The sequence below is a fragment of the Pleurodeles waltl genome, chromosome 8, assembly GCF_031143425.1.
Source record: "Pleurodeles waltl isolate 20211129_DDA chromosome 8, aPleWal1.hap1.20221129, whole genome shotgun sequence".
NCBI classification, from domain to species: Eukaryota; Metazoa; Chordata; class Amphibia; order Caudata; family Salamandridae; genus Pleurodeles; species Pleurodeles waltl.
The window spans coordinates 564,692,768-564,764,856 of NC_090447.1; positions in this window are offsets into that span (position 1 = coordinate 564,692,768).

Genomic DNA, 72,089 nt, shown 5'->3' on the forward strand with positions numbered 1-72,089 from the left:
TACTGTGTAATGTTCTGACTACTGCTTGGGTAGCAGGGTATTACTGACATGTTTATGTGTGGTCTAATGAAGTTGTGTACAATACAGTTTATTTTTATATAACTTGGTGTTGTGTTTCCTTTGTGGTGGGGATAGTGTGTTGTGTGTGTTGTGCAAATGCTTTACACATTGCCTCTGGGATAGGCCTGACTGCTTGTGTCAAGCTACCAAGGAGGTGAGAAGGGGTTATCTTGGGTGTGTAACTCCCTCGCCCTGACTAGATTGGGTGGGTTCTGCCTGGCTTTGGTGCATACCCTAGCTAACCAGAAACCCCATTTCTAAGAAGGTGACAACTGATGTGTAGAATACATGTCTGGAGTACAGGCATGGCATGACCTTCACACATTCAAAGAGGGATATCTGCTGACACAAAGCAAAAATACACCACATCAGTGCATAAATGCACGTGCAGCTACAATGGCCTACATAGCACACATAATACATCCATTGGCAATCACTGAATGCAGTGTCACAACAACTACACTTCAGGCAGCCACAATTGACATCCAAGGCCACCTACCATTCCACCTGACATGCAGTTACAATTACAGGACTTGACAACATGACTAAACTAACATCACCAACACCATACCTGACATGTCATTACCTGTTCCTAAATCCAGACTACACAAATTGCACACGGAAATAGCATGTATACATGATGTACACATGGACCTACACAACTACCAGTGCATATATAACAATTGCCATTACAACAAATACCTGCTTTAGAAATAGTGGACCAACAAAACCATTACTTCATGATCACATAAGTGATACAATACCTAGTCCTCACCAGACTGAACATATCAGCTAGGCCAAGGGTAGCAACGATTGTCACACTTCACATGTTGTGCCACCAAGTAACCATTGAGACATGATATAGGCAGCATATAACCATGTTTGCTAAGGAATTGGTAGGGCATTGCCACACATAGCATTGACATAGCATATTGTAAAAGGCTAGCTCTGCCAAGTCACTTACCTTCTCTAGAACCAACCCACTGGGACAGAAATGAAATGCCCATATGTCAATCACATGGAAATGCATGATGAGTCTAAATACACAATGCAGACACCCAAACTAAGATGTTCCTTCATTGCAACCTTCACATACCCTATAGAATGGAGATGAACGGACAATGGGGGTACAACAACAAATACAGATATCTAATGTCCTACACAGGCCATATCTGTGGTGTAAATGAGATGGCAGCCTCACATGGAGGCCATACCAGTACTGTTTGTGTTTGGACCCTTTACCAAAGAAGTGAGCCACCCAGTTGATACAACAGGTGATAAGCACAGATGGGAGTAGTCATACACCGTAGAGCCACTAACCCTTATATGCAGAAGGAAGGGCCAGGTTTGAGTCAATGGGTATGGTGAAACACCAGCTCACATCCATAGGAATGGCAGGATGGGGTAACACGTGTGGCATTGACATTTGAGCATCTCCACATGCAGTCAAAATGATGTCTTGATACACAAGTCCAAAACTTACACATAGCTAACCATGATGCTAGGTCCACATCTCATGCACTGGCAAGGTGGTACCAACTGATTGCCACTAGTCTACAAACATTTGTCAACTACTACATTGTCACAGAAGCTACAGTGAGAGAGCAACCACCATACAACCAGAGCCAAGTACCAGGAAACAGTCCGTACCTACCCCCTTGTGGCTGCTGTGCTGCCCTCAAACACCCATCCACCTCAGGGTAGGCCACCATCAAAATGCTGGCCATTAGGGGGTCAGGGTCCGATGGGCACTCCTCCCTCATTGGAAGGACATCCCCAGCTGGACCTCTGCGGTCTTCCGGGCCCAGCGTCTCAGTCCTCCTACCAACAATGGGTGCTCCACTGGCTGTGGACCCCCAGGGTCCTCATTTGCTTGGCAATAGTACGCCAGATCCCCTTCTTCTGATGGGCGTTCACGTGCATGGATGACACAGAAAAAAGGAGAAAGTCATGTACACATGCCCCATACTAACAGGAGTTGACACTACACAACTGTAACAGCAAGTGAGCACACATACCCATCCTCTCAGCACACACACATGTATTGTACGCCACATGCATGCATCTACTCCAACTTCAGTTCACATAGCTGACTCACTGTCAAACACAAAACCAAGCACACATGGCTGGCCCATTGGGCTCACCTGTTCCTCTGGTGCCCCGTATAGCTGTTCATACAGGAGTAGGGCCTTCTCCACCAGCTTCCCCAGCTCTTCCTTTGTGAAGGCAGGGGCCCTATCACCTGCAGGACGTGGCATGATGGCTCCCAGAGCCAGAACACAGCAACTCACGTAGTGGAGGTCTTGCTAGCAACAGTGTCAGGAGTCAAAGAAACAAGACAGCAGAAAATGGCTGCCACCGCCTGCAGTCATCGCCATGGCCCCAGTCTGCCATAGGCATAGGCAGCAATGTTAACCCATGACAAGTTGCACAGCGGTTGAGACCACCTACCGCCATGATGACTTCCGCCAGCAGACTTAGGTCACTTCTAACCGTCTAGAACAGTAGGTCAGACGCCTGCTATTTTGGGCACATGTGCTTTATGCATGTGCTGAAATAAGTATTCCAGACACCTAATCTTCCGGATAATGTTGTGACTTCATGTTTGTGCAACATAATGGGCCAATCGTGAGAATATGATGTGTGGATACTGTAAGGCCCTTATTTATTCTTTTTGATGCAAACCTGCATTAGCGCAGGTTTGCGTAAAAAAAATATAGCGCCGGCTAGCGCCATTCCAAGACGCCGGCCTGTCACCATATTTATGGAATGGCGCTAGCCAGCGCTAAGGCCTTGTTAGCATCCTTGGAAAGGACACTAACATGGCTGGGGAGGTGTAGAGGGAACCGGGGCTTGTGCACCAAATTATGGCGCTATACTGTTTAGAGGCAAAAACATTGCCTCTAAGCAGTGTAGTGCCATTTTCTGGCACACAACTCCCATGGAAATGGCTCCTGTCTTAGTAAAGTCAGGAGCCATGCCCACCACCCCAATGGCCATGCCCAGGTCCCTGGGCAGGGCCATTGGGGCCAGTGCCGTGCAGGAGGTCCCAAGTCAGGGCTAATTCAGCGCAAACCAAGTTTAAATATGGGCCTAAGTATGTGGCTAGTTCTGTGTAGCTACTCTGAGGTGCGTCGGCATGGGATACCTATAGGTTGGTTTAATTACATATGTGTGATCAGTGCAGGACTACACAGTCACCCACACATTTTCTCATACATATGTACCACATGTCCTATCTGACTTACATTTCAGCCAATGTGCTGCAATGATGTTGTATGATGTACATTTCTATGGTCTGTAATGTTTATGTCAGAACTGCTACACATCACCTACACATATTAGGTGTCTGTTACTATACCACGTGCTGCTGATATGTGCCCACTGCATGACTTATTGTACATTCTCTCCTCTCAACATAAATATCCTGCTGTGAGGAAAATGAGACAACCACCAGTGTACCTTCCACTGGTAGACCCGGCAACCATGGAGGACAGGCATGTCATCCAGACCTATCGTCTGAATCACCAGACCATCATCGATCTATGTAGACAGTTGGAGCCAAATCTGATGGCAGGCAATTCCAATCCCTACTGCATACCTCCCATCATCAGTATTGTCAGTGCTATACTTTCTGGCCACAGGGTAATTCCAGATTACTGTCGGCTTAACAGCAGGGATGGCTCAGCCCATGTTTAGTCTGATGCTGAGGGATGTACTGTGTACTTTCTTGAAACACCTGGACAGCTACATCGGGTTTCCCCAAAGAGCCGATATGGCCTATGTGAAGGCTGACTTTTATCAGATGGAACAGATTCCTCATGTGGTTGGGGCCATTGATAGCACCCATGTATCATTAGTCCCTCCCAGTGTCGATGAACAGGTGTACAGGAACGGAAAGAACTACCACTCTATCAACATACAGGTAGTGTCTCTGACAGACAAGTACATCTCCCAAATGTCAGCTAAGTTTCCTAGGTCAGTGCATGACTCCACCCTTATGCGGGACAGCAATGTACCACACATGATGGCAAGGCCACACAAAGAGAGGGCCGGTTGGTAAGTATGCATTGTTTGTAATGTGACCTGTCATCACAATCTTCCCACTCAATGAACCATCAATTGAAATATTTCTACCATTGTGTTCACAGGTGACTCTGGCTATCGAAACCTTCCATAGCTGTTGACATCTGTGAGGTACCCAGCCATGCCAAGGGAACGCCAGTTCAGTGAGGTCCACGAGAGGACAAGGCGTGTAATTGAGCGAACATTCGGCCTCCTGAAGGCAAGATTCAGGTGCCTGGACCTATCGGGAGGTGCCCTCCTCTACTCGCCCCACAAGGTATGACAAATCATCTTTGCCTACTGCATGCTCCACAATCTAGCCCTGAAGTGTTGGATGCAATTGCTAGTTGACGACAGTGAGGTAGTTGTACCTGTGGCTGCACATGGTGATTTGGAAAGTGATGAAGAGCCAGAGCAAGAAGGAGCAGCTGAATGTAGGACTGAGCTCATCAATCAGTACTTCCAGTGACATACAGGTATGCAAGGTGTGCCTTTTCATTCTTGTCTGTACGCAATCAGAAGTTGATAGGTGACATTACACCTCCTTACCTTTAGCATATGTGATGGAGTAATAAAGTCCAATGCCTATGTGTGAGTTATGGAAGCAGACAGAGAGAATGTAAGGTGTACACTATTAGTGATTGACCTCTAACATGTGTTGTAGCAACTGATTCCAACATTCACTTATCTCATGGGCTGACTAGTATTGAGCTGGATTACCTGCATTCTCCTGTTCCCATCTGCTCCCACCCACTAGATGTGGATTTCATCAGTGGGCCTGCTACCTAAGGCTTGAGGTATGCATTATCAGTAGTCAATGGTGATTGAGTACAGTTCTGAGAGGTGTACACGATGAATAGCCTGTTAAATGGATCTTGTGAAGGGCCTGAGCCTGGCGCTGTATAGGTCCAATATGGGTGCCCATGATTAGGGGTTATACTACAGTAGGCACGTAGTCGATTACATGTATATGTGCTTATAGTGTCATCATGCCTTCCATCCTGATGGAACTCTCTGTCTTGCTCTAATTGCAGATGGCTTAACGGACTAGACCCTGGTGTTACTGTGAATTTCAACCTCTCGATCAGACATCTGTCCAGTGACATTACGGTTATCATGAGTGTCCTGCTGAGGAAGCCTCCATCTGATTACCATTACACTGCCAGTTCGAATCAGAGACAATTAGGTAACGGTTGTTTGTTGTAACCTGAGTTTTCTAAAAAGTTTGAGATATCATGATGTTCTTATTGTTAAATGTTTTGTATATTTTCACATATTTACATTTTATATTCATTCAGAAATATTATAAATGTAAAAATACCCGTTTATTTCAGGGTCGCTCTACACAAATACAGTCATGCGGATTTAGCGCAGTCCAATGCAGTCGAATACTCCGGGTACTGTAATAAGAGGTCCGTCCTCTCCAAAATGGCCGCCACCATACTACACGCGCAGCACTAGACTTGACGGTCTAGTGTTGTCCGCATGCGACTGACCGCGCGAAGCCTTGACTTTATTGGGCATGTCGCCGTGCGAGTAGCGCTGCTAAACACGGATCAGCAGGCTACTCAGGCAGTATTGCTGCCACCACGCCGAGCGCCGAACAGCCCTCCGAAAGCAGTGTAATCTCCGGAGAAGCGTTGGTGTACTAAGTAAGTAAACCTGCAATTTGTAAGCGCGTTGAGTCCAACGCTGGCTGTGCCCTAGCCACCAGTCCTGCAGAGGCCGGCTATGGTCAGATAAATAACTTCCGACCGTAAAGTGAGTGGTTATTGGAAACAGCCCTCACTTGTGTTTAAACAACGGCCGCTTGAATTATTGTGAGTAAGGGACTTGTTCTTCTCTTTCTTAGTAATTGCAGGTGTCAATACTCCATGCTCTTTAAGACAGCAGAAAGAACTGGCTGATGACAGGTACTGCTCATTACTATTCTGGGTTGCAGTTTGATAAATGCATGCCTCAGTTCAGCACGAGGTGAAATGCAAAAATAAAAATAAAAAACATTCGATAGGAGTGCACCTTGAGACACCAACACAATTGGGGTACTAGAAACACCAGATTTTAGCAAGCACGTTTGGCCCATGGGTATAAGTATTTTGGTTCACAGGGGTGATGTGGTGAGTTTTAATTACTATTGCACCCAGTTTAGCTCTCTTGCAATATTGATTATTTTAATACATTCTCAGTCAGTCTCCTTGTTTTTAATTTCCATAGAGGTGACACTGCCCTTTGATAGTCCTGATGAGGCCCTGATTGAAAAAGCCGAAACGCGCTGACAGACACATTGGCGAGATTGTGTTCTTAAAATTGGAATCAGTTTGACAAAAAATCACTCAATATGCACTACAAAATACCTTAAAAAAGATATAGAGGCATTTGTTAGTAGTTTGTGCAAGAACCTCCAATCATCGCAACAGAGTGGATTACAATTGGAATAATGAAATTGTGACCACCATTTTGTTGCAAAGAAAGGTTATTGGGCATAATCCTCTATTTACGACATGGTCAGCTACAAGACTTTGAAAAAAGCTAGATGTTTACCAGAGTTGAATTAAGATGTAAATGTGAATCTAACCCATTCGTCGCCATGGACGTAATGGTTACGTCCATGGCTGCGCCCGTGTGGCGCCATGGTCGTAACCAGTACGTCCTGAGACCGGCCCTCGGGGGAAGCGCTAGCGCTCCCCCGAGGGCCTATGGCCAGGGCTGAAAGGGGAATCCCTTCCCCTTCCACCCCGACCACCCTGTGACGTCAGCGCGCGATTGCGCGCTGTTTGTCACAGGGCCTCCTCCCATCGCCTTGGAAGCTCAGCTTTCAGCGCGATCGGAAGAGAAATGCTTTGCATTTCTCTTCCGCTCACATGGGGGAGGCCGAGTGAGGCTTCAAAGGGAAGGAAAGTTATTTGCCTTCCCTTTGAAGTCTCTCTCTGCGTTTTGGCAGTTGGATTGAAAGCAATCCGGCTGTCAAAACGCCCACTAGACACCAGGGATTTTATTTAAAAAATGAAATTGACATAAAGGAGCGACCCCTTGGGCAAGGGTCACTCCCAGGGGGTGCATTTTTTTTTTAAGCATAACCTCTAGGCACCAGGGATAAAAAAAAATTGTTTTTTTGTCTTTGTTTAGTTTTTTGGTTTTAGAGGTGGGGAGCGACCCCTTAGGCAAGGGTCGCTCCCATAGAGGGCACATTATATTTAGGCCATTTTTATTAGGCCAATCTGCCCCCAAGGGGGACAGAAACCACTAGACACCAGGGAGTTTTTTTTTTGTTTGTGAATTTCACGTAAGGGGAGCGACCCCTTAGGCAAGGGTCGTTCCCCTGGGGGGCAAATTTATTTTAGTCCATTTCTGCCCCCCAGGGGGGGCAGATCAGCCTATTTTAAACCACTAGGAACCAGGGATCTTTTTTTTTGCGCTGTCACGCAAGGGGAACGACCCCGTAGGCAAGGGTCGCTCCGGGGGGGGGGCACATTTATTTTAGGCCATTTCTGCCCCCCCTGGGGGCAGATCAGCTTATTGTTATTAGGCCGTTCTGCCCCGGGGGGGGGCAGAAACCTCTAGGCGCCAGGGCAAATTTGTTGTTTTGTTTTTTTGTTGTTGTTTGTTTGTTTTTTTAGAGATGGGGAGCGACCCCTTAGGCAAGGGTCCCTCCCCTGGAGCGGCAAATTGTATTTAGGCCATTTCTGCCCGCTTTGGGGGCAGATCGGCCGATTTTAGGTCAATCTGCCCCCAAGGGGGGCAGAAACCACTAGGCATCAGGGATCTTTTTTTTTGCGCCGTCACGCAAGGGGAGCGACCTTGTAGGCAAGGGTCGCTCCCTGGGGGCTGTGGGGGGGCAAATTTATTTTAGTCCATTTCTGCCCCCCCTAGGGGCCGGCTGAGCTAGAGGCCAAAATCCACAGGTAGGCACTTTGCAAAAAACACCTCTGTTTTCTGTGAAAAAATGTGATGTGTCCACATTGTGTTTTGGGCCATTTCCTTTCGTGGGCGCTAGGCCCACCCACACAAGTGAGGTACCACTTTTATCGGGAGACTTGGGGGAACGCTGGGTGAAAGGACATTTGTGGCTCCTCTCAGATTCCAGAACTTTCTGTCACCGAAATGAGAGGAAAAAGTGTATTTTGGGCCAAATTTTGAGGTTTGCAAAGGATTCTGGGTAACAGAACCTGGTCAGAGCCCCACAAGTCACCCCATCTCAGATTCCCCTAGGTGTCTAGTTTTCAGAAATGTGCTGGTTTGCTAGGTTTCCCAAGGTGCCGGCTGAGCTAGAGGCCAAAATCCACAGGTAGGCACTGTTTTCTGTGAAAAAATGTGATGTGTCCATGTTGTGTTTTGGGCCATTTCCTTTCGTGGGCGCTAGGCCTACCCAAACAAGTGAGGTACCATTTTTATCGGGAGACTTGGGGGAACACTGGGTAGAAGGAAATGTGTGGCTCCTCTCAGATTCCAGAACTTTCTTTCACTGAAATGTGAGAAAAATGTGTTTTTTTAGCCAAATTTTGAGGTATGCGAAGGATTCTGGGTAACAGAACCTGGTCAGAGCCCCACAAGTCACCCCATCTTGGATTCCCCTAGGTCTCTAGTTTTCAAAAATGCACAGGTTTGGTAGGTTTCCCTAGGTGTCGGCTGAGCTAGAGGCCAAAATCTACAGGTAGGCACTTTGCAAAAAACACCTCTATTTTCTGTAAAAAAAATGGTATGTGTCCACGTTGTGTTTTGGGGCATTTCCTGTCGCAGGCGCTATGCCTACCCGCACAAGTGAGGTATCATTTTTATCGGGAGACTTGGGGGAACGCTGGGTGGAAGGAAATTTGTGGCTCCTCTCAGATTCCAGAACTTTCTGTCACCGAAATGTGAGGAAAATGTGTTTTTTTAGCCAAATTTTGAGGTTGGCAAAGGATTCTGGGTAAGAGAACCTGGTCAGAGCCCCACAAGTCACCCCATCTTGAATTCCCCTAGGTCTCTAGTTTTCAAAAATGCACAGGTTTGGTAGGTTTCCCTAGGTGCCGACTGAGCTAGGGGCCAAAATCTACAGGTAGGCACTTTGCAAAAAACACCTCTGTTTTCTGTAAAAAAAAATGGGATGTGTCCACGTTGTGTTTTGGGCCATTTCCTTTCGTGGGCGCTAGGCCTACCCACACAAGCGAGGTACCATTTCTATCGGGAGACTTGGGGGAACGCTGGGTGGGAGGAAATTTGTGGCTCCTCTCAGATTCCAGAACCTTCTGTCACCGAAATTTGAGGAAAATGTGTTTTTCTAGCCAAATTTTGAGGTTTGCAAAGGATTCTGGGTAACAGAACCTGGTCAGAGCCCCACAAGTCACCCCATCTTGGATTCCCCTAGGGCTCTAGTTCTAAAAAATGCACAGGTTTGGTACGTTTCCCTAGGTGCCGGCTGAGCTAGAGGCCAAAATCTACAGGTAGGCACTTTGCAAAAAACACCTCTGTTTTCTGTCAAAAAATGGGATGTGTCCACATTGTGTTTTGGGGCATTTCCTGTCGTGGGCGCTAGGCCTACCCACACAAGTGAGGTATCATTTTTATCGGGAGACTTGGGGGAACATAAAATAGCAAAACAAGTGTTATTGCCCCTTGTCTTTCTCTACTTTTTTTCCTTCCAAATATAAGAGAGAGTGTAAAAAAGACGTCTATTTGAGAAATGCCCTGTAATTCACATGCTAGTATGGGCACCCCGGAATTCAGAGATGTGCAAATAACCACTGCTCCTCAACACCTTATCTTGTGCCCATTTTGGAAATACAACGGTTTTCTTGATAGCTATTTTTTACTCTTTATATTTCAGCAAATGAATTGCTGTATACCCGGTATAGAATGAAAACCCACTGCAGGGTGCAGGTCATTTATTGGCTCTGGGTACCTAGAGTTCTTGATGAACCTACAAGCCCTATTTATCCCTGCAACCAGAAGAGTCCAGCAGACGTAACGGTATATTGCTTTAAAAAATCTGACATTGCAGGAAAAAGTTACAGAGTAAAATGTAGAGAAAAATTGCAGATTTTTTCACCTCAATTTAAAAAAAAAAGATTTCAGTTGTTATTTTCTGTAGGAAACCCTTGTAGGATCTACACAAATTACCCCTTGCTCAATTCAGAACTTTGTCTACTTTTCAGAAATGTTTCGGTTTCTGGGATCCAGCATTGGTTTCATGCCCATTTCTGTCACTGACAGGAAGGAGGCTGAAAGCACAAGCAATCGTAAAAATGGGGTATGTCCCGGTAAAATGCCAAAATTGTGTTGAAAAATTGGGTTTTCTGATTCAAGTCTGCCTGTGCCTGAAAGCTGGGAAGCTGGTGATTTTAGCACTGCAAACCCTTTGTTGATGACATTTTTAGGGAAAAAAACACAAGCCTTCTTCTGCAGCCCCTTTTTCCCATTTAAAAAAATAAAATAAAAATTTCACTGTATTTTGGCTAATTTCTTGGCCTCCTTCTGGGGAACCCACAAAGTCTGGGTACCTCTAGAATCCCTAGGATGTTGGAAAAAAAGGACGCAAATTTGGCGTGGGTAGCTTATGTGGACAAAATGTAATGAGGGCCTAAGTGCAAACTGCCCCAAATAACCAAAAAAAGGCTTGGCACCTGAGGGGGAAAAGGCCTGGCAGTGAAGGGGTTAAGTTTATGCGTTGGATTTGATGTGTGTAATTTTTTGTTGTAGAAAAATTGTCGTACTTTGTTGATATTCACCAATGAGTTATTGTCTACCTCATGTATAATTAATTAGAATACATTTTGGAAAATAATGGTTCCATAAAGACAGTATTGAACACTGTGTTTAAAAAATTTTGATGCAATTAATCCCTACCTTCAGACCACTGTTTTTGTAATAGTTCGAATCAGGGAGGCATTACCAGACCATAGTTGGGTAGAAGGACAATTGTTGTTGTATCATTAAACACACATATACAGTAGCCGTATCCATAAGTGATTTATTGTGTATTTAGGTTTCATTACAAGAGAAATAAGCGTGAACAACATAACAAACAGGTGATAACTAGGGTCATGGTAAATGGATGAATCAGAGTATCTGCTACAGCATTTGGTCACACAGGTCCAGTGTCCTTGTGTCATGGGACAATGGAGTTCTGTTTCAGAACAGTCAACAGGGTATATCAGTGGCACACAAGGGTGACAAAGCAGGAGAGGTTCACTTCCTGGCAGTGAGTTTGGGCTTGGCATCTGCTTCAGCCAGATGTCTGGATGGACGTCCACGTTTGCGGGGAGTTCTTTAGCTACAGAGGGAGGGGTGTTTGAGGCTTGGGGTTTCCCTGGTAGGGCCTCCATTCCACTAGCTGCCGCCAACGTAGAGGGGACAGATATCACATTGCTGGTGGAAGGGGCATGAGTGTGGGTTTCTAAACCACACAGGGTGCTGGTCATGTCCCACAGCACCCCTGCTTCGGAGGCCATGGTGGCATTGTTTGCCTGTCACTGCTGCATGACGTCCTGGGGGTATTCCCTCTGCATCCTTTGATTTCCCCCCAACATGGTGATGATCTGGCCCACCCTATCCTGGGAAACCTGGTATGCTCCCACGACTTGGGAGATGATATCCTGGTCAGTGGAGTCCCTTGGGGTGCCCCATCCTCTGTCCCACAACATCCCTCCCACGCCCCCTGGCCCCAGGTGCCTTTGCCCATGGCACGGTGTGCCCACTCCCAGAGTTAGAGGACCATCATTGTCAGGGGTGTGAATGTCCAACTCAGATCTCTGTATTGTGGGGCACTCAATAGATTGAACAATCCTTAGGATACAGGTTTGGGTCACTTGCTTGGCTGTGATGTTAGATCAAAGGCATGGAGGGGATTGATGTGGGCAGGATGAGGCTGGGAGCCATCGAATGACCAGGTGTCCTGGATCGGCCAGGTAGGTCATCACTGTCCATGCCTCCAGGCGTGTTGTCCTCACTTGGGCCTTCATCCTGAGCAGGGCTGGCAGTGTCAGGTATCCTCTCCATGGTGGCAATGGCAGGGTTACCTGTCGATGGAATGAGACATATTACAGTTAAGAAAGTGTGTTTGGTTCCCTCTTTGTGAGATGCAGACATGACTTACCATGATTCCCTGCAAATGACAATGACAGATGCTGAACAGCATAGTTTGGTAGTACATCCAAGTCAGTGACAGGAGTACCATACTCCATGTTGGGTGCTGTCATCAACGATTTGAACATATGAGACTGCTGATGGGTTCTGTTACTATCTGATACTTGCCATGACTATTTGACTCTGCTACCTAGGGAGTAGTCAAGCTTGGTACACAATATGGCTGCACATTGAATCATGATGTCCCATTGGGACCACAGTATGTGGGTATGTAAGGGTAATAGTCCTATCTCTGGATCTTGTGTATGTGCATGGAGTCTGGCATCTTACTTTCCAACCCATGGTCAGTCCATTACACGCTTGGGGATATGGATCAGTGTCCATTTAGAGATGCCACTGAGCTGTAGCTGTGGTTTGCCCTGCTTGCCATTGTGGTGTGCCATTGCATTGCTGTCATTGCCATGTACTGGTCCTCTGTAATACACTCTAGTTGGTGTAGGTAGTACAATAGTCATACATGCATGTAATGTGATGTGATTTGCACATTTCTGGTTTTAGCATTAATGGGTTGGTTCCTTGTGGGAGTTGTAGTGATAGTATTAGCCTGTGGTATCCGTGTCCTTGCTAAGGGCTACGTGGGCAGTGGGGCTGTATGGGTTGGTGGCATGCAGGAGAGGGGTGATTGGCAGGTAGATATAGTGAGACATTCAGTGATTTAGGGGGTATTTCAGTGGTGAGGAAGCATGCAGGACACCACAATTGTGTGACATTGATGATGTTTTGGGTACTTACTAGACTCCAGTCCCCAAGGTATTCTAGTCAGGGCCTCAGGATGCAATATATCCAAGACCATCAGTTTCAAGATGTGAACTGTTGGGGAGGAGGTGTGGGCCCACCGCCAGTCTTCAGCACGGATATCTGGTGTCTCGATGCCATGGAACGCACCTTCCCCCATGCTCCAAACAGTTGTGGCTCTACCCTGACAATTTCATCCACCATGACCCTCAACTCATTGTCAGTGAATCCTGAATGCTTTTGTGGGGACATGGTGGTGATTGTGTTGATGGTGTGGGGGGGTGTTGTGTATGAAAGGGTGGAGTGTTGGATGATTGATGGGGTGTGGGTGGTGCGTTGTGAGGGATGGATGAGTGTGGTGGAATTTGTGTGCTCGTTCTGTGTGTGTTGTGTTCATTTAGTTGGTGTATCATGCGTGTGATATGTGTGTGTGCCTACAGTGTTAGGGTGCTATCTCTGTGTATGTGCCTGCTCATGGTTTCTCAGTATTGTGGTTTTGTTGCAAAGGCTTGTGGGTTGTGTGGTGGTGTGTTACATAGTGGTGTGTGTGTCGGGTGTGTGGATGTGTGCCAGGTGTGGGATATTCAAACTGTCCAATGTAGTGATGTGTTCTGTCAGTGGTGGTTTCTGACCGCGGCGGCTCACACCACCAATGTTTCACTGTCATGGAAGAACCGCTGTGGTGAATTGTGGGTCATCAACTGGTGGGAAGATTTGTATTGGGCTGGCGGTGCTGGTGATGGAACCGCCTCTTTCCTGCCTTCCAGTGTCCTAGCAGTTTTGGAATGTTGGCTGCCTTTTGGCAGTCTTCACAGTATGGGTCGTAATAAGGCGGTCGCATGACTGCCAACATGATGGTCTTTTGGCAGCCGCCACTGTGGCATTCTTGCCAATAGACCACCAAACTCGTAATGAGGCCCTAAATCTGAGCTAATGTGTGGGAGGAAGAGGTAAACAGCCTTTTCATTGCTGTAATTGGTATGCAGTGCCTTTACCACACATTTTTTACACGCAAATGTTTACCATGCATGGGCCTGTACCATGCATGGACAATCTATTTAAGGTAAGTATAAATGATTTTGTGGGTGTGTGTCTGTGTGTGTGTGTATACATACACACACACACACACACACATCTGTGTATATATAGGTTTGGGGTTGCATAGGGATGAGTACAGGTTGGTAAGGGACTTTTAGGGTTTGGGGTGAGTAAGGGAGTTGGATGGTAAGGTTGCTTTTAGGGTTTAGGGATGGGTGGGGTATCAGGTGATGAGGGTATTTGTAGGGTTTAGGGGTGGGTGGGTAAGAGTATTGGGTGATATGAGTATTTTTAGGGTTTAGGGATGGCTAAGTGTTTTTGGTGGTAAGGGTATTTTTAGGGTTTAGGGATGGGTAAGGGTCTTGGGTGATAAGGTTGTTTTTAGTGGTTGGGTTGGCTAGGGTAGGAACATTGGTTGGTAAAGGGTATGTTTATGATTTAGGGATGGGTAAGGGTATTAAATGATTTTGAGGGTTAGGGTGGGTAGGTGTACTTGGTATGTTAAGGGTAATTAAAAAAGAGGGGTTTGGGGAGTATCCCCCCCAAAAGTATGTATTCACTCAAAAAAACAACGGTTACAGGGACTTAATAGTTAGGCTCACATTTTAAACATAGCAAACCATAGAACTTCACCTGTTATAGATGGATTAAACTCAAGTAACTATAACTAGTGCCCTAAGGCAACTATAACTCACACCCTCTCCATGCCCTGCTAATTGCCCCACAAATTACGGCACTCATGACATCTTTGATAACATCACTGGTATTATCAATGTAATATTTGCAGTAACATTGTTGATGAAAAACTCTCCATGGGGGTGGGATGAGTTATAGTTACCTTAGGGCACAAATTATAGTTCAGAATTTAGGCACTCTACACCTTGCTGAGTAGTGGGGAGTTCCAGAATTCTGCTACCTGATGTGAAGCAGAGGTTTTTTTTCCATTTGCGCACACAAGTTTTGTTTTGCTGCTCACTTGGCAGCACCACAATATTCTCAGGCTGCTAGTGAGTGCGCACGAGATTTCGCAGCCACCCCAGTGGTTTCCGCCTATGACTGCACTAATACAGTACCACTAGCAAGTGTGAACTCACCTTGAGGGGAATTTCTATTTGAGAAGCAGCTAAATCTACTGAAAAACGATTTTAGAGTGGATTTTCTTCTCCAATGTTGTTTTTGAGAGAGAAGCTTTTATTTTACTTTTTTCTCCAACAGGAATGAAGTGTCCCAGAGGCTCCCACATCCTGTTCCTGTCCAGCAGGCTCCTCCCAGTGCTACGTCCATGTCCTGGTCATTTTTCACTTGGATTTCGAGGTGGAAGGATCACTTTCTTTGGCTGCTGGATATATACCTTTGGAGTTATGGACTTTGGTCCTAATTACGAGTCTGGCGGTCAGAAGACCGCCAGACTCACAGTGGTGGTTGGACTGCTATGGTTTTGGCTGTCTGACCGCCATATTACAAGTTTGGTGGGAAAACCCGCCAACTGACCGCCATCTCCACCAGGATCCAAAATCCCAATGGGCTGATGGTGGTCCTAGTTGTAATCAGCAAGGGTGGCGCTGAACTCAGCACCGCCCTGCTGATTACAGCCTTGTTTTCTGCCAGCCTATTCATGGCGGTATCCCCATCACGAAAAGGCTGGCAGGGAACAAGTGCAGGGGCCACAGGGGGGCTCCCACACTGCCCATGCCTCTGGGTGGTCGGCCCCTTCTGTAGTAAGAGATAGCACTTTGGCGTTGGGACTGCTAAACTTGTGATCGGCTGCTATGATTTTGTGATATCACACAAGTAAGTTAAAAACTATTGTATAAGGGTGTTGTTTGTTTGATAAGGTATGCATCCGTATTTATTTGCACTCTTATTTTATTTTTACATTTCACTGTGGTGGGTGGACTGGAGTTTAAATAGGGGGCTAGTTCTTTTTTTGCATTTAATTTTTCATCTTTTGTAAAGGAAACATGTTGCACAGTTCAATGCCTTTTCTCCATGTTTGTCACGTTTGCAATATTCATTTATTTTACTATGTGGCCTTGACCTCAAATGGGCCATTTAGCCAGTAAGCCCAGTGCGAGTCATCAGTGCATGAAAGAAATGTTTCTGTGGTACATGTTTTTAAAACTTAATTTAAATTAAAAATGTTGACTATTGTTTGCATTTCATTTTTTTCTGCAAAATGTGTATATGTGGGGTAATTCATGATGCTATAGGAGGATGTGTGTTGTGAAATGTTCATAGCTCAGCTACTTCTCAATTGTTGTGTTTTGCATTGCTGAGTTAATGGCAGTATTTTCTTCAGTGTTACCACCATGCCTCTTTTCCTGGCCAGTGTGTGTGTGTGTGTGTGTCTGTGTGTGTGTGTGTGTTTGTCATTGGCCATCATTTGTCGTTGTTCTCTGTGCCATGTGGCTAGGAGCCATTCTGTGGTAGCCTGTGTCCATAGTCCTGAATGTGTTTGTTTGCTTTAAATTAAATTAAAAATGTTGACTATGGTTTGCATTTCATTTTTTTCTGAAAAAAGTGTCTACGTAGGATAATATTTGATGCCAAAGGAGGATGTGTGTTGTTGTAAAATGTTTACAGCTCAGCTAGTTCTCAATGTTTGCGGTTTGCATTGCTGAACTAATGGTAGTATTTTCTTCAGTGTTACTACTATGCTGCTTTGTCTGGCTAGTGTGTGTGTGTGTGTGTGTTATTGGCCATCAAGTGTCTTTGGTCTCCATGCCATGTGGCTAGGGGCCCTTACCATAGACTTCTATGTATTCTTTGTTCACCATGCCTCCTTGCTGATTGATATCATTGGTCAACTGGCTGGTGGCCTATTTGTGCATCCAGTCAGTGTGACTTTGCCATAGGTGTGCATGTGCTCTTTGTTCTTCCTGCCTCCTCGATCACTGTTGTTGTTTGACCATGTGGCTCGCAGCCATTTTGTGCATTCAGCCAGTGTCCCTTTGCTACAGGCCTGCTTGGATGGATGTGATATCAGTTTCATAATAAGCTTGAGGATCATTTTAGTGTATATATATTATGAATATAATTTTGATGAACAGTGCTTATATAAGTTATATTACATGAATTTTTTGCATTTTTTTATTTTGCATCTCCTTGCCTCACAATAGGTTTCTTCTCATCGTCCCATACAAATATCTGCAATTATGTATTGTTTTTTATGCTAATTGTTTCGTTTTTTAATTTCATTATTTTTATTTATTTTTATTTTAATTTGTTTTAATGTTAGATTTAAAAAAAAAAGATTTTGATTTTTCGTTATTTGATTTTTATGTATTTATTTATCCATCAACCATAGGTCTACTGATGCACCATTGCATTAAGTTTTTTAAAGGTATAATTCTATTTCCTGCCAGACACCCTGGCTGCGGTGCACTGCAGACACATCGGCAACATTATTTTTTTTAATGATTATTTACTCATTTCCTCCTGGACCATATTGCCTGCCATGGGTGCACACTAATCTTCCTTTTTTTAAATATTATTCTGTTTAGCCATGCACTTCCCTGACTACCACAAGTGTCTCCTTTAGACCAGATGGACATAAAGCAAATAGCTATATCGGTATGTTGTGTTATCCTAATTGGGAATTACATTTTATGGTATGGTGGTGTGGTTAGACTTTACAGTGTTTAATTTCTTATTACCTAAGTAACAAACATTACTAATATAGCTTTTGTCTGTACTAATTCAAACTGCAACAATGCCATGTTTTATTAGATTATTTCTTGCTTATTTGTTCTAGGTGCACAAGAGAAGAGGAGACATCACTCGCAGCACTGATGAACTGAAGGCCTTTTAGATAGCTAGGGGCATATTTATACTCCGTTTGCGCCGAATTTGCGTCGTTTTTTCCGACGCAAATTCGACGCAAAACTAACTATATATTTATACTTTGGCGTTAGACGCGTCTAGCGCCAAAGTTCATGGAGTTAGCGTCATTTTTTTGCGTGAACACCTTCCTTGCGTTAAAGATATGCAAGGTAGGCGTTCCCGTCTTAAAAAATGACTCCGATGCATATGTGTCGTATTTATACTCCCGGGCAAAAATGACGCCCGGGAGTGGGCGGGTCTAAAAAACCCGCATTAGCGCCGGATTGTAGCACCTGGGTCAGGGCAGGCGTTAAGGGACCTGTGGGCTCAGAATGAGCCCAGAGGTGCCCTCCCCTGCCCCCAGGGACACCCCCTGCCACCCTTGCCCACCCCAGGAGGACACCCAAGGATGGAGGGACCCACCCCAGGGACATTAAGGTAAAGTTCAGGTAAGTATTTTTTTTTTAAAAAAATTGTAGCATAGGGGGGCCTGATTTGTGCCCCCCTACATGCCACTATGCCCAATGACCATGCCCAGGGGACAGAAGTCCCCTGGGCATGGCCATTGGGCAAGGGGGCATGACTCCTGTCTTTGCTAAGACAGGAGTCATTTCAATGGGGGTTGGGCGTCGTAAAAAAATGGCGCAAATCGGGTTGAGGTGATTTTTTTGCCTCAGCCTGACTTGCACCATTTGTGGACGCCCATACGCCATTTTCCCCCTACGCCGGCGCTGCCTGGTGTACGTCGTTTTTTTTACACCAGACAGCGCCGGCGGCTAACGCCGGCTAACGTCATTGAATAAATACAGCGCCCACATGGCGCTTCAGAATGGCGTTAGCCGGCGCAAAATTTTTTGCCGCAAAACTGCGTTAGCGCAGTTTTGCGTCAAAAAGTATAAATATGGCCCCTAGGGGCATATTTATACTCCGTTTGCGCCGAATGTGCGTCAAAAATTTTGACGCACTTTCAGCGCAAACGTTGCCCCATATTTAAACCCTGACGCCCGATCCGGCGCACCAGGAAAATGGCGCTCTGTGCGCCAGTTTTTGGAAGCGGCACCCCGCCCTGCGTTAATGACATGCAGGGTAGGCGTTCCCGTCCAAAATCAGACGCACATAGCGGTGTGTGGTATTTATGCTCCGGGGCAAAAATCACTCCCGCGCGGCAGGCGGCGCAAACAAATGGCGCAAAGCACGAATAGCGTGAAATTTTAACGCCTGGGTCAGGGCAGGCGTTAAAATGGGGCAAACACACCTGTACTTAATCAGAACACACAGAACAAACACCAGAGCAGCAGAGCAGCAACAAGGAGACATGGAGGTGCTTTTTCTTCAACGTGCACGTAGACGCAGAGCCCTGCAGCAACAACAGCAGCCACAACAACAACAGCAGGGACCCCAAAGACAGCGCAGAAGGCAGGAGAGGATATTCCGCCCACGAACAACCCTGCATGGCCTCAGGGAACGAGACATCATCCAGAGGTACCGGTTGAACTGGCAGGCCATTCAGCAGCTGCTGACAAATATTGAACAGCAATTGGCCCCCACTTTAGTGACTCCACGCACTATCCCAACCGAAACAAAGCTGCTTGCCGTACTTCACCTGCTGGCAAGTGGCTTGTTTCAGACAACTGGTGCCCTGGTTGGTGGAATCTCACAACCATCTTTCTCCGCATTCCTGCCTAAAGTACTGGATGCCATCATTGGACTGACACCCCGCCACATCTGCTTCCCTAACACAGTGCAGAAGCAGCAGGAAACTAAACAGGGGTTCTACGCCATCAGTGGCTTTCCGCACGTCCTTGGTGCAATCGACTGCACACACGTACGCCTTGTGTCACCTGCTGCGAGTGAACACCTCTACCGCAACAGGAAGCACACACATTCCATCAACGTGCAGGCCATAGTCGATCACCAAGGACTGATCAGCAACATTGTGGCTAAATATCCTGGGAGTGTACATGACGCATTCATCTTCCGTCACTCCACCATCAACCAACACTTCCAGGATGGACGGTATGGCAATGGACTACTTGTTGGTAAGGACAAAAATCTACTTATATACTCACTGCACAGAAACCCTCTAGGATAAACAACACATACACCACAATAGCAACACCTAGCCAGGAACACACTGAGGTACTCACATCACTAGCCATGTGTCACAAGTCACCATTGAACCTCTCACACATTTGAATTTACTCCACAGCTTAGTGTGAAGACATTCATGACTGTGGTTGCCTAAATGTCACCTTGCAAATTGGAAGTCTCACAATAACCTGTACACTAATACAATGCATAACTTTTAAGGGATGGGATGGCCTGGCTATGTTCATATGAACGTTTCTAATACCCTTTCATGTTTCAACTCTGCATGGAACTATCATCACACCCCCAGTGAGGACACACGGACACCTGTGTCACAAGTCACAATGCAATGGAGGGCACACTGTACTTGAGAAACCAATACATCCTGCTGACAAACAGTTAGACAACAAACACTTGCTCAGCCAAGGAAAAAAAACAATGCCAAAGTTTCCACCAACAACCATAGGTTGTCACATTAGTACACAAAATAGTCACAGACAACACAACACAACTACTGCCATCAAAGATACGTACAACAGTGCCTCCTACATCTAATTGATACCATTCTGTGTTTCTCTTTCAGCTGATCAGGGGTATGGCATCCAGCCTTGGCTAATGACACCATATGGGAACCCAAATACTGCTGCTGAGCGGGCATACAATGACGCACACAAGAGGACACGCAGCATTGTGGAGAGGACCTTTGGGATCCTAAAGTCAAGGTTCCGCTGCCTTGACATCACTGGCGGAAGCCTACTATACTTCCCAGAGATGGTCTGCAAAATCATACTCACTTGTGCCATATTACACAATATTTGTGTACAAAGGAACATTCCCCTCCTTGAACCGGACCCAGACATGCCTGAGGATGATGATGAGGAGGATGCTGGCCTGCAACAGGAGGGGGAACAACCTAACACCGCAGCAGGAGTGCGTAGGCGCCAACAGCTTGTGAACAATTTTTTTACTTAAGTTATTATAATCACTTGTATTCCACACTTGTAAATAAACACAGATAACAAACACCACATCATGCTTTGGCCTATTCATTTCTGACCACCTTTAGTTTGAAATAGCTGTAGATGAATGTCGTCTCATTGATCAAGAATGCCATTAAAATTCATCACACCAAAAATAAACAGCACAACTGTATGCACAGAGGGTAGGATGTGACATGTTACATTACCATACACAGAGCCCAATAAGAGTACAAATGTGACAATTACACATGCCGGATCCAAACAACTGAAACAGTCTCTCATCCAGCCCAAAATTGGAGATCATTTGCAAGTCACATCACACGTGTTCAGAGACAGGGTGGGACCATCCATGTGTACGTGAACATGTCATCAATGGCTTCTCTCAAGTGTATGATGTGAGCAATACACAATTGCAACAACATCAGCTGCCACTAACTCAGGAGGAGACCTTGAAGTTACAGTGACAACATACACACAGACAGGTCATACTGGATCCACATTCCCACACACATGTACACATATGTCATACAACCAACCTAATATTTGAAAGTAGACCATCACAGTTGTGTCCCAGTTTGAACCTAGCAGGAAGATTGTAACATGACACTAAACCAGTTTATGCAGAAAGGGACACAGACAAGCAAAACAATCTTCGCATTATCACATCGTGAACGCTGAGAGTCTTGCAAACTTAGGGGGTCATTCTGACCCTGGCGGTAATTACCGCCATGGCGGAGGTCGGCGGTAGCACCGCCAACAGGCTGGCGGTGCACCGATGGGCATTCTGACCGCGGCGGTTCAGGCGCGGCCAGAAACGGGAAGTCGGCAGTGTACCGCCGACTTCCCGCTGCCCTTGAGAATCCGCCATGGCGGCGGAGCGCGCTCCGCCGCCATGGGGATTCTGACACCCCCTACCGCCATCCTGTTCCTGGCGGGTCTCCCGCCAGGAACAGGATGGCGGTAGGGGGTGCCGCGGGGCCCCTGGGGGCCCCTGCAGTGCCCATGCCAATGGCATGGGCACTGCAGGGGCCCCCGTAAGAGGGCCCCACAAAGAATTTCAGTGTCTTCGCGACGGGTGCAACTGCACCCGTCGCACCTTCCCACTCCGCCGGCTCCATTCTGAGCCGGCGTCCTCGTGGGAAGGGTGTTTCCCGCTGGGCTGGCGGGCGGACTTTCGGCGGTCGCCCGCCAGCCCAGTGGGAAAGCCAGAATGACCGCCGCGGTCTTTCGGCGGGAACCGCTTGGCGGGCGGCGACCGCCGACCGACGCGGTCAGAATGACCCCCTTAGTCATATGAAAATGGTATGCAACTTAGCTCCAAATCATCATTACTGCAAACGTCAAATGGGCTAATGAGATGAATGAATGGTCAACAGTCATTCATACCATATGGCCTTACATTCGCCCGCTGCTGCAGGTTTGCCAGGATATGATAAAAATACTCCATGGATACAGTAGCTATTCTGGATGGTCAAATCATAGGGTGCTGGGGGCCTAACTCCACCTCTACCACCCCCAAAACATACAAGACTCATGTACTTGTGAACTAAACACATGCATAAGACACATGTGTGGCCTCCATGTCACAAGTCCTACACAAATATGAAACACAAAATCATAATGGGACATGGTCAGCCCCATAAAAACTGAAAGTGACTCTCCCACTCCCTGTTAGGACTACAGATAAAAGCATCCCCATCATAAAGGTGGGGACATTTTGGAGACGGAATACATAATGGTATCAAAAACATCATTTCAAAATAGCCATCAGCAATTACACCAAATATGTTGTCAAATATGGTCAATACATTAGTTAACGTATCCCAAACATCACAGTGTGAAGGCCGTCTATACATAAAAGTACGGACATTTGTCATATACAAACACAAATGTGTCTCACATCGCACCGTTTGACCATGACAAATCACCTTTCCAAAGCTAAACACATGAAGACATTTGGATAAATTTGCTCCATATTCTACGCATACAGCATGGCCGTCATAATTTGTTCACGTACATGAGTGCACACAATGCAGAGTCAGATACAAATGTATCCAAAAGTGTCCTGATATTTCACCTTGAAATTATTATTTACATCCCCAATATTTTTGACTCTGCATCATGTGCACTACTGTACGTGTAAAAAAAACAACGCCCATGATGTATGCGTGGTGAAATTGACGCTACATGCACAATATATTGGTCATTTCATGTACAGTATTAATTATTAATATTCCTATCATATTTTTTCACTCCGCATCATGTGCACCACTGTACCTGTAAAAAAAACGACGCCCATGATGTATGCGTGGTGAAATTGACGCTACATGCACAATATATTGGTCATTTCATGTACAGTATTAATTATTAATATTCATATCATATTTTTTCACTCCGCACCATGTGCACCACTGTACGTGTAAAAAAAACGACGCCCATGATGTATGCGTGGTAGAATTGACGCTACATGCACAATATATTGGTCATTTCATGTACAGTATTAATTATTAATATTCATATCATATTTTTTCACTCCGCACCATGTGCACCACTGTACGTGTAAAAAAAACGACGCCCATGATGTATGCGTGGTGAAATTGACGCTACATGCACAATATATTGGTCATTTCATGTACAGTATTAATTATTAATATTCATATCATATTTTTTCACTCCGCATCATGTGCACCACTGTACGTGTAAAAAAAACGACGCCCATGATGTATGCGTGGTGAAATTGATGCTACATGCACAATATATTGGTCATTTCATGTACAGTATTAATTATTAATATTCCTATCATATTTTTTCACTCCGCACCATGTGCACCACTGTACGTGTAAAAAAAACGACGCCCATGATGTATGCGTGGTGAAATTGACGCTACATGCACAATATATTGGTCATTTCATGTACAGTATTAATTATTAATATTCATATCATATTTATTCACTCCGCATCATGTGCACTGTAATGCGTCATAAAAAATTGACGCACAACTGTGTATGCGTGAAAATATGACGCATAACGGGAAAATAAAAACGGCGGCCATTTTATGCAGGAAGTGATGTAATAGGATATCCTGTTTACAAAATCTGTACTGGGAGGTAACTTTCACTTTCACTTTGCAGTCTCAGATTTCTCTAGACTGTGTGGTTGTGTGAAAGGTGTTGTCCTGTGTTTTACTGCTCTAGTGTCCTGTGTGCCTTGTATTTTGTCTTAGTGTCAATCTATTATTGTTGTATCACATTGTCTCAGTCTGTTTAGTGTTATTTTGTCTATACCTGTGATAGTTTGTATTGTCTGTGGGAGTCTGTTGTGGGTAGCATAGTTTGGGGGGTTAGTTGGGCTATTTTTCTACTTCTCCTTTTTCTTTCACACCTCTACCTTTCCCCATTTCCCCCTTTATATTTTATATTTTGTTGGTACATTCTTATCCCTCTCAATATGTCAGGTAGGCCTCGCCTGTCCAGGATGGGGGAAGACAAATTGGGGGGGATCATATGGCTCGTAAGCCATTTCCTCCCACTAATGCTGGAAGCTGGGGGCCGTGTGATACAGGGGTATCACACGGAGGCCAGGAAAATCCGGTGGGAGAAGGTGCGCCATCACCTGGTCCGGGTCTATGGGAGTCTCAGGAATGTACACCAACTCAAGCACCGCTGGGCAGATCTGATCACCAGGGAACAGGACCTGCTGGACCACCTGGGACTCCAGATTGGTGGCCATGTTGGTGAGTCAAAAACAATTACATGGGAATGACAGAAATCGGTGTGTGAACATGTGATGATTGTTAGCGAATCTGCAAAATAAGTAGCTGAGTGTGTGTAATGCCAGGGAAACCTAGGCCCATGGTTATACACATTAATCCCCATTCTTGCAACACATGTACACGCAATGACAGCTTTATAAATTCAACATCTATTTGTATTATGCTAAGTCGCCCCCTCTCTGCGTCCCAAAATGTTTCAAATGCTGCGCTACAAAGGTATACATATGTGTCCTAATGTGTATTTGTTGCAGAATGTGTATGAAGACCTATGCTACCAGTCCGATGGATCATTTTTGCAACACATACCAGATGCCTGTAGCTGCATGTAATGTAGTGTTGCCTTTGTGTCAGAAAAGCAACACGTGAACGGCTCCATTTGTACTCCACTGGTCATAATGGCCAGTGAGTACGTCATGTAGAAACAACATACCTACAGATGCAGACGCCATAGCTAGACAGAAAATTGGAAACACATGATGATGCTATACATGTGTGTTGCCGTCACGTCACATGAAGTTAGTCATGTTGTTCACACATATGTCACATGTGTGTCTGTTTGCTGTCTGTTGACCCTGTCCAAATAGCCTGTTTAATTGTGAGTGGTCATGCAGTCCTCATGGAACCAGTTTTGGAATGTCTCTCGGGGATGCACATGCTGAGATGGATGGATAACATTATTGTTGGGGCATACTAATGGAGGATTAACTTGGACGACACCTGACTGTCCTGACCACTGCATGAGTGTAGTAGGGTGTGACACTGGAGCAGGAGACTCATCCAATGTTAATGTTGAATACAAAGTGATCCATGCAGGATGAGCATGTGTGAAAGTCTATCATTACCATGTCATTTTCACACAGTGTCATTGTAACAGAAATCTTTTGTCCGTTCACCCAGTCTGAGTATAATCTTTGTTTCATGCTTTACAGGTGGACCAGCCCCGTACACCGTGGGAGAGGTGGCCCATTTTGACGACCCCGATACCTACAGTGAGTGTCGCCTGAGTGCTATTTACATTGTTTGGTAATGACGCATGATGGATTACTGTGTGTTCAAGAGAATTCATGATTTGATGTGCTGGCCGTTCATTGGCTTTGTTCTTTTAGTGTGATATCAAATTAGAATTATGTTTCTGCAAAGCAATACGTAGTCATCTCTCAGATTGAGGGGCTGTAGCCCATTCAATTATGGCGGCAATTGGGAATGGTATGACTCATTTCGAATAGACAGGTCAATGTTAGATTTGGTCAGGGACTTGCCATGAACTGAGTCTGCATATCAGACTGACAGTCTCCCAGATAGCTTAGGCACATGGCATTGATGACAAGTGCTTCTTCCTAGTTGAGGATGGACTGTGTACACTGTAGGTTGGATCTTCCATGGGCATGTACTTCCACAAGGTGAACTCGAAGTGTGTGTGACTTGAGTGCAATACCCTAGGTGTTCAGTTGAATCATGTGAATGGGTGTACTACCTCCCCTGTGTGTGTTGTTAAACATGCCTCACTAATAGTATGTTATGTTGGGCTAAGTCATAAAATTTTGACATGTGTGGACCTGGGATGTGACAAGTTTGGGCTGACTACAACGTGTTGCTAGCCCTTCATAGGTGTTGTGTGTGAAGGCACATAATTGTTGCACTTTCTGTACACTCCTGGGTGTGCATTGAACATGGGATTGTTGGTTGTTCTTCCCACACCACCCACAAAGACTGGGATGTTACTGTGAAACAGGGTACCTAGGACTGTAGCAACCAGTATGTTACACGTACTTAGGGGCATATTTATACTCCGTTTGCGCCGAATTAGCGTCGTTTTTTTCGACGCAAATTCGGCGCAAAACTAACGCCATATTTATACTTTGACGCTAGACGCGTCTAGCGCCAAAGTATGAGGAAAGAGCGTCATTTTTTAGCGTGAACGCCTTCCTTGCGTTAATGAGATGCAAGGTAGGCGTTCCCGTCCAAAAAAATGACTGCGCCGCAAATGCGTCGTATTTATACTCCCGGGCAAAAATCACGCCCGGGAGTTGGCGGGGCAGAAAACCCCACATTTGCGCCACTTTTTAACGCCTGGGTCAGGGCAGGCGTTAAGGGACCTGTGGGCTCAAAATGAGCCCACAGCTGCCCTCCCATGCCCCCAGGGATCCCCCCTGCCACCCTTGCCCACCCCAGGAGGACACCCAAGGATGGAGGGACCCACCCCAGGGACATTCAGGTAAGTTCAGGTAAGTATCATTTTTATTTTTTTTAATATTTTTTTTTGGCATAGGGGGGCCTGATTTGTGCCCCCCTACATGCCTCAATGCCCAATGACCATGCCCAGGGGACATAAGTCCCCTGGGCATGGCCATTGGGCAAGGGGACATGACTCCTGTCTTTACTAAGACAGGAGTCATGTAAATGGCGCTAGGGCGTCGTTTAAAATGGCGCAAATCGGGTATAGATGTTTTTTTTTGCGTCAACCTGACTTGCGCCATTTTTAAGACGCCCTAACGCCATTTTTCCCTACGCCGGCGCTGCCTGGTGTACGTGGTTTTTTTCCACGCACACCAAGCAGCGCCGGTCTGCTTGCGCCGGTTAACGCCATTCAATATATACGGCGCCCGCATGGTGCTTCAGAATGGCGTTAGCCGGCGCAAAACTTTTTGACGCTAAACTGCGTTAGCGCAGTTTAGCGTCAAAAAGTATAAATACGGGCCTTGGTGTCAGATGTAGGAATTTAGGAAAATCAACTAGCAAATTGCAAAGCAGAACGGTGTCTCTGACACCGTCTGCGAGTCGCTATGGGGTCCCTAAAACCCACCGCAGTTTAGCGTCAAAAAGTTTTGCGCCGGCTAACGCCATTCTGAAGCACCATGCGGGCGCCGTATATATTGAATGGCGTTAGCCGGCGCAAGCAGACCGGCGCTGCTTGGTGTGCGTGGAAAAAAACCACGTACACCAGGCAGCGCCGGCGTAGGGAAAAATGGCGTTAGGGCGTCTTAAAAATGGCGCAAGTCAGGTTGACGCAAAAAAAAACGTCTAAACCCGATTTGCGCCATTTTAAACGACGCCCTAGCGCCATTTACATGACTCCTGTCTTAGTAAAGACAGGAGTCATGCCCCCTTGCCCAATGGCCATGCCCAGGGGACTTATGTCCCCTGGGCATGGTCATTGGGCATTGAGGCATGTAGGGGGGCACAAATCAGGCCCCCCTATGCCAAAAAAAAATATAAAAAAAAATAAAAATGATACTTACCTGAACTTACCTGAATGTCCCTGGGGTGGGTCCCTCCATCCTTGGGTGTCCTCCTGGGGTGGGCAAGGGTGGCAGGGGGGGTCCCTGGGGGCATGGGAGGGCAGCTGTGGGCTCATTTTGAGCCCACAGGTCCCTTAACGCCTGCCCTGACCCAGCCGTTAAAAGTGGCGCAAATGCGGGGTTTTCTGCCCCGCCAACTCCCGGGCGTGATTTTTGCCCGGGAGTATAAATACGACGCATTTGCGGCGCAGTCATTTTTTTGGACGGGAACGCCTACCTTGCATCTCATTAACGCAAGGAAGGCGTTCACGCTAAAAAATGACGCTCTTTCCTCATACTTTGGCGCTAGACACGTCTAGCGCCAAAGTATAAATATGGCGTTAGTTTTGCGCCGAATTTGCGTCGAAAAAAACGACGCTAATTCGGCGCAAACGGAGTATAAATATGCCCCCTAGTGTGGACACATGATTCTGGGCCAGGGGTTCAATCTTAGCACACAACTAATTAAAAATGCTATTGAGTGAGGAGTGTGAGTGTAATCATATAGAATGACATATGTACTGAAGTCAGTATGCGGAAGAGCTGGTGCCATAATGTCAAATGCCTTAGGTATGATTTGGATGAGTAGTTTAGGGTGATGTCATCCATCATGTAGAGACATGGATATGCTAGGTGTGATATGACCTTAGGGATGCATGATTCACATGTACTTCCTCTGAGCATTTCCGTGAACTATGTTGTAACAATTGCTGCATACAATATATTTCTAGTAATGGACAAATGATCCATTGTGGGATTCAACCCACTGTAAATTCAATGCTCAATATTTCCCTTTTCTCTTCACAGTTGCAAACCTGAGTGCTGCAGAGCGCAACCATTTTGAGCACAGGGCAATGAGGTACAGGCACATCCTGCAGGTGCAGTGTGGGTATCGGAGGATGGCCCGCAGATACAATTCAGATCGGGCCTCCGGGGCCTGGTATGCCACACCACAGGCTCCACCAACGGTGCCACCTACAACCACCAGGTCTGCCCAAGGGGACCCAGCGACGGACCAGCCATCTTCCTCAAGACCTGGACCCAGCCGTGTGTTGGGAGCAGGGCTGTCCCGTGGCCACTCCACTCCAGCGACAATCTCCACCTCCACCGGCACGCAGACCAGCAGTGACCCTCCAATTGACCCTGCAGCCTACCAGGCATTGTCTAGGAAACTGGACAGGTTAATTCAAAAGGTGGACAACCTGACGGAGGACATGGCGGAGGTTAAAAAGAAGGTGCGCTCCATCCGGCGCACACTTCAGAGGGCAAATCTTTAGTTATTTTGCCATCCTGAACTTTTACCCCTCCCCTCTCCCCTCTTTCCTCTTTTCATACTGTTAGTTGGGTTTGGGGGGTTAGTTATAGGATAAGTATAGGTAATTAGCTTAGTTATTGTTAGGTAAGAGGGTGGGGGGTCCTTATACTTTCTATCTAATATTTTTGTGTGGGTGGGTGGGTGGGGGACAATGTTGGGATTCCTGTTTAATAAAAATAAAAAAATAAAAAATATATAAATATAAAAAAAAAAAAATACAAAAAAATATATGTTTGTTTAGGATAATATAGTATGTGTGTAGGTTAGTAAGTGTTGTCCTGCATGTGTCTTGTCTCTTAATGGTGGGTGGGGGGTTGATGTTTAGATCGTTTCGTTACATGTGTAGAGTAAGTTTAGCTTAGGTTAGTTAGGGACAGTTGTGGGTTAGTAGTAGTCAGGTTAGATTAGTGTAGGTTTACCTTTCCCTTAGTTGCCTCTTTTATTACTACTTTTAAATAAAAAAATTGTTAACCCTTTACCTGATGCGTTAGGTGCTACCTTTTCATGGCCTTGACATCAGTGTAGCAGAAATGTTAAGTATGACATTTGTGTTCTATGCTCCCTATCCCCAGGCTTATGAGGTTTAACATGCCAGCTACCCGTGTGCTAACTTGGTAAGTATCCACCATGTTGGAGAGCCACCATTGGTAGTGTGCATTGATCATCAAGGTTTGGGGTTGGTATGTATCCTACTTCACAAAGAGTGCTTCCAGACTTGTTATTGTAGGTAAATAGATAGGTCGGACAGCATTGTGAAGTTCAGGGAGAGCTTTATAGATGATGATTTGTTCACACTCTTGTCTTGTTGCTATCATTGCTGACCTACATCATGTGTGTACTGATTCAGCATGACTTTCCTTCATGGAAGTATACGCCGTAAGGGTGATTGATGCAGTGTAATTTGTTTATCATTCCTTTCATTCTACAGCATAATTTCAAATTTTAGTATTGCATGGTGCCTACATTTCTCAGCCACCATTAGTTGTGTAGAATAGCTATAGATGGTGCATCATTCTGTCCAACACAGCATGATTGTGTGTGCTTAGTCCCTTCATCAGTTATTTTCCTCAGTATAGTAAAGCTATGATGCAATCCTGGCCACTGCACAGATGATTCAGTATACATGAAATCAGGACAGTAGTATAGAGAATGGACATGGTTTCCACACAGCCACTTTGGAGTTAGCTACTGCACAGTTGAATTTTGAAATGACACAGAGACACAATAGGTGTGCAAGTGATATTTATTTATAAGTGGTGTTGTGCAAAATGTCCATTCACCATGTTTGCTGACTCCTTTCTGGTGCATTATTACATGGTGATCCTACAGAAGGGGTGTGGATGATGCTCCTGACATGCTGGGGTGATGTCACAGACAGTGCAGAGGAACATGAAATGCCAAATGGTAGGAGAGAAACATTCACTGGCAAGGTGGACAAGTCATACAGTGGATTGCCGAACAGTCATTGAGGTTAGTTGTAGTGAGACTGGCATGTGTCAAAACGTAGGACCTTGGTCAGAGTAGGGCATGGTGCAGGGACTAGGGCTTCCGGGTACTCTTGCGTGTGAATGTTATCTGTTCCATGTCTTCTTCTTCTGATGTGTGTGTTGCCTGGTGTGTCCTTGTTGTTGTTGGTTGTGAAGGGGCAACACACACCTCAGTGTTAGAAGACATGGAGGCAGACATCCCGGGGGCTGATCCCTGTTGAGTAAGGAAGGGCAGTACTGCAGCAAGGAGGGCCTGCTGGTTTTTCAGAATGGCAGCCACATCCCGATGGTAGGCAGCCAGGTCGGCCCTGAGGGGTTCTATGTTGCATTCGTGCACACGTTGAGTGGCTTGCAGTTTGAGTTGTTGTGTCAACTGGATGACAGCTGTGCCAATTTCCTTCAGTGTTTTTGAAATGTCCTCCAAGAGAAAATTTCTGGCTTGCATTGCAGCTGCCTGATCAGCAGTTGACAACATGCACGAACGCACCCCCTCAAGGCTGGCTGCCATATTTTGCATCCCCACCCGCACCTCCTTGGCCAGCTCCCGCTGGACCCCAACGACAGTTCTTTCGAAGCTGGTGCCAGTGTCGTCAGAGTCCTCAGCTGTGTTGGAGCTGGCAAGTCTTACAATTGGGGTGGCGGGTGGTTCTCCTGTGGTGGCTGCTTCTTCTGTGCTCCTCCTTGTGACTGAAGGTGGGGTTTGGAGGCTTTCAAGGACCATGTCAATGGTCTCTTGTGGGAGGTTGATGGTGTCGTCATCCATGTCATCAGGGAACTCATGGACAGGCAGATCAGCAGGAGATCCGTGTTCCTCTGCAATGAAACAGGGTACAATTAGTGTGTCTGTGTTGTGACAATTTTGCAGTAAGATACAAGCCTTTGGATGCCTTAACATTGTACTCTGTGTTTGTCTAGGTATCTGCTGTCCGTCATAGGGCATTGTTGTAGGCCTATGGCCCACCTGTGTGTCACATGTTTGATATGGATCTTTCAGACATGTCTGCCAGGTCGCCTCTAGGTGTTGCTTTGTAATTGTTTAGGAATAGGTGTTTTTTTCTCCTACTCCTCACTCGGTGTTTCACTATTGTTATGGAGGGACTTTTTGTAGGGTGGGCTCTCATTATCCAACATGTGATTCTTGGCTTTCTAGGCAGCAGGATAGCTAATGGTGTGGGGGACTAAGTTTGACCCACTTGAAAATAACTCTGTCACCCAGATATTCAATTTAGCTAAGACTAACTAGCAGTGCCTCTGGTCTCCCACATCAAAGGAATGTTTAGACATCCGAGCGCATGACATCTTTGGAACTTCTCAGGGAAGTGGTGGTCACTCAGGTCCTACACATTTGTATCTTTTCCGGTACGTTCCCATACACAAATGACATAGACAGTATTAGTTTGATATGAAGTTTCATTGTACAACTGACTTGTAGGAATTTAGGTGTGAGCCCCATTTACACAAACAATACACACTGTTAGAATTGAAATAGTCCGCAGGAGAGTAATACATTAGTACACAGCTTTCATGGTGCCTAACTGTTTCTATTCTCCCCCTGCATGTTCTATGTATAGCACAGCTTGTTAAGTTTGGAGGTTGCCTGTCAGAATCACAGGGGAGACATCATCCCTCATATCAGAGGAATGGGCTAGGATCTGGTTGTGCATCAGCAGCAAGGCAGGCAGCATCTAGTTGTTATTTTCTGTTTGGAAACTCCCCCATGCGTGTCTTGGGACAAGGGAGTGAATGTAAAAGACATATGTCATGGTGATGACAAAGTTTCCCTAAGCAGGAATGCCAAACCTTGACCCCTACCACATCTATCAGCAACGTACCAGACGGTATCCTTGACTGGGGCACAGAGTGAATATGTTCTGGCAAACTCCAGTGCAGAAGTAGGCAAAACAGTGTGATTTGACTAATTGACAACACCTTAGGACTGACTATTTGCTACATTAACTGATAGGAAGGGCAATGAGAATCATTTAGTGCAAATTGCTCTGAGGCACTTAGATGTGAGCAAATGAGTATAAGTACATTCAGGGTTAAGATGCACAAAGGCCTCCAGCCTGAGGCTAATGCGCAAAGTATACTTTTCACTTGCCACACTACACTTTGACTGACTGTGGGTGTTGTGACTGCCCTGCCAGCACACTTGCCTCTCAGGCCCTGCCCCATACACTTTTTATTCACATTGCATGATCTGTACATGTAACGTGGCATTACCTATGCATGTCAATGTTAGGATGTGGTATGGATGTAAACATTCTTGATGTTTTGAGATGATGTTGGGTGATGTGTTTTGAATTGGATTGGCCTGTTTATCGTATGAAGGTCGTATTTGTTTGTCCGACTTTGCAGGTGTGTTTCAGTGACCAGTTGCCTGTGTCCCCTCCTCAATGTTGTTGTCTGAGCAGTATGACATTAGTGATGTAGCCTTGTTAGCCAGGCACGTGAGGGACCCTGACGTATGCAGCATGTGTGTATCGTTAGTGCTGTGTGGCTCCTATTGCTGTTTACTTAGGCTTATGTATGTGTCAGTTATGGACATTCGGCATTTGAGTGTACTGGTACCTTTGTCTTATTTCTAGGAGTAATTGCAGATGTCACCCTCACCCCCAAATTTAGGTATGTATGTTCCAGGGTGGGGTTTCTGCCATTTGGTACTATAGCTGCACAGAGATGAGAGGTGTTATTGTCAACTGTGTTTGCAGTTAAGTTACAGTTGTTGTATTTGCTACTGCATTACAGATAGGGACCTAGTTGATGTAGAATAGATTTTGCAATACAAGTGCCTGGATGTGGATTTGAGGTAGTGTCCTTCCCACCTGTCACTGCTTTCCCTTGGCTCTCTTGTTGTAATTACAGGATGTCCCCGTGGGACTGTTGTGGTTGCTGTATTTTGTCGTGCCCCAGCTTCGGTCAGTACTGGGCATGCCCCCCTGCCGTGCCCCTTTCCCCATGCCACTTCATATATGTGCTGACTTACATGCATTGTGTAGTAGGTATCCCCCCCTGCTTACAGTCCCCATTATTGTATTATGATTCCCCATGCGACTTACCCTGCATGTGCGTAGTGTCGTGGTAGTCTGCGCTGTCCAGTCCTTGAATCCCTGTGACGATCTCCTCCGGGATGACGGCTGCGACCATCTCCTCCATGTGGTCCAGGGCCTCCTGTTGTGCTGGACTCCCCCCTCCAGTCTGCATTGCTGCCTTCCTGTTCCTGGCCATTTTCTCTTTGGTCCTACGTTTGCAGTCATGCCAGCGTTTCTTACACTCGGTGACTGTCCGGCGTTCTTCAGCCACACTGTTAATCTTGTCCACAATTTGTTTCCAGATGGCCTCTCTCCTACTGAGTGGCAATTTGGAGGTGATGAACAGTTGGTGCTGGTGTTCCGTCACCTCTTTCACCAGGATTTCCTGCTCCTCTGCACTGAAGCGACACTTTCTTTTTTTTTTTTAAATGTCCTGGGTCCTGTATGCTTCCTCCTGGCTGGTTCCTGGTCTGCTCTCATCCTCCTGGGGTCTGTTGGGGCATCTAGGATCCATTTTTGGTCTCCTCTCCTGAAAGGGCAGTTTTCGCGCAAAACTGTGACGCAATTGCGTGAAAAAAATGGCGTTTTCACGATTGCGCTGTCGTAAATCGACCCACAGTGATGTGCGTCGCATTTACGTTGGTTTCCTTTACGACAGACCGACGCTGTGTGCGTCACGAAATAATGACTCCCACCTGTTGGTTGCGCCGCCGTACGTCAAAGTATAAATTTGACACCCGCATGGCACATCCAAATGGCGTTAGACGGCGCAAATTTTTTTAAATTGCGTTAGCGCAATTTTGTGTCAAAAAGTATAAATATGGCCCTTAATATTTTTGTCTTTGGGGGAGAGGGATTGTTAGTAATGCATTTAACTGAACTGTGTTATACTCATTCCTTTGTTTCCTTCCACAACAGATTACTGATGATGGTGTGCTGCTCATCACTCTGATTAATTTTTTTGTCGTATTTTGCAATGTTTCTCTTTGTCCCACGTTTCCCCAAGCCCCCTTTCCCACCTTTCCCATCTGTTCATCAAAACCCCGGGCTGCGTAATTTTTTGGGAGGAATGTCTTAATTTATACCATATTATTTTATAGATCACACACTTGGTAAGGCGGATGTGGTTAAAAGCAGCATTAACTCACTGCATGATCTTCTATTGCCTAAGCAATAGCCCACAGCCCACACCAGCCCCACTTACACAACCACGCATAAATCATTCTTCAATGCCAGCATCATTATTCAGGACTTTATTATGCATAAACACTTAACTTTGCCAACTCCAAAGTACAGACTTTGAGTACACATTTCCTGAATTATGTGGTATTCTTTGATGTGTCACAGTGGTAGTTGTCTGTCCTCAGTCCTTCTAAAGCTATATTATGAATGTATATGTATAACCTGCTAACTCTCGTTTTTTCTCTCAATTTAGTTGCCTGTGAGCCTTTTGATTAATCTAAAGTTAGAGATCACCTGGGTGAAACTGGGACCTTGCTGTGATGCCTTCCCTATTAGCGCACTACCACTGCCCTAAATAAAGTGCCCTGGGAAACCCTCCAGGAAGGTGATGGAAGATTGACAGAGGGAGCAGCAGCCAGCATTCACTTCATCTATTCAGGTAAGAGAAGTATTGGGTGAAGTGAACTACTTTACTTAGTACGTAACTATTTTGTACTACAGATGAGAATAAAATAAGTACTTCTTTATCTATTTTCTGTAGACATTATAGGGAATGTCAGCATACCCTGCTAACTGGCATATAATTTGAGAACAGGCTGTGTGAAAAAGCATCAGTGCAAAGCTAAATATAGCGCAAAAAAAGCTTCAGGCATAAAGTGGATTATAAAGATTTCCCCTTTACTAACATAAATAATAAAATATAATAAAACCCACTCACAACAGGCCCACCCCTCTCCCCCATCTTTCCCCATCCCCAGCTAATGTCCAAAATAAATATCTAAGGCCCTCATTATGACCTTGGCGGGCGGCTACAGCCGCCCGCCAAGATCTGACCGCCGTGCGGCCGCCAATGCGGCCGCACCCCGCCGCGGTCATTAGGAGATCCCCGCTGGGCCGGTGGGGATCTCGGCCGCAACATAGGAGACGGCTCCAAATGGAGCCGGCGGTGTTGCGGCTGTACGACGGGTGCAGTTGCACCCGTCACGCTTTTCACTGTCTGCCTAGCAGACAGTGAAAAGCCGCATGGGGCCCTGTCAGGGGGCCCCTGTACTGCCCATGCCAGTGGCATGGGCAGTGCAGGGGCCCCCAGGGGCCCCGCGACTCCCTGTACCGCCAGCCTTTTCCTGGCAGTTTAAACCGCCAGGAAAAGGCTGGCGGTAGGGGGACTCGTAATCCCCTGGGCAGCGCTGTTAGCAGCGCTGCCCTGGCGGATTACTACCGCCGGGGCCATTGTGGCCGCGGTCGTAATGTCCAGGGAAGCACCGCCAGCCTGTTGGCGGTGCTTCCGTCATTTCATCCCTGTCGGTCCTGTACCGCCAGGGTCGAAATGACCCCCTAAATGTCTATGTCCAAATTGTACATAAAGAAGAAAAATGCCCAATCGAAACTCTCACCCTCTCCACCCACTGCAATTCCCACCCACCAAAACAAACAATTTAAAAAAAGGGCTGATAGAGAGGATTCTCTATGAGTGTCTCCAGGTGCTGAATGTGGGCTGTAAGACATGCCATTCTATGGGCCATGTGAGCCAGGTGGAGCTGGTCTGAAAGGGAGGGGGGTGTCAACACAGAGACCAGGATGGGCAGTTACAACCTGCTGTCAGTGGCTCTGGTGTGGCCTGGAGGCTGGCTAGAGGTGCAGCCAGTTGGCTGGCGGAACTGGGCCCAGGAGAAGGGGCATGTGCCAGGCACTCCTTGTCCACCAGCCACTGGTAGAGTGCCCTGGTGGCTTCCAGCCTTTATTGCTGGAGCCGGGCCGCAATCTCCTACTGGGTCAGTGATGGTGGTGGACCAGCAAGAGTAGCTATCAAGAGGGAAAAAAGAGCTAAATTGTAAAGAATGCTCTTTCCAAACACTTTTTTTTTAAAATTACGTGGTGGCATAGTATAAGTACATTGCTGGTCCACTAGGACTATTGGAATTTTTGATGTGATTAGAAAAGGAGGCAGCATAAGATTTTCTTAAAAAAATAAAACACACAGGCACTTTGGGCCTCATTACAAGTTTGGCGGTCCCGTGACTACCAAGTTGGTGGTCCGACTGCCAATAGGCTGGCGGATAAGACAGCCAAATTATGACATTAGTGGCGGTGCATACAGAAGACCGCCAAGCACCGCTGCACAAACAGTCTGGCAGACACCATGTTTCTGCCAGATTCATTATGTGGTTGCACACCGCCAACATAACCTCCGCCTTCGAACCACCATGGAACACCAGGCAGAAATGAACAGTATAAATGGAGACACTGCCCTCCAGGAAGCCATACACGTCCGGAGCTGTCATGGAACCACGACTAGACGTCATCCCATTGCTCCTGCTCGCCAAAAGACAAAGGAATCATCGCCGGCGAGGACAACAACAACTGTAAGTACACACATTCACCTGTTACATTTTAAATTGTCAAATATTGTACAGTTGCATAACATACCATGGGAAGGGAATGAGAGGGCAGCACACACAAGTAACAGTACAGTGACACACACACACTCACATTCTGCATCAAAGACACCCACACATACTCATCACACACACTGCAGCCAGCACACACACACCACTTGTCAATAAAACACAGTTCCTCACAGAAACATAGCACAGGCCCAACCTCACACATTCCTATACACTAAACCAACATGCACAACAATACTAAAACAGCACAAATATGACCACACATCATAAACTCACAATCAACACTGGTCAGGGACTCCACACACATACAACACAATGAGCAACCAACTGTGATGGAACACACACAATTACACCATCATACAGCCTAGCAATGAACACACACATCACACACACACACAGCACATCAAACCCAAACAGTCAAAACACACAAAGCCACTCAGCATAACAATAAACACATATCAACACCAACACACCACAATACGCCCCACATATACATAACCCATCATACAACACACACCCTATCCTAAAGCACTGCACACAACCTCACATATTGCTCTAACAATACATGAAGCACAAGCAGTACACACACACAAATACCAATGATAGCCAGGAACAACTCAAACCTAGGAAAGGAAATGCAGGACAAAGAAGTCATCCAAAAAAATAAATTAAATATGAATGTCCAAGGCCATAGGCCAGTCCAAACATTAATATTCGACATCAAAGTCACAAAATGGTGCCCCAACTTGACTCCTGACTGCCATGTAACCTCCACAGGTAGGGGCATCAAGGGGGTAGGCAGGTTTCTCAGGGATTCTTGAGTGTGGTGGGGGAGGGGAGAAGTTTGGGCATGGGTTTTTGAGGGGGGCTATAGGCTTTGGTTTGGGAGGGGGTTGAAGCTTTGTGGGATGGGTGGACTTCTTTTTGGTGGGGAGGGGCATAGGTGCTGGGAGTAGCTATCTGACGTTCATATGTGGGTCTTGGGTACATGTTTGTGGGAGGTGTGCTTGTGGGTGATAGGTATCTGTTGGGTGGGTGAATGAGGGCATTAATGTGTCTTGGCTGAGGGAGGGTGGAGGTGCTAGGAGATGCCACGGTGGGTGGGTGGCAGTCTGTTGGGAAGGTGACTGCAGGTATGGTGGATGTGCTGCATGTAGGTGTGTCAGTGGTTGTGATGTCTGTGAGTATGGTGACTGGGGAGGATGTCTGAGGGTCTGCTGGGATGCTGGCTGTGGGTAGGATAGGTGTGGTGGCTGGATCACTGAATGTTGATGTGGTGTCTGCAAGTGTGTCAGGTGTTGTGTCTGTGATGCTGGTATGTTGGGGGTGTCAGGGCAGGTTGTGACTGTTGCTGTGTCTGCAGGTAGATGTTGTCTGTGTGTGTGCCAGTGGTGTGTCATGTGGTGCTTTTGTTTGTCTGCGCTACAGTTGGATGTTGAGGTGGATGCATGCCTGTCTGTTTGTGTGCTTTAGCTGGGTCGGGGATGGGGGAATTTTGACTGGGAAGAGAAAGGTGGAGTGGGATTGTAGACAAGAGGTCACTGGCTGCCATCAGTGTAGAGGTCAGTGCCTGAAATGATCTCTGTAGGCCAGAGATTGCACCATGAATGCCCTCCAGGAATGCATCTGGTGGATTTGAGTTGCCAGTCCCTGGATGGTATTCATGACGGCCGTCTGACCCACAAAGATAGACCTCAGGAGACCCATAGTTTTCTCACTAAGGGCAGCAGGGCTAACAGGGGCTGGGGCAGAGGTGCCTGTGGCAAAGGAGACCCCATCCTTTTGGATGGGCGGGCACAGCCAACCGGGTGGGAAGCTACAGGGAGGGCGGTGATAGAGAGGAGGGTGATGTACAGAGATGGTACTGGGGTGGTCCCAGATGTATCTGCCACCATTACGGAGTTGCCACTGGAGGAGGATTCTGAAAAAGATGTAGTGGATCTGTACTCCCCAGTGGCACTCCCATCACCCTCTGGGCCACTGGGTCCCTCAGTGCCTGTGGTGTCGTGACTTGAGGTCCTGTGGCCAGAAGCTTCCTCACTCAGCTGGGTCCCGTCTCCTTCGCCTGCCAGTGCTGATGCTGAAGTAGGGCATCACATTCACAAGATAACACTTCCATCATATATTACACATAAGTCACATAACATCCTGTTCACTAACACCCTCAGGAAGTGCCAGTATGGTGCCAACATCATTTCACAACAAAATCTAAGTTATGTCCTTCAAAATCTACATTGTGACACACCAGCAAAGGTATCTAACAGACACCTACAATACCATGATTTTAGGTGACCAATCATACTGACCATGCCATGACAATGTGACTATGCCATTTGATACAGGTTCTCTATCCAGAACAACATAGACAAGAACCCAACAAACAATAGTGTAGAACTGTGAAATAGCTTTCCACATATCCATAAAATGTAACAGACAAATACTTTACCCTGATGTTATGAACCAGGCAATGACACAAGTTGTAAAGTAAAGATAAGCAAGCCTTGTGCAAACAAGCCATAACTTCTTCATGTCACATAGTTCATACCATACACTATGGACACATGGAAACATGTAACATCTCAAATTGTCATACATGTCAAATTTTGTTCCAGGAGTTAGAACACGTCACACACACATGCACCAACGGTGACTTACCAAGGAGTGCCAAGACAATGTATATTAAGGCAAATAGGAAAATGGTCTCCAGAAATCCAACAATATCAGTCATGTGAGGGCCAAATAAGCTCAGGCTAATGTCCCACGTATAATAACAAGTTGCCAATAAAGTGTACATATTAAATTGACTACTGTACTGTGCAGGAAGATTAGAACCAGACATAGCTAACGATGCAATTAGTCCTTTAATAGGCCTCTGACTGACTAACAACATCACGACCCACACATAAGACATGGAATGCGTGACATCTGTCTGTGGATGATTCTTAGAGCCAAAGCCCAGTCTCCTCACAGATGTATATGAACTTCTACAACTGCACCAAATCGGTGTCATGGCAAACGTGAGGTTACAAAACAGGCAGGCCTCGTTAGACATATCCTTCTTAGCAATGGCAGGTACACATAACAAATATCAATGTTGAGTCATTACTTGACCTTTCCATTGACACATGATATTGTCAAATTACTGTCTTGGCCATAACTGTGAATAGGCTATCGTTGCCTATGTCTCATACCTACAACAGTATGCCTGTGGAGAACGATGTGTGGCCAGTTTCTACTATCAGAACATCAGCATGGTGGTTACATTCATACCTCTGATAACAAGATATGTGTGCCCATATAAATACCTCCATAAATGTTGGAACATCTAACTGGTATCCAACATGCATATGATCCACTCTGATGAGACATCATAAATGTATATGTACATACCTCAATTACCAAGGGGATTACCTTGCTACAGGTGTGAAGATGTTAACCTTGTATCCCATGTGACATGTCAGATGGACATCACAGCATCACATGAGGCTGTCACTTGTCAGAAACTATTAGAAAACTAGAGATGACTTGATTATATCTGATTCCATGTTGCACATAGGCATGAATGTTGAGACATTGCAGAGGACAGAGAGCAAAGACCTATACACCTTACCATTATGACATTGGGAGGATTGACCTGTTGGTGGGAATTGACATACAAGAGGGTAGAAAAAGCAGTATATTTGGTACATATATGACACAGTCATATGTGTGCCATTATGTGCCATTGTACTGAGTGGACAACATAGTTGAGTATCATGTTTCAAAATACATGTGGATGTGCACACCTGTGTGCAATAGATGGCTACTGTACATCAATGTGTTCACATGACATCTGTGTCACTTTGCACTTACCATGTTGTCAGAGCTAACCGTCTGTTCCATCAATCACTCACCTGATAAAAGGGTAAACATTTGTTAGGTCTGTACTTACCCCTTCGTGGCTGCTGTGCTGCCTTCAAACACCCATACAATTCATGGTAGGCCACCGCCAAAATGGGGGTCATTAGGGGGGGTCATGGTCTAACGAGTACCCCGTCCCCGTTGGAAAGATGTCCCCAGCTGAGCTTCTGCAGTCTTCTGGGCCCAGCATCTCATGTCCTCCCACCTCTTCCGACAGTGGGCCCTCCGCCGGCTATGGATCCCCAAGGTCCGCACTTTCTTGGCAATAGCATTCCAAATCCCCTTCTGATGGGCGTTGGCCTGCACGGATGACAAATACCAGAAAGAATGTCATGTTTATACGTACCACACTAAAACAAGCAGAATAATTTACAAGCCAGCTAAGCAAGACATACACAGACTGTCCTGAACATCCACTCCACTGATAGATGAGCATATACTGTGAGGGCATATGTGAGCTAGAAACAGGTGGACAACATGCATCTCCAGCACCAGCTGTCATGTTATCACATTTGTCCAGACACCCAACACATATGAAGAAGAGTTTCTCAGGTGAAGTCTGACATAACACCTCCACATGTGCAACAGTCACAAGGTGGCTCAGGGAAAATACATGACACACTCTCCACAATGTCTCAGGACTCTAACTCTGTCACCAAACATTAGTACATGGCCAATAAGTTACCCTTTCTAGCACACCTTTAGCACCCAATAGACTTTAAGGACATAATCCAAAACATTGCCCATCAGCCTTTACTTAGCATATCAAAGAATAGCTTAGCTAATGAGACATGTGTGCACATTTACCTGCTCCTCTTGTGCACCATAAACCTGTTCATACAGGGGTAGGACCTCCTCCACCAGCTTCTCCGTCTCCTGAGGTGGAAAGGCATGGGCCCTATCACCTGTAGGATGTGGCATGATTGCTCCCAGGCAGCACACAGCAGCTCAGGTGCTCGAGGTCTTGCTGGCAGTAGTGTTAGAAGTCAAATCAGAGATGAAGTATGAGATGGCAGTCATGTCCGCCACCTAAGAGACCGTCACCAACAGCGGACATTGGCATTAGCCCTAGACCACCATAGACAGCAATGTGTTCCAATGGCAATGTCCACCACGGTAGTACCCACTTACCGCTATGATGACTTCCACCGGCGATCAAAGGTAATTTCCTATTGTCCAGTACAGTAGGTCAGGCAGTCGCCATTTTAAGACCCATAGATGGTCGGCAAAGTTAATATCAGGATGCGTCACAAGATCGGAAACACATATACCATGTTGTCTTGAGTGCTGGCATTCACTAACCATGTATGAATGTCCAGATTGAAGTGACATGTTGTCAAGGTGATAAGATAAAAGTAAGGTATCTTTAGTGACAGAGTCAGCACCTTCTTGGCAATTGATTAGATACTTTGTTTATGCAATGCATAGTTGAATGTCCAAGTTAGAGAGACTCCCTGAATCATGCGTTTACATTTCCATGTCACAATTGAGGGAGGGGGGTGCGATTCCACTAAGTTGACATCATTGACATTGGTCTGTGCTGCGTACCATGTTCCTACTGTATCATTTGCCATGCCAAATTATAATATAAGACATATGTTTGGAAACTTACAAGGGACACAATGAGTGATGGACATACCTTCTTATTTTCACTCACATACTTACCCTGGAATGAGAATGGTCAGACAATCTTCAGTGTACCATCCACTAGCAGACCTGCAGACCATGGAGGATTGACATGTCATCCATATCTACTGCATGGATAGACAGACTATTATGGATCTCTGCCGTCAGTTGGAGCCAGATCTGATGCCTGCCATTCATCATTCAAATATCATTCCCCCCATTGTACAAGTCATGTCAGTGCTGCATTTCCTAGCAACAGGGTCCTTTCAGAATACCATGACCCTAACTGCCGACATGTCCCAGCCTATGTTCAGACTGGTCTTGAAGGATTTATTCTCTGCATTGTTAAGACACCTGGACAGCTACATCAGATTTCCACAATGTGAGGATTTAGCCCATGTGAAGTCAGATTTTTATGAATTGGCACAGATCCCACATGTAGTGTGAACCATTGATGGTACCCATGTAGCTGTGGTTCCCCTACATGGCAATGAACAGGCGTATCATAAGAGGAAGAACTTCCACTCCATTAATGTCCAAGTAGTCTGTTAGGCAGACCTCTACATTTCGCAAGTATGCACACGGTACCCGAGTTCAGTCCATGATGCCTTCATCATGCAGAACAGCGCCATCCCAGAGCTGATGACACAACACTACCCAGAGAAGGCCTGGCTGGTTGGTAAGTCACATATGTCATTTGTGTTAGTATCCTATGACGGCTGCCAAATGTAAAGATGCCAAAGGTTTAAATTTGCCCCCAAGTAATGATTCCTTATAGGAGACGCTGGCTACCCATTCCATCCCTGGTTATTGACAACAGTGAGGCACCCAACCACGCCAGGGGAGATCTGCTTCAATGAGGCCCATGGAAGGACACGGCATGTTGCGGGGCAGACTTTTGGGCTTCTGAAGGCAAGATTCTGTAGCATTGATAAGTCTGGTGGAGCCCTCCACTACTCACCTGCCAAAGTGTGTCAGATCATTGTGGCCTGCCGCATGCTCCACAACCTCGCCCTAAGGCATCGGAGCCAGCAGTTCCACCGGGTTAGAATGCAGAAATGGCAAGTGAGGATGACAGTGATGAGGATGAAGTTGGAGATGTCCGGGCAGATCTCATCAATCGGTACTTCACCTCACTGTAGGAATGTGTTATCCTGTAATTTTATTGACTCAGTGGGGTAGTGGTGGGATTATGAATGTTTGAGAAGGGGCTTTCTATATCTATCAGACATGTCATTCATTGTTTTGCAATACATAGCCCAGTCTTTACCGCAAAATAGTAAATGAAATTTAAACTAATGTGATGATGTTTTTTGTTAGTGTTTGGCACACAATTAAGTTACCCATGTATTTGGGACATGTATTTCTAGTATGTTGACTTTTACCTGCCTAAAATCCTTGTTTAAAATTGGTATTTTCCAGATCTCTTCACAATGCCATCCTCATGGGGACATTTCTGGACTGTGTCACTGGCAGGTGGGTTTAGCTGGTCTGACACGTGAAGTGAACATGGATTGATCCAGATACTGTCTGACATTATATTGGTGGTGTATGAGTTCCATGCACAGGCTGTCAGAACAGTGGTTTGGCTGTGCTCTGTTCCACACAATATACCGGTTTGCCATGGTATGTGGGTCCAATGGTGCCATATGTGTGACCATGTGTCCATGACAAATGTCTTACTGTGCAATCCATTCACTCACCCTTCTCATTGGTTTGATATTGGCATTATCTGACTTGTATGGAGCTGTCACTGTGTTTCCTGATTGCAGGCCACTGTGCAGGTGTGTTAAGACTGACATTGATTAGTAGCATGGCTACAGGTACCTTACCATGGTAAGTGGAAGGCTCCCTGACTGGGGACAGTTGTATTGACCTCTGTCATATTATGGGGTATGTTCATTTGGTAGGTATGGTATGGGTATATGATAAGGGTTTAGCTGATGACAAATTTTACCAATCTGTTTGCCAGTTTGGAAAGACAAAGTCTAACATGTCCCTTATTTAAATGGTCTGTGGGATGTTAGTTACTACACCTATGCTGATACACTAAATTGTGAAGATGTACTTTACTGTGTGATCATTGGCATGTGGTCAGCCTATGTGCTGCACAGTACTATAAATAGGGGTTGATGATTGCCCACTTGAATAATTGTGTATGCATTGAACCCAGAATCAACAGTACATCTGACCTGTCTATTCCCACATTTGCTACATTTAAGTATATTGTGTGTATTCAAGAAAATTCACAGTTAATTGTTCAGAATAGTTGAAATATAAACATTTATTGTGATGTAGTTGTGTTTATATACAAGTGCACAGGTAAATAGAATGAAAGGGATCAAAACAATAAAGTGCAAACAGTGAAGGGTTCAGTCATGGTGGATGTTATTATCAGGGTAGCTGCTACAACATTTGGAGTCTCAAGTCCAGTGTTCTACTATTCATGAAAAATGGAGAGTGGCCGTAGAAGAGTCAACAGGATGTATCAGTGGCACACAAGGGGAATCAGTCATTAGAGGATCACTTCCTGGCAGTGGTTGTAGTCTTGACATCTGCACCTCCTGGTTGTTTGGTCGATGTCCACGTTTGCGGGAGGTTCTTCAGCTACAGAGGCAGGGGCGTCTGAGGCATGTCCTACCCCTGGCAGAGTCTCTATTCCACTGGCTGCCACAGATTTAGAAGGAGCTGATGTTACATGGCCAGTGGAAGGGGTTTGGTGTTGTCGACAGACCCTGCTCACGGTGGGGTTTCTGAGCACCCCTGTTAGGGATACCATGTTGAAATTGAGGGACTCCCAGTGTTGCATTACTTGCTGGGGGTTGTCCCTCTGCAGCTACTTGATCTCCCCCATCATAGCAAATACCTGGCCCATCATGCCTTGGGACAGTTGGTAAGCTCCCAAGACTTAAGAGATGGTGTCCTGGCCATGAGCCTCAGTCTGCTGGCCCACACCATCCCTCCCATACACCCTACCCCCACGTGCCTGCACCCTTGGCACAGTTTGTCCACTATCAGTGGTGGCAGGTCCTTCATTGTCAAGGTTTTCTACTTATGACTCCAGTACCTGTACTGGGGGGCACATGGTAGTAGATACTGTCCTAAGGATACAGGTTTGGGGGCGGATGGTTGCTTGAGATGTCAATGCAACAGGGCTAGGCAGAGTCAATGTGGGCAGGGTAAGGCTGACAGTTGTAGACTTACAAGGTGTACCAGATGGGGCAACGTTGTCCTCATTGTCCACACATCCAGGGGTGTTTTCATCACTTAGGGCTTCATCTGGGGTGGGGGGAGTGGCTGTCTCTGTTGTCCTCTCCATGGTCCCAATGGCAAGTACACCTGTTGAAGAAGTGGAACAGACACTTATAGATTGTAATGAAACATGTGGTATCAAAAGTTGACAGGTAGATATGCTTTGAGCCATGTACAGAGAGGCTTTACTTGATCCCCTGATATGACAATGACACCTGCTTTCAAATCTGGAGAACCGCTGTGTGGATTGTAGACAATTCCTATATCATACACCTTGCTACAGGATGTCAGAGTATCTTGCCATTTGGATGTCTGTTCATAGACTCATATCTTGGCAGCTATGTAGTTTTACATTTTTTGTGTTACCTCCCAATTAGCAGTAGTTCTGTATTAAGTCAACAGACAGCTGCACAATGTAATGTGGAAACTGACTTGTACATCAAATTAGGAATAACCATTTTACCTGGCCAAATGGGTCAGGTTACACCAAGCACAGTACACTGTATATATGTGTGTTCCCCCTAGGTGAGTATATTTCAATAGGTGATCGGAGGTAGAAGGAACAATTTAGCCTGGGACACAGCTGTTGCTGTGGGTGGTGGTGGTATTGTACTGGCAGAGGCCCATAGCATTGGTGTCATTTCCATAGACTGTACAATTGTGGAGCATTCAGGTGTTTTTTAGTTGATTGTTTAGTTGACACGCAAGGTAATTTTCATAGAGGTACACTGTTCTGGTTTTCTTAATGGTGGAACAGTGCCTGCTGGGAGTTGTAGTGCTGCCAGACCCTGTACTACCCCCACCATACACAGACACTGTACCCCCAGTTGAGTTTATTAGAGACGTGGGATGCCAGACAGGGGTATTAGGACAGGTGGACACAGGGGTGATGAGTGGGTTGCCAGTTAAGATAACAAAATGTGATCAGTGAGCATGCAAGACAAAACCTTTGGGTGACATCGTAGGTGTTGTGACTTACCAGACTCCCCTCCCCAGGTATCCTTGTCAAGCTCTCAGGATGCAGGATGGCCAAGACCTTCTCCTCTCATGATGTGAACTGTGGGGGAGGAGGTGAGGGACCATCACCAGTCTTGCCGACCCCCAGCTGGTGCCTGGCAGCCATGGAACAGACCTTCCACCTGATCTATAGGCAGCTATCCCTTGTGCATGGATAGCTGCCTACAAAATTCACACTGCCGACTATTCTTTGGGACATCTCCACTTTCCTGGTGATAATAGATTTTCGGACTTGGTCTCCAAATAGGTGTGGCTCAACTCTGATGATTTGTCCATCATGACCCTAAACTGATCATCAGTAAAACAGGGTTTTTTTGTGGGGACATTGTGGTGCTGGAGGACACGGAAAAGTGATGAAAATAGATGATGAGGTGTGGGCAGGTGTGCGGTGGTGCCTGGTGTGTAGGGTACTAATTTGTGTGCTGGATATGTTGTGGAGGTGTCGTCTGAGTGGTATTTGAAGTGTGTAGGGGTGCTTAGTCTATGGTTTGTAAATTATAGTTGCAATCTCTAACTTGCTGTGTGTGGCGTTTTGATGCAAAGGATTGTGGGGTGTGAAGGGGTGTGTTTTATAGTGCAATTGTAGGTGTGTCGGGTGTGTGGATATGTGTCAGGTGTGTGGAATTCACACTATCCAATGTGGTGTTATGTATTACTGTGGTGCCGCTGACCACAGCAGTTCATACCGCCATTGGTTTTCTACCATGGACGAACTGCTACAGTGACTCGTAATAGATTGGGTGGATGTTTGACGGGCTGGCGTGCTGGTGGTTGGACCACCTCTTTCCCACCCTCCAGAGCACTGGTGGTGTTTGAATTTTGGCAGACTTTTGACGGGCTTGGCTATGTAACTCATAAAGAGGTGGTCTGTATGACTACCAACATGGCGGTCTTTTGGCAGCTACCACCGCAGAGGTTTTACCATTAGACGGCCAAACTCCTAATGAGGCCCTGTGTGTGGGAAAAAAAAACCTCTATTTAATGACTAAGGCATCATCCACTATGGAGTGGAAGTATTCTACTCTTGTTGTCCTAAATGACTGCAAACATGCTAGCTTAGCACACCGGGTACAAATTTGCTACTCTCTGCATTCTGTAGCTGAGGCAGCTACAATAGACAAATAATGATCTGTGATTCCAATGGCCCCACTCTTCTCCAAATGCCTTTCAATTCTACTCTGACTCTAAAGAGGAAGATGATGATTAATAATATGTCATACACCTCATGTATAACATGTAGATAATATATATCTGTCTGTCATAAGTAGACAGTGAGAGAAATGATGCACCCAGTACAGGGAAAAGAAAAGGATATTGAGATTTTAATTTTATAGGGCACATTTGTCACAGAGTATCCCATCCACAAAGCACAGAATCAAAGACATTTTATCCCACTTTACTTCCTGGAATTAGCCTCAAACACAAATTATTTAAATCTACATTTGTCTGTCAGTAACGGAAGGAATCTTGATTTAGGGACTTATTTAGACTAGAGTTTGGTTGAGGGGATTACTCCGTCACAAACATAACAGATATCTCATCCGCCGTACTACAATTTGTAATAGGGTGGATGGGATATCTGTCACATTTGTGACTGAGTAGCCCTCTCCTCCAAACTCTAAATCAGGCCCTTAGTCTACTGCTGCAGGGTAAGGTACAAGAAAAAGGCCGGATAGGTACGGTAGAGGGGTTACTAACGATTAGTGGGAGTGGGGTTCACTGATGATGTAGCTTAGGCTTAGTCAGTCACTGTAGTGGAAACTGAAAGTTGATGTATGTTAAATTGAACAGGGGTGAATCCAGTATGGAAGCAACATGAACCACTGGTTCAGGCCGTAACATGTGACGCATGTCAAAAATGTTTTTTTATACGTGGACAAAACATAGGAATGAATAAAGGACTGTAGTACTAGGAGGTGACTGAATAGGCACTGGGAGGGAAGAGAAAGGCACCTTGGTTTTGTTTCAGTTTGCAATCTATTGAAAGCTTTAAAAATGCTACATTACAGAAGCAGATGCACATTGCACAGCCAACACTGCAGTGCTGGGTTGAACTATGCTGCAGTTGGGTGGGGTCATAGTCCATGGGTTGTGACTTATGAAGTGCCAAGGGCACGAGAGTCATAGATGATGATGGGTGGGATCTGCGTCACTTAAAAAATACACTGGGCATACTTGTAATTGTCAAAAAACAAAGAATGTGACTTAACATCGTTTGTCTCAGCCGCTGCGGAGCCTCCCCCTTCAGGTGCTGCTGTGTCATCTGTTGCTGGTGGTCTGTGCGGCACGAAAAGCATTACACATTTTGCATGCCAGATACACCTCCCTCTTTTTTTTTTTTTTTTTTTAAATACAACCGCAACAAATTACTACAGTTCAGTTTGCAGTATCTCCTCTCCCATCTAAGATATTACTTTGGGCTTTTTGCTGGTTGACAATGTTAGTAAAGCCAGTAGTCATGCAAACCACAGTGGAAGGACAGAGACATGATGATGACTGTGAGTCATTTGATGCACCATGAAGGGGTAGAATAAATTGGTCAATGATGGACAAATGGTTTTGGTTGGCAAGTGCAATGGGACTGACCACATACTACTTTCCTACCATGCTGCATTCAAAACTGCTGGGATGCTAAATAATAATACATGCAACACAGCATTGGTGGGGGGTCACCAGTGCCATCTTAACCATGGCCACTCTCTCATCTTTTGAGCATTAGCAAGGAATAGAAAGCCTTCTGAACATACAAGCTTAAGAAAGCTTTCTTGGGTCTGCAAACTCTGCAATCCTCACACAATAGACTACCTAATCTAGGGCCAGATGTAGCAAACGTTTGCGAGTCGCAAACGGGCCGATTCGCTATTTGCGACAGTGCAAAATCGGAAATGGGATGCAAAAAGCCCATTTCCGACTCGCAAAAAGCGATGGGACCCGTTTGCGAGTCGCATCCGTTGCGACCCCATTTTGCGACCCGCAAATACCAAGTCACAATTTGCGAGTAGCAAACCTTATGCAATTGCAACTCGCAAATTGCGACTAGTCGCAAAAAGCCCAGTTTGCATGTCCCATTTACCACTAACTCAGAGCAGGTGGTAACCATTACCAAAGTATAAAAGGAGACCCAGAAGGCATCTGGGTTACTCAAGATGGCGGAGATATACCTGATAGCAGTGAGGAGGAGAGTCCACGCAGCCCAGCAGAGGAGGAGGAGGGGCCACAGACAGGAGAAGATATATAGAACAAGGCAGACTCTTTTTCAGCAAACTGAAGAGGAGATCTATGACAAATACCGCCTTAGCAGCGCAGACATACTAGAATTAATCAATTTACTCAAACCACAGCTAGAACACCAGACTCTGCGTGGCTGCGCCATCCCTACGCATGTGCAAGTGCTATGCTCACTGCACCTCTTGGCCTCAGGGGGTCATTGCTGTGGCAGGTGGGGTATCACAAAGTGCAGTGTCAAGGTTCCTCAGGGCCTTCCTAGATGCCTTAGTCACGCACATGTCTCACTTCATATACTTACCAAGGAATGAGGCAGAAATGAACAGCACCAAGCTGGACTTTTACCGCATTGCCCACTTTCCCCATGTCATAGGGTGTGTAGATGGGACACACATTCAAATATGCCCCCCTGCAAATCTGGAACACATTTTCCGCAACAGAAAGTGTACCCACTCACTCAGTATACAGGTTGTTTGTGACGCCCATTATGTCATCACCGACATTGTAGCTAAGTTTCCAGGCAGTACCCATGACTCATACATTTTTAGCATAGTGGGATACATCAACGCCTGGAACGTGGGGAATTCGGAGACGGTTACCTCCTAGGTAGAGCCACAGACACTTGCAGACATACACACAGGTCACTGTGCATGACAATCTGGACTTCCTAACCGTGTACTTTTGTGCCCAACAGGTGACAGTGCATATGCTCTCAGGCCTTGGATCATGACTCTGTTTTTAATACCCAGCAATGATTCAGAGAGGCAATACAACAGTGCACATAAGAGGACCAGGAACCTGATAGAGCGCACCTTCGGACTCCTGAAGGCAAGATTAAGATGCCTCCACCGCAGTGGAGGTGCCCTCCAATACACCCCCATTACCGCATTCAAAATTGTGGTCGCATGCGCCATCCTCCACAACATAGCCACCCGACGTGGGCTACCTCTCACCCCTGCAGACCCAGATCCTGATGATGAAGAGCAAGAACAACCACATCGCCATCATGGGGATCGGAGTATAGCTAATCAAGGCAGACTGAGACGGGACCACATTGCAACACAATATTTTGGACGGTACGTGTCAACTCCCACCATACTCACCTATTAACCAAAAACTCCATTTGTTAAGAGGAACAAAAATAACTGTTTAATCAGTGTATTAAAGAAACTATTTACAAGTATAGATTGTCCATGGGCAGGAAAATGCCAACCAGTCATGTTGCACATTAACGCCATGTGCCACATTTAATGGTCCTGGGTGATCTCTAAGATCTTCTGCCCCTCCTGCCAGCCTGGCTGGTCCCTGCTGCTTCCGTGGTGCTCTGCCTACCACTCCTGAGCACCCTGCTGTCAGTGGCAGAGACACTGCTCACTGTTGAGCCCTCCTCACTGTCTTGGGGTGATTCCCCGGTGGCCCTCGACATTTCCCGTGTCTCCATCAGTTCGATAATGTGGGTGAGACGTCCCAGGCCCCTAGCCACATCCCCAGCGAAATGGCCCATCTCCACTTGCAGCCCAACTGTCCTCCTCGACAGGCCTGTGGTATTCATGGCGAGCCTGCCGATGGATGTGGCCATCCTGTCCAGTCTGTGCATAATCTGCCGATCTCTGCGCCGCCCACCCTCTGCCTGGGCCAGTAGTCCTCCCGCCAGTTCCCTCATGGCAAGGGCAAGGTCCCAGTGTTCCTGCAGATCATGTCCATCCGTGTGTTGAGGTGCTGCATGCTGGCATGGTTGTTTCGCACAAAGCGGTGCAGCACACCACTAATTCTGCCCAAAATTCTATTCTGCAGGCGCTGACCACGCAGCAGATGTGCCTCACTGGTGGTTGGAGGAAGTAGCCCGGATGCAGACTGCAGCCCAGATGGTATTGACCTGCGACGCCTGTGCAGCGGTGGCTGCCCTGTGCTTCCACCTGTCTCCTCCCTGCCTGTTGCTGGGGCAGCCACTTGCGGAATTGTTGCAGCAGGTGTGGCTACTGCAGGGATGCTGCTGACCGTGCAGGTAGGGGTGCTGGCGGGTCCTGGGGTGTCCTCATGGGCCTGGGTGCTTGGGGTGTTGGTGGTGTCTTGCTGGAGACCTGTGGGACATGGGAAACAGACTGTCATTGTCTACTATCTATTGCACACTTCCTAATAAACATTTGCCTATGAACTGCCTACTTGACTACATTTCCCATAATGCATCATTCTGGCATTTGCTACCCTGAAATGGAGCTATTTTGGTTGTGCATGCCCCTGTGTACATGGTGGGTGGGGGTATGGCATTGATAGGGGTACAGGCATATCACATGGTACTCACCGGTTGATGTGCTGGGCTCTGAGGTGTCCAGGTCCCCAAATCCAGACACTGCCTCCTGCTCCAATGTTTCTTCCACCTTTTCTTCCAGGGGTGTGGGTGGTGGCACAGACGATGGTCCCCCTCCTGTGCCTCTCATCTCCCGGAGCCTTTCAGCCACCCTCTCCTTGGTCCGGGAGCGGAGGTCATACCACCTCTTCTTGATGTCCTTGATGGTCCTATGGCTCACCCCCAGGGAATTGATCTTGTCCTGAATGTCCTGCCAGAGTTGTTTTTTTGTGGCCTCAGGGACATTCTGGGCTGCTCTCCCAAACAAGTCATCATAGTGCTGACAGCATTCCTCTGTCAGCACCTCCAGCTCCCTCTCAGAAAATTTGAGCTTCCTCTTTCTTGGGGTTCCCTCCATGGCAGCTGCTGTTTGTCCTGTGTGAAATTCAGCAGTTATAAAAGGGTGTGGTCCTCCCTCCTCCCAGGTGTATTTGTAAACTTCCTGGCTGTGATGTCATCATCATGTGCCAGGAAGTGTTTCCAGAGTGTTCTGCTGTGGTTTCTGGAGTGTTCTGCTGCACCTGTAAGCAATTTTCAAGGTAATCGCAATTTGCGACACCTACTCGCTAATTGCGATTTCGTTTTTTGCACACTCGCAAAAAGCGACCTCGCAATCTGCGGACTCGCACACTGCGTTGCGAGTCCGGGTGCGAGTCGCAATTTCGGAACGTTTTTTTTCCTTGCATTACATCTTACGACTCGCATTTTGCGAGTCGCATCAACTCGCAAAATGCTAGTCGCAATTTTTTATTTTGCTACATCTGGCCCCTAGTGTCTAATCTTAGGGCCTGCTTTAGATCTTCGTGGATGTAATGCTCCATCACAAATGTGACAGATATCCTGTCCACAGTATTACGATCTCCTGTAGATATAATGGGATCGTAATATGACAGATGGGATATCCGTGCCATTTGTGACAGAGTGTTCCCCTCCGACAAGATCTAAATCAGGCCCTTAGTCTTACAGTACCAATCCACAGGGTCTAAAATTAGGCAGGAGGGACAGGATAATCAAGCAGAAGAAAGCGTAAGCCACAGATTGGTACACACACAGAAGAAAGTCACCTACAGAAACAAGAAATATAGAAAAGAGGATAATGCAGAGAGAGATAAGAAGAACAAACATTATATAGAATGAACGGAATTTGTAAAAAAAAAGTCACAGTGTAAGAGAAAGGAGGAAAAATTAATTTAGTGGGGAAAATTAAAAGTTAGATAAATAAATAATATTAATGATAACTTTATGAGGCCAGCAGAGCCATCTGCCACAGTGCTGGTGGTGGCAGTGAAACTTCCATCCACTGCAGCACTGGTAGTGTCACCCTACTCAGCCCAGTCCTCAAATGCCCTCTTCTTCCCTTTGGGTGCTGATGTAAGAAATGAAGTAGATGATAAAAATAAATTAGTGAAACAGTTAATCTCCTAGAAAATATTTTGACAGGCAAAGGCAAAGGCAGTAACATATTGGCATTGTACTTTTCTAAATAAAATTGCCTATATTATCGAGTTGACCTATTCCTAATTTCCGAAACCTTACCTAACCCTTATTCCAAATTTCCTAAACTACATTTGGAAATACAAATGCATTGCAGTGAATGATCTTTTCTTTGCAAATCGTAACCCCCCTGTGATGGGCCAACTCAGCCAGTTTCCCTTTTCAATGTAGAGAGCATCCTACACATCATTGGAAGATTGCTTTGGACTGTACGAGCTATAAAAAGAAAGACACAGAGAATGATAACTCACTGATATTACTACTACTACCACAGTATAGTATCACTATGTTAGTGACAGGAGGGCAGAGGAGTCAGCATAACTTCTTAAATAATCAGCCCAAGTGAGTGCCCACAGCAACAAGCAGAACTAGTAGCACCAAGCACCTAGCTCACTCATATTGGATCACATTAATATTCGGAAAGTTATAGGAACTTAATTTACTCTGAGTGTGAGCCGCATGTTATTTGAAAAAGAATAGCGTTGTAGGATGGGATACAACATAATTAGTAATAATTAATTATCAGTATTTACCAAGCCCTGCAACCTGCACGCCCAGCAGGTTGAGCAGGTCCCTCTCCTGATCCAGGACATCAGCAGAGTGGCGCATCAGCTTCTGCTGGGTGCACCAAACCCTAGTACATCAGCAGAAGCAACAGTACACCCTCCCCCACAGCAGTTGATGCTCCCTCAGGCTGTTCTCACTTCCAGGCCTGCCGCCTGCTGCCAGCATGGAGGGGAGGTGACACTACACAAAAAAAAGAGTGGCAACCTCCTCTTTGCTAAAAATGGCACAAGGATGCACCCCCTTCCTCCTTGTTGCTCACGTTCTGCCATGGCACTGGGTGGAATATCAAAAAACAGACAGGCAGAAGAGAAAGAATAGAGAGAGAGAGAAATTAGACAGTTAGGGGAAGTTAGGGGAAACTAATAAAGGTACAAAACAGTCAAAGAATATTAAAAAAAGCAAAAATGTAAAACACACTAACACAAATATACACACTAAGGAAATAAATGTAAAACATGAGAGGATAAGCTGGATAAAGTGAGGATGGCCAAGAGAAAGTAGGCCCAGCATCATGCACAGAATAGAGAAAACAAGATTGGCGTGCGCATGGGTGACTGCGTGGTGGCATTCGTGTTTGTATTGCTATGGAGTGCGCTACTTTCACCAATCAGCGCAAATGGGATGCTTGCACAACTCCGCCTGTTCAAGCAGAGTTAGGCAGAGTTTGCTGAGTTTTTTTCACTCCACGGAATTCTGCGTAGTGGAACTTTGTGAACTCTGACCACACCAAATATATCTATCTATCTATCTATCTATCTATCTATCTATCTATCTATCTATCTATCTATCTATCTATCTATATATATATATATATATATATATATATATATATATATATATATATTACTTAATTACGGTCTCCACTAGGTAGTTATGGTTAGGACCTAGGCGACACTGCGCCAAAATTGTCATTTTCACAACACAGGGATGCGCCGTATTTATTAGAATATGGAGCACCTCTGTGTTGCCGCCTGTGCTAAATTTGCTGCCGTGTGCCAATGCAGCCACCCTTGTGCCATGGTGCAAGGATAGCTGCATTGAGGGAGAATTGATTTTGTGCAGGAAGGGACACAAATGGTGATTTGTTCTTTCTTTCTGCAGCACACATAAAAAGAGCAAAAAATGAGGAATAATAAAACAATTTCTCCTCATTGTGCCATGCTAACGCCACCCCTGGCGCTGCCTCAGGTTTTACAAAAACTCATAAATCTGGGGCAGCATCAAAATTCAATGGGTGTTCCTCTGGCACGCCCACAAACAACACCCAGTGCACGCCCCTTCAACACAAAGTGCTGCGTCCGAAGGGGCCGTATTTACAAGGTGGAGTTAAGCCACAAAAAGTGGCTTAACGCCACCTTGTAAATACAACCCAGTGCATAAAGCCACAGGAGCGACACTAAAACTAACACTCCGGTGGTGAAAGGGCCTTTTAAATCTGGCCCCTAGTTTAAAAAACTTTTTTTACTTGCCTATATCTTTGGCACCGTTTGACCAACATTCATGAAACTTTCCCTAAACATTTGTCAGTCACGTCAACTGCTGTCTGGAATGTTTTGGATTGATCCGTCCAAAGGGGGCAAGAAAAAAGGGGGGGGGGTCTGAAACACATCTTCCTCATTCATTTTTCCATCGGGATTTTGAACAGTGATAGCGCCTAAACTACTGGACGGAATTACACCAAATTTGGTAGAAAGGTAGGTCCTAGTCCAGAAAGTGACCTTTTTTGTTTTGGTGTAATTCTGTTGAGTAGTTTTAGGAGTAAAAGAAAATCCAATTTCTATACATAGGGGCTCGAAGGATTCGCAACCACTCCTGATCACGTGCTGAGATGTGATTGGCTGACAACACTTCAACAATGAAGCCGTTGAAGTGTTGTCAGCCATCTTGGGACTTTGCTGAAGCTGAGTCCCAGAAGAAAATAATAACAAATACAAAAGGGGCCAGGGTACAAACACCCTGACCCCCTAGGTCTGGTACTGGGGTCCCAATGGGCCCGCTCAGGGCTAAAAAACATTTTTTTAAACATTTTTTTTACCACAAATTCATGATGGGATCGCAAATGCATGGTAAAAATCTTTTCAACTAAGCTCCCAGGTGGGCTAGGCCTCTCCTGGCCACCCCACAGCTCCGGGGACCACCACCTCCCTGGGACAAATTGTGAAAATATGATTGGGGGCCTTGCAACCCTCCCGGGCCCCAGGGACCCCCACCCCAGGGCAAAAAATTCCTTTAATAAGTCGGGGAGGCCCAATAGCCTCCCCCACAGCCCCAGGGACCACTACCTCCCCCAGGCTTTATGAATTATGAGCGGGCCACATGGCCCTTTATGCCCTAGGGACCTCCACCCCTTGGTGTAAAAATGTTTTTCATATGTGGGAGTGGCCCGATGGCCTCCCCCACAGCCCTGGGGACCAAAACCTCCCCAGTGCTACAACAAATTATGAGTGGGGGGTCACAAGGCCCCCCTGCAACCCAGGGACCACCACCCCCCTGGGCACATACTCAATAATGTAAAGGGTGTCCATTAGCCTCGGGGATCAACACCTCCCTGAGACTATGGGCACATTGGATGGGGCCGTATGTCCCCCTCGAGGAGCCACTGATTGCCTGGGGACTTCCACCCTCCCAGGGACAGCTCCTGCTATATCCCAGGGTGCCCACCTTCGGGACTTTCTTTTTGCTGTGGCTTGGCTGCAGCTTTGCAGCTCTAAAGTCAAGAAGTATACTGTTCTGAAAATGATGACTCCTCAAAACCAATTAGGTGCTGAGATACTGGTTAACACACATATGAGTTAATTAAGAGCAATTGCCCTAACTCACCCTTAGGTGACATGCTTCATTTTAGGGCATTCCTCCTCGTCAGGCTGGCACTGCAATACCTGATGGACCCCAATGGGGCTCTTTGTCGGAGATCTTTTAATTGTTTTTGCCAGAAGGGTGTGAAGTGAAAAAGAGGACTGGGTAGTGTGAAATTAAAATTGGCTATAGGTTCCAAGCAAGAAAATCTTTAATAATTGTATCGGTAGGAACCAATGTCAAAATTAAAACCAAATAAGGGGGACATGTCAGGTGTAATGGCCTTGTTCCCCTCAAATGTAAATGTAACAACTCCTTTCCATACACAGATGGGAGGAAGACTACTGGTGATAGAAGTGATTACTAGTTTACTTTCCAAATATTGTTGTCAACATGTTTCTCGCTACAAATTGTCCCTAAGAAACAAACAGCGATTCATCAGAACCTAAGTACTTCGTCCTCACTGAGAAGGTGTGAATACTCCTCCAATGTGAAACCCAAGTGTACTTATCTCTTGTCACGGGGACACTATCCTGAGAAAAAGATAATGATTAACAAATATATTGTATACCTTGATTCACTAAGTATAAAGTTCACATCCACCCGTGAAGGCATGAATTGTAAAAGCAAACATCCCTTGTGTAACTCATGTGATAACCAGGAGATGAGGGGAAGCATGTCAGTATGCATATAGCATAGTTGTGAATTAGTTTTTTACCCTCCTAGATACAGGCAGCAGGCTCCTTGGAAGCACATGGATGCTGATTACCCAAGCACAACAAAATACCTGAAATTTGTAAAATTAGATAAGACAATCGATTAAATTAGTCTCATAATTCATATTAATTAAAAGCACCCATTTGCTCAAAGAGAGCTCAATGGTAGAAACAGTTGTAACTGGCCGGTAGGATGGGCTTGTAATCAGTCAAAGATATGTGGATTGTCAGCTCCCAACAACTATCACATTATGGTCTAGTCTGTATATAGCCACAATTTCCATTCAGAAACGCTGGCAAATCATACTTAATTGCATATTCGTCTTCCCAGGTATAAGCGGGACAGTGTTGGCTCCCATCCTGTTGCATCCTTCTACGATGGGGATTATGGTAACCCATACTAGAAAGAGGCCGTTATTATAATAAGTCATAGTTGGGATGATTTTCAGCTCCCACCAAGTTTTGTGTTGTGGTCCTATCCACATATCGCCGGCTTTCCAAGATAATGAGCTGAGCAAGGAGTTAGTGGGTCAGGCGTGAATGTTTTCCTATGCAGAACGTTGGTGGGTCATATGTTATAACACATTTGGCTCGTCTAATATGCACTCCAAAATAATTCCACCTCTTTGTGTCGGGCTTTGGTCGAGGAAATATACTGTACCACATGCAAACATAAAATGACACCTTCTGCGATCTATAAAGCCGGTCAAGTGTCCCGCTCAACCTTAAGCGTGTACAATGAACATCTAGGTCCCCCCATATGGAGGGATATTTACTGCGTCATCATAGGTTGCAGTCACTTTTACCTATCATGTTGTCAGGGAAATGCAGGATAGTGTAAGCTCACCTCCTGATTACATTGTGCTATGATATGACCAAAGTAAAAAACTTCGCAAAGAGTTGGTGGGTCATATGTTGTATCACATACATCCATTCAGATATGTACTCAAGATAATCAACTCCCACCTAATTGTATTGTCTATTGTAACACATACAGACATAAAGTGACAGCTCCCACCATTTCTAAAGCAGGTTCAACCCCGCGCCCAACCTTGGAAGCATTCAGTCTATAGGTATGTCCTCCAATGTGTAGGGGTACTCACTGGGTTTTGTTGGGGTATCAGTTCCTTTTACTAACTCGTCAACCACGCATCTGGAAATAATATTACTGGATGGGTGGTATCAATAAATATACAGCACTCACCAGCAGAGAAATAGGGCCAGGGTGGTGTTGTACAAACAAGTGGCAGCAATATTGGAATGGTGTTGAATTGGTCCGTGAGTCATAAAGATGGGTAATCTCCCTCCTAACCTGGTGCATACATATCACTTGTCTAATAATGGAACCTAAATAGTGAAAAGTTCGTTAACAGACCGATCTATTAGTGTCTTCCATGAAAGTAAAATGTTCAATCAGGAAAAATAATTTTGTATAAATATATAAGACCATACAGGTGTTAAAGCAATGTTGATGGCCATTTTTTATACCAGGCAGGTGTCAAAGGACTAGTGACGGCCATTCTTAAGTAATGCCAATTTGCTCCTAGAGTTATAAGTTAATAGCACTATCAGCCTCCTAACCTGGTGCAATCTTATTTCATGCCTATTGCGGGAACTTAACTAGAATATCATTTGTCGACAAATCTATTTTAGTTTTATTATGTCTTCCATGAGGATAGGTTGTTTCTTATATAGTCAGGCTGATGTAAGGAAGGAGAAAATTATAGAAATAGTATTCCTAGATGATAGATGGGTTCTAAACAGAGGGTGTTACTCTCTATTGCAAGAATAACTATTGGAGAGTTAGCTCGGAGGGATATCATCATTCATTTCCCTAATACACGTCTGGAGCTTGTAGACCCATTCTTGTTCCTTAACAAACAGTTTTTGTGCAATGTTAGCTGTACCTTTTAGAGTTTCTAAAATGACCCAGCTAAGGTCCTCAAGCGAGTGTCTCTGTTCAATGAAATGTGTAGTCATCTTTGTTGCTGACTGCTGAAACCGAATGGTGCTGCAATGTTCATGCACCCTAGTTTTTACCATGCGTGTTGTCATGCCAACATACATGAAGTTACAAGGGCATTTCATCAAATAAATGCAGTTCTTGGTATTACAGTGGATATGTTTCCTCAACTTCCATGCACCTGCCTGGTCTAGCGCCCCCGTTGTTTTCTTTATTGTTAGTGGGCACACATTGCATTGACCATAAGGATAGTGGCCCTTAACTGGGGGTAGTGTCCATAGGTCCGTGATGGTCTTTGTTCTGGTTGAATCTGTTTGACGTAGTCTAGTGTGGGTGATCAAATGTCTGATATTACTGGTTCTTTTGAAAGCGAATAGTGGAGGTTCAATCTTCTCACCTGTGATTTTTAGGATAGACCATGTTTTGTTGATGACTTTCTTTATCTTATTAGATATTGGTGTAAAAAGTAGTAACACAAGTCAATCTGGTTTGTCAGGGTTTGGGATGAGTCTCTAGTAGAGTGTCCCTATCTCTATATCTAGCACATTTTCTTGCAGAGCTGATTACTCCTTGGGGATAATAAGCAGTTACTGTGTAAGTTCTTTAGCTTGTCTATGATAGTTTTTTATTTTAGTACAATTATGTCATAATCACAAGAGTTGGCCAAAGGATAAATTAGTCCTTAGGACCACGGATGGTGGCTGTCATAAAGGAATAGACGGGCATTCACATTTCATACACTCTTTTTATGGGGACCAACTGAATGAGTTCCTCTTCAATATTGATTTGGCATTCTGTAATAAGATGTGTCTCCCGTCAGTTCCATTTACGTACACATTTAATGGCCAAGGGAAAAACTCAGTGATAGATTATTCATTAGTTGCAAATAGACATGCTGCAAGGGTTGGACATTTTATTATCCATACTATTGCATGCAGTTACCACTACCCACTGAGTGTAGACCTAGTTGTATTGTCCAAGGACTGGCCAGCTCAAGTGCCACATTCTAACTATTGCACAGTGGGTGATATGGATATCGCAAGGCATAATGGGTATACCTTGCGATGGTCACAGGTTGATCTTAATGAGTCATAAAGAAAGCTGATTTGTGGTAATTATCAGGCCTTCGAGAAATGTCTAGATATGGGCGCTAATCCTGAGAATATCATTTAGGGTTTCCAGAGGATGCTAGGGACATTAAGGGTGGACCAGAGGCAATAATAACGATAAGGGGTGGTTCAATGAATCCTGCACTAAGGCCCATAGCATATTGAAATCAGCCTTACATAAAAGCCCACACTGTATTCATGAAATCCGGGCTGCTAGCAAAAACTATAAGTCTGTTTTAATACAGAGGAAAAAACTGCTGAAAGAAGAACTGTGGGATAAACTGCAAGAAGCCAGGCTTAGGAAAGATTCTGCCTCTTTTTGGGGTGTAACTAATTCTCCATATTTTAGGTCAGATGACAAACCACGCCTGGAAGTTTCAATAAGTGAGGCAGACTGGATCTCACACTTTTTGGCTATCTATTCAAGCCCACCTGATAGGCTTTGTTTAGTACATGATGAGGCCCCTGGCAGCTGCTTTCTTGCCCCTGTTAACTTTCCAATTAACCTTATATTTATTTTGGAAGAAGTTATCACTTCTGTAAAAGCTAGTAAAGGTGGAAAGGCACCGGGCCCAGTCTTTATCCCAGTAGACTTTTTAAAGCCAACATTAGTCTTTGGGGGCCATTGCTCACCCAAGGCCTAAATGCACGCTGCCAAATTGGTATATGGGGTCTTGGAGGGAATCTCTTATTGTGGCAATCTTTAAAAAGAGGGACATACATAGTCCAACTTACTACCGGCCAATTTCCTTATTAGGTTCTATGATGAAAGTGGTTGATCACATAGTACTGAATAGATTACAAGATTGGGCTCAGGAGAAGAACTTTTTATCTGACCTATAGTATGGGTTTCAGGCCTTAGTGGGGACTGTTGAACAGGACAGGGCCTTAATCTTAAGATATTGATTGACAGATATTGTACTATTAAACAAGAGAGATTATACATGGCCTTTATTGACCTGTCATCCGCATTTGGTTGGGTAATTCACAATAAGTTGTGGGTTAATATGACGAATCTGGGGGTGGACCCACCGATCATTCAGTTTCTTAGTCAAACGTATTAGGGTTGTAGGGCTAGAGTGCGGTATGGTTTGTTGGTTGAATGCACCCATCCATTCAGCATAGTGAGGGGGTAAGGCAGGGATGTGTTTTGGCACCTTTTCTTTTTTCTTTATACAGTAACAGCTTGGACAGTACATTAACTGCTGATTGTAAAAGTCCCCCCGAAATAGGATACCTCCCTATCCCTGCCTTATTATATGCTGATGATGCTGTGCTTATGGCACCGACACCTCTTGCGTTACGACAGCTTTTAACACGTTTTGTATCCTATATGGAGGAATTAGGGTTATTAGTCAATAAAAGTAAGACATTTGTTATGAGATGTGGGAAATCAACATCAAAATCTCCCAATCTCATGATAAAGTATAATAGAATTGACTATGTCAATTCCTTCTGGTATTTGGGGATCATGTTTGACCAAGACAGGTCATGGCGGATGGCATTTAAAACTAGGAGGTTACATTCCAGAAAACTGTCACAGCATTGTGTAACTTTGCTCGTAAGCTTGGAAAGAAACCCCCTATGGAGCTATTATCATTATTCAAGGATAAATGTATGTCTACTGCAGGGCAGGCCTATGGGGGTCTATAAAAAAAAAGTCCCTGCAAGTTAATGAGAATATCTTTTTGAAGTACCTCCTCTCTCTTCCACAGAGTAGTCCATCCTACGTATGCCATGCTGAATTAGGGGTTTCTTTTATTTCACACTTAGCTAAGATCCAGCTGATTCTCCTATAGCACAAGGCTTTGAACTCTGAGAATACTAAGCTGAATCAAGAGATTATTGAGGACTGTCTTGGGTCCTATCAGGTAGGAGGAGTACAGTGATTAGAATATGTCAAGAATTTTATGACCGATCTGGGCATTGAGAATATTTTTATATACCAGTAAATTTAAGGTCTGTACCAAGGAAAACCTTGAAGAATGAGTGCCTTTGACACTTGGAAGAACTATGATTATCTGCAGAACTGATTAAGCCAATATGATTCTAACTTAATTTGATATGAAATTGTACTTAAGGGAGATGAGCAATTACCAGCATAGATTTGTTCTAACTAGGTTTAGATTGGACATTTTTCATCACCTGGTGAGCTTTCTAACTATGAATGATTGGTCACAACCCATGGAAACATGCCCGTGCGATAAGGAGACAAGCCAAGGCATTTTTCACACAGTCTTATTCTGTAACTTGTACAAGTCACAAAGAACACCACTGCTTCTACCATTTTTGAGATCCATGTAATTGATACAATGTCGCCCAGCTTATATGTGTTTACAATCTTTGGCAACTATTTATATCTGTAATGCTATGTCTAAGTTTTTAAGGCCTATTATAATACATAGAAAGGCGATACACCACCAGGAGAGCGAGAGTTAGCCTATATTTTAGCTGTACATGATTTGGTGTTTCTTTTTAACTATTTATTACAGTCTTTTATCTTGTGCTTTTATGATTTTAATATAAATTTGAGTAGGCTATTCAGTTGGTTTATGGAAAGTAGATGTCTGTATACATCCTTGGTTTAGGGTAAGGTGAAGGTCCAGAAACAAAATCTCTTTCTCAGAGGCAGTAACAGTATATCTCAAATGTTTGTCAAGAGTAACAATCCATTCAGTAAAATTAGGTATTGTTGTAAATGTACCTTGTCAGGCAATCAAGATGTTGTCTATATAGCGACACCATAGTTTAATATTGTGAGTAAAAGGGTTGTTAGTGCCCAGAATGTATTTCTGTTGAAAAGGGAACATGTAAAGGCAGGCCAGGGATGACTTTGCAGCAGTAGACAAGTCACAGCAGACAGTCAGGTTTTTGAAAGCGGGACCTGTCAAGCTGATCCCACAGTCAAAAACCGAAACATTCATCTCCGTCTCCTGCATGCAGAAATGTGTGCAGAGGACAAAGATGAAAGGTTTGCTTCAGCAAGCAGGAAGCTGGTGTTAAAGCAGCTCCACGTTTGCTGAAGCAATGGGACCACTGGGTAGGCCTTAAGGCTTCCCCTGCGGTTCCAGATAGCCCATAACGTGCGTGTATTCAAATAAAAAAAAATAAAAAAAAGAAATACATGTAGGGACCACAAGGAGGTCTGTGAGGGCTCGCCCAAGGCCCCATAGAACCCATAAAGGGCTAAAAAAGCTGGCCAAAACAAAAGCTCAGAGTGAAAGTCGTGGACCTTCGCACTGAGGGTTCGAGTTCAGCTGAACTCTTTCCCCTTTTTTATAATTTGTTTATAATACAAATGTTCAAATATATAATAAAAAGTTGTTTTGTTTTTTTAAATAAGAAATACATTTTCATTTTTAAATTAAACAGAAATGTGTCATTATAAGTATATTGTAAATCAAAGCCTAAAAAGTCTCTATCTCTCTCACTCTCTCTCTATATATATTTTTCGATCTCTTTCTCACACTCACACACCCACTGAGACACTTACGCACCCACTCAGACCCTCACGTACCCACTCACAGACCCACTCAGACATGCATGCACCCACTTACAGACTCTCTCAGACTCTCACACACCCACTGCTACCCTCATGCACCCAATCAGAGACCCGCGCACACACTGACACACCCACTAAAACACTGATGTATGCACACTTGCACACAGACAGACACTGTCACAGCCACTTTCATCCCCAAAATGCACAGCATAGGGTTGGGTGGATGGGTGGGTTGGCCGCAACCCCCTACTGTGCGAAGGCAAAGGCCATGCATGGTGCAAGGTTGAGTGCTTATACGCGGTTGGCCTCAGGGCCTGACCGCAGGTGGGTAGATTAACGTATAGTAATAAAAATCACTTTACAAAACCATCGAAATTCACTAACAAAAAACAAAGATTACAGGGATGTTATAGTTAGGAAATAGAAAAAAACCCATAGCAATTCACTTACAAAACCAAAGGTTACAGGGACGCTATAGTTAGGCTCTCATTTTAAACGTAAAAAAACATAGAAATTCACCAGTTATAATTAGATTCTCCTCAAGTAACTATAACTCGTGCCCTAAGATAACTATAACTCACTCTCTCACCATGCACAGGTTTTTCCTCAAAAATGTTACTGCAAATGTTACATTAATATTATCAATGATATTGCAGAGAATGTCATGAGTGCCATAATTTGTAGGGTAATTAGCAGTGCATGGCGAGGGCACAGGACTTTAGTCACCAAACACACATCTACACAAGTACTCCCATTCTCTTTCTCTATTTGTTCTTCAACAGCAGTGCACTGCACAGTTCTACCTTACTCAGTTTGGAACTGTGATGGAGTCACTCAGAATCAGGAGAAAGAGGATGCAAGGACTCAGGGTGGGAGTACCTCAAAGACTAGAAGGAGAAAGTTATTGACTTCAAAGAGCAACCACAATGAGGCCTACTACTCACTCAGCTCTGTGATCTGGAGAGAGGTGTGTTTGCTGCATTGCTGGCTCAAATGTGAAGCTCCTCTTTATGTTCTTGCTCTGCCTCTGAGTGTTCTTGGTACACTCCTTACTCTTCAGGAAGCTTACCTTGCTTCCTGTGTCCTTCTGCTTTACTCTGTAACACAGTAAGGGGCAGATTTAAGAGCCCCTAACAACTCCGTATGCCACATTAGCGTATTTTTTATAGCAAAATCACTGTGCCAAATTTACAAAGTGGCACAATGCATGCATTGCACCACTTTGTAACTCTTTGCACTACATTATGCCTGTGCCAAGCATAATGTATATAAATAATTTAAAAAAGAAGGCAACAATGGTAAGAGGTAATGCACATCCCATTTATCTTGAAAACATTCTCTATCCTCACATTCAATTGCTAGGTGCTTCTAAGTTACAACACACCTGTTGCCCTGATATGTAACATCTAGCCAGATAAACTGTCTGATTACTAATGTCAACAAAACATAATGTAGCACGCCAAAAAAAGTCACATATTAGAACAGTATTATTTTACAGTACATTTAATAAAGTATAGTTATTGTATCAGCAAAACACAATCTAGTGGACTGCGAGGAAAACATCATATTACATGGAATCCAATTGTGCATTAATATACTTCGTGAAGTAAGACAACAAACTGTAATCTGGATGTACACAAAGGTTGTAGTATTGAATAAGAGATATTGCTGGGTAGGTTGGAGAATCAGTCAAAACGTGTTTTGTCCAGGAATTGAGACTTCTTCAGGACTGATAAAGCAAAAGAAGTACAAATATTTTGAAAACACAGGTGTTAAAGAATTGAAAGAATTTTTTAGTCATAAGTTTTGTGTCTTTACACGTAACGTGGTCAACTGCTCACCATAATAAAATTGACAAAGTTAAAATTTGTGATGAAAGAAGGGTATACCTTTAGAAGCAAAAATCACCCATGGTAAGTTTTGAAGAATTTGTGAATCACAAGTCATTAAGTGAGGTTATGTACATCACCAAAATAAAAGTTAGGAATTTTAAGTGAGGGTAGGAGACAAAGAGTACTATCTTTCCAAGAAATATGCCAATAGTCAAGAGTAGTTCTATTAGCGGTGGTTTAACCCCTTCCCCGCCACAGACGTAATGGTTACGTCCATGGCAGCGCCCGTGTGGCGCCATGGACGTAACCATTACGTCCTGGGACTGGCAGTCGGGGGAAGCGCCAGCGCTTCCCCCGAGGGCCGCCCCCCAACACCCCCAGGCCAGGGCTGAAAGGGGAATCCCTTCCCCTTTCACGCCCACCCCCCCCCCACCCCCCCCCCATGACGTCAGCGCGCGATCGCGCGCTGATTTCAGGGAAAGGGGGAAAGACGCGCTGGAAGCCATTTGCTTCCAGCGCGTCTAAGGGAGAAGGTGAGTTTTTCACCTTCGTGCGGGGTGGGGGTGCTCTCAGAGAGGCATCGAGGGAAAGGAAAGGGTTTTCCTTTCCCTCGATGTCTCTTTGAGCATTCCTGCTGCCCGATCGCGATACGATCGGGCAGCAGGAATGCCCACTAGACACCAGGGATTTCAGTATGTGTGTGTGTGTGTGTGCTTATTAGTGTAGGGGAGCGACCCCTTGGGCAAGGGTCGCTCCCCTTTGGGGGCACATGTATTTTACGTCGTTTCTGCCCACCCTGGGGGCAGATTGGCCCTATTTTTAGGCCGATCTGCCCCCAAGGGGGGCAGAAAGCCACTAGACACCAGGGATTTTATTGTTGCTTTGTATTTTTTGTGTTGGGGCGGCCCCTTGGGCAAGGGTCGCTCCCCTTTGGGGGCACATGTATTTTACGTCGTTTCTTCCCCCCCTGGGGGCAGATTGGCCCTATTTTTAGGCCGATCTGCCCCCAAGGGGGGCAGAAAGCCACTAGACACCAGAGATTTTATTGTTGGTTTTTATGTTTTGTGTTGGGGGGCGGCCCCTTGGGCAAGGGTCGCTCCCCTTTGGGGGCAAATGTATTTTACGTCGTTTCTGCCCCCCCTGGGGGCAGATTGGCCCTATTTTTAGGCCGATCTGCCCCCAAGGGGGGCAGAAAGCCACTAGACACCAGGGATTTTATTGTTGCTTTGTATTTTTTGTGTTGGGGGGCGGCCCCTTGGGCAAGGGTCGCTCCCCTTTGGGGGCACATGTATTTTACGTCGTTTCTGCCCCCCCTGGGGGCAGATTGGCCCTATTTTTAGGCCGATCTGCCCCCAAGGGGGGCAGAAAGCCACTAGACACCAGGGATTTTATTGTTGGTTTTTATTTTTTGTGTTGGGGGGCGGCCCCTTGGGCAAGGGTCGCTCCCCTTTGGGGGCAAATGTATTTTACATCGTTTCTGCCCCCCCTGGGGGCAGATTGGCCCTATTTTTAGGCCGATCTGCCCCCAAGGGGGGCAGAAAGCCACTAGACACCAGGGATTTTATTGTTGATTTGTATTTTTTGTGTTGGGGGGCGGCCCCTTGGGCAAGGTTCGCCCCCAGGGGCCCTCATGTATTTTTGGGCAGTTCTGCCCCCCTTGGGGGCAGAGAGGCCTATTTTTTTTAGGCCTTTCTGCCCCCAAGGGGGGCAGAATCCCAATAGCGCCAGAAATAGTATGTATGTATGTGTGCTTTGTGTTGGGGGGTGGCCCCTTGGGCAAGGGTCGCTCCCCCCAGGGGCGCAATGTATTTATTGTCGTTTCTGCCCCCCTTGGGGGCAGATTGGCCCTATTTTTAGGCCGATCTGCCCCCAAGGGGGGCAGAAAGCCACTAGACACCAGGGATTTTATTGTTGATTTTTATTTTTTGTGTTGGGGGGTGGCCCCTTGGGCAAGGGTCGCCCCCATGGGCCCACATGTATTTTTGGGGAGTTCTGCCCCCCTTGGGGGCAGAGAGGCCTATTTTTTTTAGGCCTTTCTGCCCCCAAGGGGGGCTGAATCCCAATAGCGCCAGAAAGATATGTTTGTATGTGTGCTTTGTGTTGGGGGGTGGCCCCTTGGGCAAGGGTTGCTCCCCCCGGGGGCGCAATGTATTTATCGTCGTTTCTGCCCCCCTTGGGGGCAGATTGGCCCTATTTTTACGCCGATCTGCCCCCAAGGGGGGCAGAAAGCCACTAGACACCTGGGATTTTATTGTTGGTTTTTATTTTTTGTGTTGGGGGGCGGCCCCTTGGGCAAGGGTCGCCCCCAGGGCCCCACATGTATTTTTGGGCAGTTCTGCCCCCCTAGGGGGCAGATATGCCTATTTTTTAGGCCTTTCTGTCCCCAAGGGGGGCAGAATCCCCATAGCGCCAGGGATACTATGTGTGTGTGTGTGCTTTGTGTGGGGGTGTGGCCCCTTGGGCAAGGGTCGCCCCCCCCCAAAGGGTGCAATGTAATCTGGGCGATTTCTGCCCCCTCCCCTTGGGGGTAGATTGGCCTATTTTTTTTAGGCCCATCTTCCCCCAAGCAGAGAAGACTAGACACAGGGGAAAATGAAAAAATGGTTAGTGGCGGAGTGTTTGTCAACTGGCGAAGTATTTGCTTTTATGATAATAACAGTTTTTCTCCTTTTTGTTTTAGTTCAAAGCTTTTGCTGACTTTGCTGTGGCTTGTTGCAGTTTTGGCAGTAGTTGTCCTGCGGTTTGCGTAGTTGCATGTTTTAGGTAAGTAAATAAATTTACTCCAAGTGAGTATTGTTGCAATGCATGAATGACATGTTTTTAGGTGGTGTACTGAATGCAGGATTGTGTGTGAAATTGTCCTTAGAGTTATGCACAATGATTATTGTGTTGTCTTATGTCTAATTTGCTTTTTTTTTTTTCTCTTTTTAGTGGGATATCGTTGGTGATTGCTGTGGCTGTGCAGAATAGTTGCTGGTGAGTCAAGCTTTTTCAGGCAAGTGAGCAGTATAGTTTTTGAGTTTATAATTCTTAGTGATAAACCTATACTTTGTTACTTATCTTACACAGTGCTGGTTGTTGGTGGTGTATTTGTCCAGTTAATTTTAGTAGGAAGGATCATGGCCAGCCGTAGGATGACCGCTCAGCAGGTTGTTAGTGTGCTTTTTGAGTCATCTTCTGACCATGAATATGAGACTGACTCTGCATCTGAGTCAGAGGAGGAAGTGCAGGATTCTGGAAGTGAATTTTCTGTCAGAGATGAATCATCTGATGATGAAGCCACTCTCAGTGCTGATGAAGGGCCTGTTTTAGAGGAGGACAGTGATGTGCCAATGGTGCAGGAGCCAGCGGCTGAAAGGCTTCCCATTGGAAGACCTGACGCATGGGTTGCACCAAACATGGAGCAGCCACAGTTGCCTGCGTTTACTGGTTTTCCAGGGTGTCGAGTTAATACGGAAAACTTTTTGCCCGTCAACTTTTTTGAGTTGTTTATGGACGATATATTTTTGGAAGAGATTGTTGGGCAGACTAATTTGTATGCAGAGCAGTTTTTGAGGGACAACGCTGCCAGACTTAGGCCACACTCTAGAGCTAGCCGGTGGATTCCCACAAATCTGGAAGAGTTGAAAAAGTTCTTGGGTTTAACTTTTTTGATGGGGCTGATAAGGAAGCCGTCGCTGTCTTCATATTGGTCTACTAGTCCCTTGATGGCAACTGCTATATTTCCTGCCATCATGAGTCGTAACCGGTATGAGCTTCTTCTTCGGATGTTGCATTTTGTAGATAATGCTTTAGCCTTGCCACGAGATCATCCTGATTCTGACCGTCTTTTTAAGATTAGACCTGTCCTTGATCATTTGGTAGATCGGTTTTCAGAGATCTATGTTCCAGGGAAAGAAATATCTGTAGATGAGTCTTTGGTCCTGTTCAAGGGTCGTTTGGTGTTTAGGCAGTACATTCCTAGCAAGAGGGCACGGTATGGAATTAAATTGTATATGCTGTCAGAAAGTAGTACAGGATATGTTTATAATTTCCGAGTCTACACTGGTAGGGATTCCAATATTGACCCCCCTGGTTGTCCTCCCACTTTTGGAGTTAGTGAGAAAATTGTGTGGGAACTTGGTAGACGACTGTTTAACAAAGGTCACCATTTATATGTAGATAACTTCTACACTGGAGTTCGGTTGTTCAAGGAGTTGTTCAGAGTGGACACTGTTGCTTGTGGCACAATCCGCTCTAATCGGAAAGGCTATCCAAAAAAGCTTGTCTGTAAAAAACTTGAGAAGGGACAGTGCAGTGCCTTGCGGAATGATGAGCTGCTAGCTCTGAAATTTGTAGACAAGAGGGATGTATACATGCTAAGCACCATCCATGATGAGAGTACTTCACCTGTGGCTGTTTGGGGTCAGGTTGCCGAAGTGCGCAAACCTGTGTGCATCTTAGACTATAATAAGCACATGGGTGGTGTTGATAGAGTAGATCAGAGGTTAGAACCTTACACTGCTGCTCGTAAGTCTTATGTGTGGTATAAGAAATTAGCGCTTCACTTGTTCCACTTGGCAACTTTTAATGCTTTTGTTGTGTTTAAGGATAGTTCTCCAGAGTCAAGGATGACATTTGTGAAATTTCAGGAGTCTATCATAGCTAGCCTTGTTGTGCTGGAACAGGCAAGAGTTCCTAGAGAAGCAGTGGTGGAGGATGTGGCTAGATTGAAAGATCGTCACTTTGCTGAGCACATTCCTCCCACGGCCAAAAAAAACTTTCCTGCTAAGAGATGTAGAGTCTGTGCTCGAAGAGGTATCAGGAAGGAGACTAGGATGTACTGCCCTGATTGTCCTTCAAAGCCTGGGCTGTGTGTGGGTGGCTGTTTCAGGAGCTACCACACACAGAAGAATTATTGGGAAATTCCGTGAGCGTAAACTGGTGTTTTATATTTTTATATGTTCGGTTTCACGGTTGGCATTAGTCATGTATTCAGTTAGAGCTTTTGTGTTTGTAGTTTTGTACTAATTTATGATTAGTGGTTTCTTTGTTGTTTAAAAACAAAAAAAAGGGGATGGCATGTGTAGAGTGGCGCTTGGCTGGCGGCGTGGGTGGGGTGGCACTTGGCTGGCGGTGTGTGTGGGGTGGCGCTTGGCTGGCGGTGTGTGTGGGGTGGCGCTTGGCTGGCGGTGTGGCGCTGGGCTGGCAGTGCCGGCCAAACGCCAGTCCACACACTCATCAGCTGGTGTGATTGCTGTATCAGGCATGTGGGCGTATGAAAGTGATGGGCCCTTGACTGGCGCTGTCTGTGGATGCGAGTCTTGTAATGTGCTGGGCCCGTGGCTGGCGGCGTGAATGGTCTAGTGCATGTCATGTATGAA